The sequence below is a fragment of the Mytilus californianus genome, unplaced genomic scaffold (assembly GCF_021869535.1).
Source record: "Mytilus californianus isolate M0D057914Y unplaced genomic scaffold, xbMytCali1.0.p SCAF_14, whole genome shotgun sequence".
In the NCBI taxonomy this organism is placed as follows: Eukaryota; Metazoa; Mollusca; class Bivalvia; order Mytilida; family Mytilidae; genus Mytilus; species Mytilus californianus.
Genome location: NW_026262626.1, coordinates 41,892,053 through 41,964,141, shown reverse-complemented (window position 1 = coordinate 41,964,141; position 72,089 = coordinate 41,892,053). Strand labels below are relative to the sequence as shown.

The window sequence follows — 72,089 nt, the reverse complement described above, 5'->3', positions numbered from 1 at the left end:
GGAGGAGACTTCATAAGTTTGATTTACTTGTGTCTCATCATTTTGCTTAGATTTCGCGGCAAATAAAATATGTTTACCATTATTTCGTCAAGTTGGTTATTTATTTTCTATTCCTTATTCGTTACTTATTCCTTACTATTTATTCTATACTTATTCCTTGTTACGTATTCGTTCATTATTCCTTATTCCTTGCTTATGCCTTATTCATTACTTATTCCTTATTCGTTACTTATTGGCTTTAAATATGTTGACCCTTTTTAATGCTTTCTTTTCTTTTCTTGGCCCTGGTGTTAGTTACGGGTTCGAGGAGGTAAAATTACCCTGGTAGCGCGTATGTACCCGTTTCCGATCTCGACTGATACTCTGTTACTTACTCGCCATTAATTCGTTCCTTATTCGTTCTTTATACGTTGCCCCTTTTTGATGATTTCTGACGTACACCAGAGACAAGAAAATGAAAAAGGAATAAGGAATAAGTAACGAATAAGACATAAGTAACGAATTGTAAAGGAATAGGGAATACGTATAACGAATAAGGAACAAGAATCTCACCTTACCTATTGTTAGTGCGGATTTCATATAAGCCCTCTATTTGAAGGTTTTGTGGTTGCCTGCTCTATTTGATAAACTAGTATTATATGTGAATATCACAGATCGTCACATATCTGTTCTGTTCGCCATTGATTCTATCATATTTTTTTTCTTTTCTCCGCTGTATTTGACGTTGGAATTTCAATGTTAGTACTGAACCGCCGGTGTTATAGAGTCATCCCCCCTCATGCCAGTTTTTCCGCTGAGGGGAAAAATGGCATAAACTTATAAGTTTTAGATCATTGTCATTCTTTCCCCGCGGAAAGTTGATAATACGTATACAGATGGCATTTTTCCCCAATACCCCTCCCCAAACAATATGGATTTCACTATTTATATCGTCAAAATTGCACGGCTATTTATTGTAGATATTTTCCGTATTTTTGAAGAAATAATTGATCTCTGGTTAGGAGAGGGTTGGCGACTTCTGTATGTGCCTGTCCCTTTAGTTAAGTGGTTGCCGTTTGTTGCTGTGTAACTTATTTGTTTTTCTTTCATTATTTTGTACATAAATTAAGCCGTTGGTTTTCTCGTTTGAATTGTTTTACATTTGTCATTTCGGGGCCTTATATTTATAAATGACTGTGCGGTATGGGCATTGGTGACCTATAGTTGTTAATTTCTGTGTCATTTGGTCTCTTGTGGAGAGTTGAACATATGTTGAAAATCAATTATCAATTAAAGGATATAAAACTTCTTTTAATAATTTTAGCTTTACCACACCATCATCGTATCATTATACATTTACTATCAGATGATTTATTTTTGTATGAAGCATAGTATGATTTGGTGCTCACATCCATTCTCCTCCGTGCACCCTTGGTATGTGTTACTTGACTTGTAGGACGTCGTAAGCAATGGGTCAGAATATCTTGTGAATATTTAACAAATTCATTCTTGCGGTGAAAGTGTAAATCTTCAATTTCTACAGTAGAATTTTAACATCCACAGTTAATATGAATTGAAACATTGGAACACATGTTCATATCAAAAGAATATGTGGTTTGATTGCCAATGAGACAACTCTCCACAAGAGACCAATTTCACAGGACAAATACTTGAAAATCCGCTTCTGTCTGGTGAGGTGTAGTTTTTTTTAATACAAATGTTTACCGCTATAGCGTCAGCAATGTTAAATACCTGAAACATAACCTTTTTCTCCTCCTTTCTTATCATGATGTCTGTTTCATCCTTCGGTCTGTCTATTTCATTCTCTGTCATACCATTCATGACTGCACCATTCATGTGAGCCTTCTTTGCTCTCATGGTGGCTATCTTACTCTTTATCAGATCAACCAACGGTCTCACGTGAGGTCTAATTTGTCGAACCACCTCAACCATCACAATGACGAATAAGATGAAACCGATTATTTCTGAAAAGGGAAATATTGGACAATTTATTAAACTTTTGGCAATGAATTTTCTAGCATGGCTTGTTAGTATTGCTGATAAGTAATTCTATATTTACCAGTGAAATTTATCTGGAAAATGTTGCATTGACCTCGGGCATTCGATTGAGTAAGCTCGAAAGGTTTATTTGGATTGTGTCATCACATGAATTATCGAGAACGCTGGCAGTACTAAAGGTTGCCATTTAAAGAGCCTTAAACTGCGACTTCGCAGGAAGGAAATTCATTGATGAGGGCTATACTTTTATATGTGTTTTTGTGTCAATATATATATATATATGAGATACAATAATAAAATGTGGACACATGAAAATGGCTCGATTATTTTTGTGGTATCCTTTAAGTAACAGCAATTTTGACTCTAAGATCAATAAAATGCAGTTTTTCTCTTTATTAAAGGATCAATTAAAAGATTGGTAAATTTCATTTAAAATTTTGTCGAATCATAATCTGTACAAAGATGATCTAAAAAAAGAAAGAATGAACTTCATAACCTCAACACAATTTATCAAATACTACAGTAACCTCATACGTCAAAGACAAATTACATCTTGTACTGAACAATAACAGTAACAAAGGGACAAGAAAGGCAGAAGTTTGAAATAAAAATCTCTTTTCTGTGTGAACTATAAGATCAAAACTTGGTATAGTCGTAATATTATTCATTAATAAAACCAACATAAATATAAATGTTTCTTCTGCTTCTTCTGCCAGATAATGGTCACAATTAACAAACTGATTATACTGCCATGGATTTGGTGCGCATACTAGACCCCCTCCCCCAAGAGAAATAAGATAAATATTTGTAAGTTTGTTATCTAAAAGCGCCAATTTTGACAACCATTAACGGACATAGTAAGCCTGCAGGAAGACACATTACCCTTTTTGTTCTTGCGAAAAACAGCTAATTCTTTGTTTAATTAAAGCTCTTCATACTTGTATATGGCTTGGTCCGACCGGGATGGAAGTCTATGGATTGGTCCAGTCGGGATGAACGTTTATGAATTGGTCCGGCCGGGATGGAAGTCTATGGATTGGTCTAGTCGGGATGAACGTTTATGAATTGGTCCGACCGGGATGGAAGTCTATGGATTGGTCCAGTCGGGATGAACGTTTATGAATTGGTCCGGCCGGGATGGAAGTCTATGGATTGGTCCAGTCGGGATGAACGTTTATGAATTTGGTCCGGCCGGGATGGAAGTCTATGGATTGGTCCAGTCGAGATGAACGTCTATGAATTGGTCCGGCCGGGATGGATGTCTATGAATTGGTCCGGTCGGGATGGAAGTCTATTGATTGGTCCGGCCGGGATGAAAGTATATGGCTTGGTCCGGCCGGGATGGAAGTCACAGTCTCTTGTCCTCAAGCCAATCTCGCTACCGGAATACATCTGACAGTCAGATAAAGGGGTGTACTGGATGAACGCCTCCCCTATTTGATAAAAAAACCCAACTTTTCCGCTTTATGGAATTACCCCCTCCCCCCTCCTTTTTTCAAAAATCCTGGATCCGCCTCTGTCTGTGTTGTTTGCTGCCAAACTATTAAAATAATTGATCAGTTCGAAGTGGAATTTGCCTATAGGAACACTTGATTAGTTCGAAGTGGAATTTGCCTATAGGAACACTTGATTAGTTCGAAGTGGAATTTGCCTATAGGAACACTAACCCGAATAATTCAGTCGTTATATTCCACTTCTCTACGATGGCTACATTAACGCCTGAAGGCCTTGTCAATCAAAAATCGTCAAATAATCATTCGGAATTAGCTCTGGATTTACCTATCTCAATAACATTGAGTTAATAGCTGATTGGCTCTCTCACCCAGAGGGCACCAATCAAAATCCTCGATTCATGACGCGTTTTTATTGTATAAAGAATTCAGGCGAGTGGGAGAGTCGATCACGGGGTGGGACTGAATTATTCGGGTTATAGGAACACTTGATTAGTTCGAAGTGGAATTTGCCTATAGGAACACTTGATTAGTTCGAAGTGGAATTTGCCTATAGGAACACTCGATTAGTTCGAAGTAGAACTGGCTTATATGGACACTTCATATCATCTTGGGAGTTCAGTCGCAGTACTCGGTCTAGTTATTTATTACTTATAGCAAAATAAAAAAATATTTCTATTAAATCAGTTTCTGCAAACGACTGTTAAAAGAATATTGAATCATAATGATTCTATCTAGCATTTACTCCAACAAAAATACATTATTGCACTAGTATTGCAATATTGCACACAACACATATTTTAAATTCGAAGTGTGTTTGAAGTAGATTCGCAATAAAGTCTGGTTTAATTCTTTTTTTTGTTGTTGTAGTTTTGATGCTATAACCATGCATTAAATCTAGATCTGATTCATTTTCATTAGTTAAGAAAATATCATTGAAAGAATGAGTATAGTTAAATTTTCTTTGAATTAAAACCCGTTGCCATCCAAAATCGATCAAATATTATACACATGAATATCTGTAATATCCCGTACATACTGCATGTTCAATGTAAATATATTGAAAGGCTGTAACAGGTTGTACGTATGACTAATGCTATAAGTATATGATTTATATTTATACAATTTACTTATAAATTAACTGAAGGACCCAAGTAATGTACTATGTACGTCTTTGAATCGGAATTGTTGAGTTCCGTTAGAGCTCTCAACTTGCATTTAATGCAGAATATGTTAAAATAGAACATGTCGCCTAGTTCCTTCTTTGGGTTACACTAACATTTGATAAATTTCACTAATGTGACGCTTCAAAGAAACATTGTTTAAATTCAATCCGACAAATATACCATGTTTTTCTTTACAATTTTTCATGATTATCAATTTTAATATAATGTTTTGAAAATTATGCATTTTGAATAAGAAAAATCAGATTTGGAACATACAGATTCCTAGTATTTAGGATAGTCGAAAAAAAATCCTCCACATGCACGGAATTGAAAAACATTCAAAATTCTCTTTAGAAAATCAGTATCCAATTAAATAAATTTGCATATAAATGATAAGCATATTCTCCTTAAGATTTAAACAAAATTCATCCTCGTGATAACGTTGGATTAATTCCAGGACAGAGCGCACGTTCTTTCAAGATTGGATTGGAATGCCCTGAACTTGACAGTATGTATGGTATATTTTCACCCACGCTTGGTGGCATTCTTACGAATGTTGAGATCTAACAAAACATACTTAACCCCGCCGCATTTTTGCGCCTGTCCTAGTCAGGATTATCTAGACTTTGTTAGTCATGTGTGTTTTTCATTTTGGTTCCTCTGTATTTTTCGGAGTATAGTGGTGCGTCCATTTCGCTGAACTAGTATATATTATTGTTTAGGGGCCATAGGAAAGCCGCCCCCGGGGAGTACGGGATTTTTGCTGCGTTGAAGACCCATTGGTGGCCGTAGGCTATTTTCTACTGTTTGGTCGGGTTGTTGTCTTTTTAACACATTACCAGTTTCCATTCTCTATTCGTAAGCTTTGTGTGTATGGTTTTGTGAACTGGTTGTTTCTCTTCAAGCCCATGGTGTTTTTCTTCGAATTATGGTTTTCTACTGCCATCTTGATATCTTATCCTTGGTGTTATTAAAACATACCACAAATTCTAAAATGGCGACTATATATATAGTATAATTACTATCTAATAATACTCTTAAAAATCCGAAAAGCAATTCATTTGTATAATTTTCAAGATCGAAATATTTTTTCTATCATGATGTTGTTAATACATGTAATTTAACAGTACATAATCATATCATGAATATATTTGCATACAATCTATTCATTTGCAGTACAATTTTACAATAGGTGGATAAATATATTTTGGAGTTTAAATGTGTCGTTGGGTTGATTTCTAATCGACGAAAATCCAACAACTATTTTTCGTATACAGAAAGTTTGATATATAAATATATATATATATATATATATACGAATCAATATCACTACAGTTACATACCATCTGAAAACAATCTTCTTGACAACGATGACACTCTTTTGTCCATTTGTTCGTAATTTACTGTCAAGTTCTCAATTCTGGATATGAGTTCAGACAGACGACCTGTTGTGAACATATGCGCTGTCGTATGATTGTTCACGGCGTTCTCGATTCCCTCTCGTGCAGAAGCTTGCTCTTTGAATGCCATTTCTAATAATAACAGTTTATCACCGAGTTCTGAAAACACAAGATTCCAAGGACAGTCTTCGTTATCAAGGCACTCTTTTGTTGACCTGTCAAAATGGGCGTGGTTCATCAACGACGACGTCCGATAACCAGAAGCGTTGATGAGAAGCGTCACAATTAAATGAACAGTTGCTATAAGGCCAATAGTTGCGAACAAGAACCTGCAAAAGACACGTATGTTTAAAATGAAAAACTTAAAAGATTTAAGAAAATGTCTCATGGACGCGTGATTCACGAAGGGCACAGTCGTTAAAGTATGGCACATCAATTAATGAATCATAAAGAAAAAGCGAGAAATAAAATCAAAACGATTTGCCTGTATTCCTAAAATTCAAAATTATTTTAGTTTTATCCTTTACTTACAAGACTAATTTAAAGATAATATTTTCAAAAAAGTTTGACACAAGAACGCGCACTTTCTATGCGACAAACTATCTTACCCTACACCAAGACCTATCTTAGTGATTATCGCTTTTGACATTCTTCTAGATTTAACCGAATAGTTAATCCAAGTTTTGCGGAAATCCACAGCAACATAGCCGATGATGTTTTCCAGCAAAAATGTCGTTTACCAGCAAAATCGATGAACAGCGGTGTGACATATGGTAGTTTTCTAGACTTGATGTATAGATCCAGTTTAAAGAAATAGTCGTTGACAGCTGCGCATACCTGGTTAATTTAATGTATATAAATTCACAACAACGATATAAACTGCATTATTCTTTCTGTGAAGTTCTCTTGTTAAAAACTTTTGCCAGCTATGTGATGGGTGTGAACTTCGTACAATTTAAAATTAATGTTTAAATACAGTGTTAAAACGGTTTGAAAAAGGAGAAAGCAGCAAATATTTCCTCCGTGTTCCTGATAAAAATATTTGAGTGTAGGGGTTTATTATAGATCGATTGTTTTATAATTTAATTTCTTACACCGCCGTAGCATTTATATTAAAGTCCTTCGATGGACTGATAATCATGGCGGCCATTTTGGATCTCAAAGGATTGGTATAGATAGAAATATAATTTTCTGGCATGAGTTTTCATTTACGAAAAAAATGAATGTCATGTCGATCAAACTATCATTAACAAATAAAGAAAGTCAGAATTTTACTTTTAAAAATGGATATGAAAGGGGAGGTACTATCATAGTTACTGATGACAGCACAATTTATGTTTTGACAATGAGGGGGGAAATTATTTAGAGGGGCCCCAAAACTAGACAAAATTTGTAGTGGAACCGGTAAAAAGTCTAGATTAACCATAAATGAAACTCTATATGGGGGCTCGAGCACCACGCCCCCCCCCCTAAATCCGCCTCTGGACAGTTCCAAAAGTACAGATGTAGTAAACAAAACAAAATAAATGGTTCAAATTTGTGTCGTTGGGTTGCTGGCTCTTTGATGTTTAGCCCGCATATTTGTTTACTCATATGAAAAGGGGTGTACTCGTGCAACTAAGGTATGCGTATTTTTTTATGTTGTGTGGTCTAATATCATCGTAATAATTTTTGGTCCTTAATAATGTTAAAAATAGTGACGTTTTGAAATGCAACACCATTCCGGAATTGGTCAATTGTGCACATTTAAAAACAAACAACATACCAATTTCATATCCGCATAAATACAAGACAAATAAAGTTGAATAAACAAATCCCAAAAACAAAGCTAATTCGGTGCCAGATTCGCAATTACCATTACATCGGAACTTCATATGTATACAATGATAGTGATAAAGAAAAGGTTATCATATCAGTTCTAAATACAGTGGATCCAGGGGGGGGGGGTTGGGGTGGGGGGTTGTAACCCCCTTTTTTGACGATCATTGTTTTTGAATGGGGACATATGGTTAGAAATCGGACTTCTTTTGACGATCATTGTTTTTGAATGGGGACATATGGTTAGAACCTTCCTCCTTTTAAAAATTGTTAGATCCTCCCCTGAAATGAGCATTTATATTCTAAAAGATCAAAATATGTAGCTTCAAATGCAATGTCCAATATTATGTCAATTACGCAGTTACTTTGGTAATACAAAACGCATTAAATGCGCAATATTTGTCAGTGTTATATAAACAGTTCCAAAGGCGTAGCAGCTATCAGTGTGAAACTACAGTGAATGTAAAAATATGATTGACAATGAGACAGCTTTCCACCAGAGTTCAAATGATGTAGAAGTTAACATATTTAAAATGCCGACTATGAAGCGGGGAAATGGTGAATCGAAATCAAGAGAAAAGGAACTCTTCGAGCGAAAAAGGTGACAAAATCAATAGTTTACTTTCATCGGGAATCATACTGATTTATAGCTATCTTAATTTTGAAACCATTATCATTCATATTAAAAAAAACAAACAAACAATTGTTTAACTCTTTAATTGAAATATACTTGAAATTGCAATTTGTCTTCTTTTCGTTGTTTATCGAAAAAGTTGAATTATAGAAGCTTGTAAAAATAATATTTAAAACAAAAAAAAAATCTTAGCTGCATTTCTGTTTAGAAAATAAGGTAAACTATGTCTATTCAATATCCCGAGTTCTTTCAATACATCCATGTGTCCCATATGGAACATAGTGTGAAACAATTTCCCGGAAAAAATTTCCAATAAGTTTTCGAGCTCACCAGTCTGCTCATTGTCACAGGAACTCTCAATATAAATATATTATCTGCATATGAAAATGGCTATTTAAAGTATATTAGAATGTCTATTCAACTATCAGTTCGACTTGAAAATTAAAGGAAAATATAAAAGGAGTTTAATTTCAGTGTTTTTCACTATAGCTTTGCCATAGTATGAAGTAATTTTGACAATAGGAAATGCAAAGTATCGATAAGCACGAAAGCTACGGTGGCTTTATCCGCGCGGCAATTTACGGAGGTATTCTGTATCAAATACACTGTATCTGCAAGTGTAAAGCTATAATAACTTTATCCATGTACTTTACGGCAAAATTCTGTACCTTATACACATTATCTGTGAGTGTGAAAGCTACAGTATCTATATCCGTACAGTTTTCGCAGATATTCTGTACCAAATACACAGTATATGTGGGTGTGAAAGCTACAGTAGCTTTATCCGAGGAGTTTACGGAGGTACTATGTACTAAATACACAGTATCTGTGAATGTGAAAGATGAAATAGCTTTATCCGTGCATTTACGGAGGAATTTTGTTTCAAAAATGCATTCAGTATGCGTGAGGGTGAAAGCTACGGTTGCTTTATCCGTGTAATTTACGGAAGTGTTCTGTACGAAACGTGCATGCGTATGTGTGAGTGTGAAAGCTACGATAGCTTTATCCGTGCTATTTACTGAGGTGTTTTGTTTCAAACATGCATGCAGTATATGTGAGTGTGAAAGCAACGGTAGCTTTATCTGTGTAATTTACGGAAGTTGTCTGTAGCATACGTGCATGCAGTAGTTTTATCCGTGTAGTTTACGCAGGTATTCTGAAGAAAATACACAGTATCTATATGATTGTGAAAGCTACAGTAGCTTTATACGTGCCGTTTACGCAGATAATCTGTACCAAATACACAGTATATGTGTGTGTGAAAGCTACAGTAGCTTTATCCGTGGAGTTTACGGATGTCTTATGTACCAAATACACAGTATCTGTAAGTGTGAAAGCTACAGTAGCTTTATCCGTGCAGTTTACGGGGATATTATGTACCAAATACACTGAATCTGTGAGTGTGAAAGATAAAATAGCTTTATCCGTGCATTTACGGAGGTATTTTGTTTCAAACATGCATGCATTATATGTAAGGGTAAAAGCTACGGTAGCTTTATCCGTGTAAATACGGAGATGTTCTGTACCCAACGTGCATGCAGTATATATGTGATGGGAGTTTGAAAGCAACGGTTGCTTTATCCGTGTAATTTACGGAAGTGTTCTGTACGAAACGTGCATGCGTATGTGTGAGTGTGAAAGCTACGATAGCTTTATCCGTGTTATTTACTGAGATGTTTTGTTTCAAACTTGTATGCAGTATATGTTAGTGTGAAAGCTACGGTAGCTTTATCCGTGTAATTTACGGAGGTGTTCTGTTCCTAACGTGCATGCAGTATATGCATGTGAGTGTGAAAGCTACGGTAACTTTATCCGTGTAATAGACGGAAGTTGTCTGTACGATACGTGCAAGCAGTAGTTTTATCCGTGTAGTTTACGGAGGTATTCTGTAGAAAATACACAGTATCTGGGATTGTGAAAGCTACAGCAGCTTTATTCGTGCAGTTTACGTAGATATCCTGAAGCAAATACACAGTGTCTGTAAGTGTGAAAGCCCCGGTAGCTTTATCCGTTTAATTTACGGGGGTGTTCTGCACAAAACGTGCATGCAGTATATGTTAGTGCGACAGGCGTTTTGTTCCAAACATTCATGCAGTATATGTGAGTGTGAAAGCTACGATAGCTTTATCCGTGTAATTTATGGAAGTGATCTGAACCATACGTGCATGCAGTATACTAGTATGTGAGTAGCTTTATCGTTCCATAATTTACGGAAATATTTTGTACTTAATGCACAGCATTTGTGAATGTGAAAGCTACGTTAGTTTTTATCAGCGCAATTTAATTGGGAATTCTGTGACCAATGCGCAGTATCTGTAAGTGTAATAGCTGCAGTATCTTTATTCGTGCAGTTAACGGAGGTATTCTGTACCAAATACACAATATCTGTACATGAGCAGTAGTTTTATCCGTGTAGTTTACGGAGGTATTCTGTAGCAAATACACAGATTCTGTGATTGTGAAAGCTACAGGGGCTTTATCTGTGCAGTTTACGCAAGTATTCTGTATCAAATATCCATCAGTGTCGGTGTGATAGCTACATTATCTTTATACGTGTCGTTTACGGAAGTATTCTGTATCAAATATACATCAGTGTCGGTGTGATAGCTACAGTATCTTTATACGTGCAGTTTACAGAAGTATTCTGTATCAAATATACATCAGTATCGGTGTGATAGCTATAGTATCTTTATACGTGCAGTTTACGGAAGTATTCTGTATCAAATATACATCAGTGTCGGTGTTATAGCTACAGTTATACGTGCAGTTTACGGAAGTATTCTGTACCAAATATACATCAGTTTCGGTGTGATAGCTACAGTATCTTTATGCGTGCAGTTTACGGAAGTATTCTGTATCAAATATCCATCAGTGTCGGTGTGATAGCTACAGTTTCTTTATACGTGCAGTTTACGGAAGTATTCTGTATCAAATATCCATCAGTGTCGGTGTGATAGCTACAGTATCTTTATACGTGCCGTTTACGGAAGTATTCTGTATCAAATATACAACAGTGTCGGTGTGATAGCTACAGTATCTTTATACGTGCCGTTTACGGAAGTATTCCGTATCAAATATCCATCAGTGTCGGTGTGATAGCTACAGTATCTTTATACGTGCCGTTTACGAAGGTATTCTATACCAAATTCTAGTACACAGTATCTGAGAGTGCGAGAGCTTCAGTATCTTTATCTCTGCTGTTCACGTAGGAATTATGTACCAAATACAGAGTATCTGTGAGTGTGAAAGCTACAGTAGCTTTGTTAGTACAGTTTACTGCGGAGGTATTCTGTACCAAATGCACACTATATGTTAGTGTGAAAGCAACAATAGCTTTATACGTGCAGTTTACGGAGATCATCTGTACCAAATATACACCAGTGTCTGTGAGTGTGAAAGCTATAGTATCTTTATGCGTGCAGTTTACGGGGGTATTCTGTACCAAAATACTAGTACACAGTATCTGATAGTGTGAAAGCTACAGTATCTTTATATATACGTGCAGTTAACGGAGGTATTCTTAACCAAATGCATATTATCTATGAGTGTGAAAGCTACTGTATCTTTATCCGTGCAATTAACAGAGAAACTATGTACCAAATAAACAGTATATGTGAGTGTAAAAGCTTTAGTATGTCTATCCGTGCAGTTTACGACGGAGGTATTCTGTATCAAATGCTCAGCATATGTGAGTGTGTAAGCTACAGTATCTTTATATCCGTGTAGTTTACGGATGTATTCTGTACCAAATACTAGCACATATCTAAGAGTATGAAAGCTACAGTATCTTTATCCGTGCAGTTTCCGGAAGTAATCTGTACCAAATACACAGTATCTGTTAGTGTGAAAGCTACAGTATCTTTATCCGTGCAGCTTACGGGGGTATTCTGTAACAAATACACACATTATGTGAGTGTGATAGCTACGTTCAGTACCTTTATCCGTGTATTTTACGGGTATATTCTGTATCAAATACTAGTATATAGTATCTGAGCGTTTGAAAGCTACATTATCTTTATTCGTGTAGTTTACGGAGGTATTCTGTACCAAATACACAGTATATGTGAGTGTAAAAGCTTCAGCCGTATGTCTATCCGTGCAGTTTACGACGGAGGTATTCTGTATCGCATGCTCAGCATATGTGAGTGTGTAAGCTACAGTATCTTTATATCCGTGTAGTTTACAGAGGTAATCTGTACCAAATACACAGTATCTGAGAGTGTGAAAGCTACAGTATCTTTATCCGTGCAGTTTACAGAGGTAATCTGTACCAAATACACAGTATATGTTAGTGTGAAAGCTACAGTTTTTTATCTGTGTAGTATACGGAGGTATTCTGTACCAAATACTAGTATCCATGTACTTTACGGCAAAATTCTGTACCTTATACACATTATCTGTAAGTGTGAAAGCTACAGTATCTATATCCGTACAGTTTTCGCAGATATTCTGTACCAAATACACAGTATATGTGAGTTTGAAAGCTACACTATCTTTATCCGTGCAGTTTACGGAGGTTTCATCATCGGAGTCTGTATCTGTGAGTGTGATAGCTATATACAGTAGCTTTATCCGTGTATTTTACGGGTGTATTCTGTACCAAATACTAGTACATAGTATCTGAGAGTTTTAAAGCTACAGTATTTTTATCTGTGTAGTTTACGGAGGTATTCTTTACCAAATACACAGTATATGTGAGTGTGATAGCTACACTAGCTTTATCCGTGTATTTTAAGGATGTATTCTGTACCAAATACTAACACATAGTATCTAAGAGTATGAAAGCTACAGTTTCTTTATCCGTATAGTTTATGGAGGTATTCTGTACCAAATACACAGTATCTGTGAGTTTGAAAGCTACACTATCTTTATCCTTGCAGTTTACGGAGGTATTCTGTATATTTGAGTGTGTGAGTGTGATAGCTATACAGTAGCTTTATCCGTGTATTTTACGGGTGTATCAGTCTGTACCAAATCGTAGTACATAGTATCTGTGAGTATGAAAGCTACAGTAGCTTTATCGATCGTTCTATAATTTACGGAGATATCTTGTACCTAATGTACTATATCATTGAGTGTGAAAGCTACGGTAGCTTTCTCAACACAATTAGCAGCGAAATTCTGTATCAAATACACACACAGTTTCTGCGATTGTGAAAGCTACAGTAGCTTTATCTGTGCAATTTAAGGAAGTATTCTGTATCAAATATACACCAGTGCATGTGAGTGTGAAAGCTAAAGTATCTTTATACGTGCAGTTTACAAGAGGTCGTGAGTGTGGAAGATACAATAGCTTTAATCGTGCAATTTACGAGTGATAGGTACCTCCATTGTACCGCTCAGTACTTGTGTGAGTGAAATTACAGTATTATAGCCAGTGTGAAATATATATGCAGTGTAAAAGTGTTGTTTTGCAGTAAAGTATGAAATCGGAAAATAGTAAGGGTCTACGATTAAAATTCAAACTGTGTGTAGTAATAATAGTACCAAAAGTGTCCCCGTTTATTCTTTTTTCCGGAATCCGAGTTTAAACAAGACTAACAGAGTAGTAATCATGGTAAATAGATACGAATAATTGAATAACTTCCATGTTGAAAAATGTATAGTAAATACAATTTTTTGTCCCAGTTTGAATATTTTGGGTTTTGCTTTGTCTATTTATTTTAAGGGTTTTTTTCTCTAAATTTAATTCAGTAAAGAAACTTCTATACATTATGTACATAGAGCAGTATATAAAATATGTTTTCTCTTTGGACAAACTGAAAACTGTTGCTCCTCTGATTTGATAGAACTGGCCTCAGTTTGTAACACAGCTCGCTGAAGCATTCTTTTTTAAATGTTTCTACTAAAATGAACTTTACGGAGATATTTTGCATTACTAGTACTGATATTAAATCTCGACTGTTACTCAATCTCGACTGGTCCCCACAGTGCTGTGTATACTTACAGTGATCTCTTGTACTTATTAATATCTTCATTGAGAATATCCATGTTTTTCACACTTCTAAGAATTTCTATCCACTTTTCCCTGATTATCTTTCGAATCCTTGTGCAACCAACTTCATGAAGTTTGATTTCCTCGTCCGGACACTTCGTTGGATTGTCTTCGGTCTCCAAATTCATTTTGTTGATTTGTTTACATTATCATTTGACGGCACATTTAGGAATACATTTATGGTGATGCTATAAGATACACGTTATGGCGGAATATTGATTCCAGAACACTCAATTACTGGAAAAAATACTACATTGGCTTCACATGCATATCGATCGGAGATCAATGAATTAGATCACTGCTTACAATAAAAGACCGCAATTTGAAAGACTTGATTCCATTTTTAAATTGAAAGTTAAAATGCAAATGTTATTATGTAAAAGGCTTGAAATTGTGTATTTATTGCTTGTTTTGATCAAGTAATTGTCTTAAATGCGCACAGGAAGAATGCTAGAATGATACTTAAGCAGAAACTATGTTTTTATTATTATTGAATTACCAATAAAAACTCTAAATTTCGGGAGATTTCTATTTTTTTTAAACGATGTAAGCTGTATGCCTAAAATAGTGGTGAATTAATCGAAAAATGTAATTGCACATTATATAATGTTCATGTGTAATTTTTTTTATTGATACTTTTCCAGTATCAGAGATCAACGCAAAATAAATCTCTATAAAAATGAGGAGATGTGGTATGATTGCCAATGAGATAACTATCCACCAAAGTTCGAATGAATTGGATGTAAGTAATTATAGGCAACCGTACGGCCTTCAACAGTGAGTGTACCAAATACGGTATAGTCGGCAATAAAAAGTCCCGACATGAAAAACATGAAACAATTCAAATGAGAAAACCAACGGCCTAATACATAACGAAACAATTTACGAAAAACAAATATGACCGACATGAACCAACGACAACCACTGAACTACCTGTATTCGAACAAATTTGGTATACTTAGATGATATATCCGTGTGTATATAGTTAAGATATTTTACAAGGCAAACGATATGAGATGTTTTGTAGAAACCGAATTAATTTTATTCGATAAACCAGCAAAATAGATATAAAATTTTAAGTCAGACCAATCATAAAGGTGTGTGAGTCTAGTGTTTCACACGTGGTTTCAATGAGGTCGATAGCTACGTAAGTATAGGATGAAAGGAATTATTTTTTATTTTACATTTTTTTTACATTTTTGGTATCTATGGAGACGCACAATTTTACCACTTCTCAATAGTAAAATTGTCAATAAAATCTTTCTGTGGGCATTGCTAGGCATCAAAATATGGTAGGTATAGGTATAGTTATATCGTACATTGGTTTTTTTTAATTATGTGAACATTTCATGGTGTTTAGGATGTTGGATATATATAACAATTAGGATGAAATTTCCCCTTCCCCAAATCAATCATAATCCGAACTTATTTATCTCAAATATTTAAATATTTGAAGCTGGATCGGGCTTTTCAAATACTTGCATGCATTCTTATTTTCACATGTAAATAAATACTGGAATTCATCTTCAACGTTACCTGAAGTGCACTGGGGACACTTTCGGTCGTGTCGAAGACTAAGTTGGTATCTACAAGATTAAGTTTGCAATTTGCGAACAGCTATTACCAATTCAAAAGTGCATTTGAATGTATCATAAGTTCGTGTATATACATATAAAGTTTTGCATCTTTATGTATGTATGTAAATATGCTAGTTGTGTTTCCCACAATGCAGTGAAGTATTCCTTAACAATATTTCAAAAAGGTCATGTCTGTGCGCGAAAAAAAAGAGGTTTGAAAAATAATGAGAAGGTCGGGTGATATTTGTATCGATATTAAGGCAATTAAATGAAGTTGTCAGTCGCTCTGAAAACAATAATTAGTCAACTTGTCAAATCAGATGTCATCTTTTGGTAGTCACTGGGAGGCGATTTCTGCTGTTGTCAATCAAAATAACGCGTTCACAGTCAAACATTATGACGCTTAATGGTGCAATAATTTGTCTTTTTCGGATTTCTTTTGATAAATCGTGTTAAAACCTCATGTTCCACGCCTGTGTCTAAACAGGGTTTATAAGTTAACTGTTTATGACGTCTTTTCACTAAAACCTATCTGATATTTTAGTCGGGGAAAACATGGTTTATTTATTAGTGTAATTGGTTTTAATCTTGCTGTCAGGGACTGTGGTTACTTTTATATCGGTACTCTGTGTTTTTTGTTGTTGTTGTGCTTCGTGTCGATCTGATAGTCAACCCCTTCTCAACTGATTTTTACATTTTGTACTAATCTTGTTCTGAAACACCACTGTCCCAAGCGGGTTGAGCGCTCTCAAACATGGTTAACTTCACATGCACATTCTTTATGTGCCAGTCCCTGGCCCAGAGCCTGTAATTACTTACATTTCGTTTATTGTTATGCATAAATCAGGCCGTTGGTTTTCTCTTTTGGATTGTTTGAAATTTTTAATGCAGGGACCTTTTATATATAGCTTACTATACGGTATAGGTCGTTTTTATTGTTGGAGGTCATAAGGTGACATATAGTACATGATCGTCCTTTTGTCTCTAGTGAATAAAGTTGTGTCATTGGCAATCATACTGTAGTTTACGATATAGAGAATGTTAAATTAGTACTTGTTTCATACTGAGACTATACTATAACACGTGTGTTAAAGTAGTCTCAGTTTCATATTATTTGAAATTTGGTTTGGACTAATTTAGGCTTTTTCGAATTCATTTTTTTTTTAAATGACTATATTTTCTTTAAAAAATTTATAAGAAAAGAAAATAGTACTGACTTAGTTCATTTTTGTTTGTGTGTTATTTTTCACAATTTTATTTGCAAATATTTAGATTTACATTTCTTCATTATCTCAATAACTACATAGCGGAACATTTAATACGTTTGTAAGAATTTACTTGAAGCCGATTGAAAGATTACAAATATTTGTAATCTCTTCAGATTATCTGTATCTTGAGTCAAACACTATAAAACCTGAAAAAAATCGTAATCTGTTCAATTAGTATTTCCCGCCAAATAAGCTTGCAACAGACAAAGATAAAGCACCTGGCAATAAAAGTTATTTATCGGATCTATTCCAAAATCCCCTGCGGAACTTAGGCCATTGTCAGTTTTTAAACAATATTTGATATAATTACAACAAAGACGTGTAAATGGTCATTACTATTACATAAGTGCCGCTTGACAGATTATAGACATCAGACGACAGATTTTATTCTTATCCGTTTTGTCAATAAAAAGGCGCGAGAATGTAAATCAAGAGACCGACAAAATATACCCGCCAGAGCTGATTATACCCTGAAGATCTGCATTATTTTTCACAACCTGTCGCCGGAAAATGCACGCACATGGTTATAAAAGTTGACCTAAAATTGCGTTCAACTCTCTCTGCAACCTTTGACTTGAACCCCGGATCACCGTGGGTAGTCGCATGTGACCTGTTGCAAGATAAATTTTTATGACATGTGGCTAACCAACCTACCCACTTTTAAAGGGGTATTAGCTACGAGATATAGAAAAAAATAAAATATGATTTTTTTTTTGTTCAATCATTAATGAAAGCGAAATAGTGAAATACTAATTCGCTTTTAGCAGCCAATTTGGTTGAATTTTGTCAAAATATGCTAATAAACATCGCTGATGAATTATTCACTTGCAAGCGAATAATTTGACCTCATTGAATCCGTATTCATGTGACCTTCAATCTAACCCCTTAGCTGGACATGGGTTACGCATGTGTTCAGCTATTAAAAGGAAAAGAATGTCAACATTGAAAGTGAACCAAGGATGAACCATTTGATTGAATGATTCGATCCACAAAAAAATCATTCTTATACATGTAAAAACGATGATCAACATACTTTATAACCTACAATATGAAATCAAACAGACTAAGAAAAATCCAATTGCACGTGGTCACTATCTGTTTATATTAATATTGATGTTTACATCGGGTTAAATGACCGTTGGCAGTGATCTATCGAATTAGACTGATCATCGGGTTTGTACCTAGATGGGCATCACGACGGGTGCTAACTGTAGAGCAGCATCAGCTAACCCTTCCTGAGATCACCCCTGGTTTTTGTTGTCTTTAGTTTTTTATGTTGTGTTTTGTATAATATAAAGCGCAACATTAAACAATATACTTGTGTTTGTCTTTTGCCATATGATCTGCATTCTGTCTGTACTCTATTAAACAGTAGTCCATATTTCTGCCGGAAATGGCCCTCTCCTAAACTATTAATAATGTCATTGAAAATTTGTTTGTGTATTTAAAAAAATACTTTTACTCCTAAAATAATGTGTAACATCAGAATAGAACTCAAGAAATATATCCCGCCATTGCATATTATTTTCTTCTTTCTATTGTAAAACCCAAGACACTACAGGATAGGGTGTAGAGGGCGTATGCCCCTATAAATAAATCATTAGATTAGATTATTTAGCATAAAATCGTCAAAATATTTGTTTGCCCAGCTCTGCATACCACCATCTATTACGTTTTATAAAAGTAAACCCCACTTTAAAAAAACATGGATCCGCCCCTAAATACATCAGAATGTTGGTTGGTATATTTTCTTTTACAAAGCATGCCAAGTTATGGAGCTTTTCAAAAAATGTACTAGAGATTTTGAATTAGTTTGTCCACCAACACCACCAATATAATGAAAACTGATTCCATTGAATGGATAATTTGTAGTGGGCAATTCAAGTTGTGAATGTTTACAACAAAAGCTACTGTATGCCTATAAGCCAAATATTTAATATACATTGTACTGTATAATACCAAATGCAAAAACTCAATTTTCCAAGGTACTGCATGTGAAAGTCTATTGTGAAACAAAAGAACAGCATGTCCACCCCATGCAAAAGGACAGGTGAAATGACAAATATTCACCCAAGTTTAGTGTATCTCACAATGTCGTCCACAGGAAGCCAAGTCACAGCTAGAAAGAATATTTTGGAGGCCAGTTCTTGTCGGTTTGTATGTAGAACCAGCAGATACCAAATTCAAAATCTTTGTTTTTACCTGGCTAGGGGGGGGGATTGATTAAGCTTGATTGACAAATGTTCAAGAAGTAATATGGTAAATGTCTTGGTTTTTAACTACTTTGAAGATAAATATTTCAATTCTGCCAAGATGATGACAATGGATTGGTGTTTAATGTCCAGTGGCAAATATTACATGCATATCAGGATGAGAATATGTTAATGTAATAAGAATACGAACCATGGTACTAGACTGGTTCACTAAAGCAGGATTTTGAACAGTCAGTTCACAATATAAAAATAAAAAGATGCGTTATGATTGCCAATGAGACAACTAACCACCAGAGACAAAATATGTAGATATAAACAACTATAATTCACCAACCTTCAACAATGAGCAACTCAAACTGTAAAAGTCCTAGAAATCACACAATGTGTAACAATTCAAACAATTTTAGTCTTGAATGCATGATTTTTTATTGGTTGTTATTGGCTTTGAACTAGCTGTCAGTAACTGCAAGTACTCTCAGATCTGTAATTAGTGTCTTTTTAGTTGTGGGGATGTATAAATACCCTGCCACGTCGGGTCTGTGTTTTTATTAGATGTATTTCTGCTCTGTATCGATCTGATGAGTTAAGCCCTTTTCAACTAATTTTTATAATTTGTTCTTATGTTGTACGGATACACCACTATCACAGGTTAGGAGGAGGGTTGGTGCCTTCAAACTAGTTTAACCCTGCAACTATCTATATGTGCCTGTCCCAAGTCAGGAGCCTGTAATTCCGTGGTTGTTGGTAATTACTTTATATCATATTTGTTTTTTGTTCATTATTTTGTACATAAGACAAGCTGCAAGTTTTCTCGTTTGAACTGTTTTACATATGTCATTTTATAGCTGACTATGCAGTATGGGTTTTGCTCATTGTTGAAGGCCATACGGTGGGTGACCTATACTTGTTAGTTTATATATCATTTGGTCTCTTGTGGAGAGTTGTCTCATTGGCAATCATACCACATCTTCTTACTTTTATAAATATATCAACAACCTGATTTAAGTACAAATAATAAACTAAAAACAAATATGATACACAGCAACCAATGGCAATACTGAACAACAGGCTCTCGTCTCTGGACAGGCACATACAGAATGTGGCAGAGTTAAACATGTTATCAAGCCCTCAACCCGCCCCCTTACCTGGTGGTGTAACAGCACAAAATAAGTCCCAACTATAAAAGCATCATATCTACACAAATAAATAGATAAAAGGCATCAGTCTACAGGAAGACGTGTGATACTATGAACATATTTTTCTGTTTCCAAGCTGACCAGCCTTTACTCTTACTCCTAAATGCTACATGCTTAGTGGAAAAGCAGCAAATACCAATTTTCATCACACCCTTTGACACTAGACAGGATTGAACCCATGAACTTCCACACTCAAGGCTACCAAGGAGGCAGTTTGATTGAGGCAGTTGACAGAAAATTGATTCATCGTACAAACACGTAAGTGCTTTTGTTTGATAAGTTATAAAATCAATAGTTTATTACAAAACATTGTATTGTATGTACAATTCAATTCTGTGTACAATTCATTAAGTACATAGAAAAATTCCTTAAAATTATAATATAAAACTTAACAATTTTGACAACAACAAATTGCATCAATCTTCAGTTATTCTCTGCACTATTAAAATAGATAAAAAGAAACTTTCTAAAAGTTCCTCTGGCACTGACAAGACATAAAATACACTCACACACATACACACATAAATAAATCATCCATATATTATACATCATGCTAAAATCGGATACATCTAATTAACAAGATAACAAATTATGGAAATTGAGCTCATTAATAAATAATAATTTCATACACAGTCTAACATCTAACATGCACACACAACTATTCTATCGCCCATTGCCCAGCAAGAAGCCATAACTACACACTAATGTCTGGGAGATCAAGTTTTCTCACTGCCGTTGAAGGTCCATCTTTGGAGAGAGTAATGATTTCACTAGACGTGAGGGGAACTAACCCACCAGGGGTGCTCCTATAGAACTGAGTAGTAACTGGTCTTTCCGTTGGAGTCACAAACTTTGGAATGGTGATTGCTTTTTTAGCCGTAGCCATTCCAACAGATGTTTGAATCTGTGTAACCATTGTGCTTGTTTGGTTTGAAGAGGGGAACGTGAACAATGACTGACTAGCATCAGGTGTCAACGGAGGACTAAACGTAAGAGGTACCATAAAATTAAATGACTGGCCATTTCTTCCTGTCGTACTAACTGGCATGCCTTGAAGAATTTGTACTTGTGAAGGTGTCACCCTCGTAGCCTCTGTGGGTGAACCTACACTAACTACTGGAAACTGAAGTATTGTAGGAGATTGATTTGGCAACTGAACAGCTATTCTTTGGATGTTTGATTGTGACGTTTTAAGCACTTTCCCTACCATCTGAGCAACAGAATTATCAACATGAGTATTTGTTTCAATTGAGTCTTCCATTTCAGGAAATGGCACAGCCAATGGTTCATAGTCACTAGATTTTTCAGGTTCAACGGTACCTGCGAATTCTGGAGTTGTATGAAGTGCTTTTGGTGTTTTGCTGCCGTCTGAAAAAGTGTTCTGCTCTATATTATCATCTGAAGGAGGTGAAGGAAAATCAACTCTAAATTTTTTAGGAGCCGATTCTGACTCGCTATCAGTTGTTGATCTTTTATTGGATAATTTTTCATCTGACGACTCCTCTGATTCTTCACTTACATTTTTGTCCCCTTTCAGAGGTACTGGAACTTTGAGTGATTTCAAAACAGCATCTATCTGATCTTTTGTAAGAGGAATCATGGTTGGATTTTTACATGCAGGTATTCCAGTCTTAATAATAATTGTCTCAGCTTTTTTAGATTTTCTGATTTCTTCACCAGCTAGATTGCGTTGTACCACTATTTTACTTGCACCTTTTTTCTTTGGCGGGCTAGCAGTAGGGGTGTCACCTTGACTCAAACTCTTTGTAAATTCTGCAATAATAAATGAACAAATTTATCATATGGTTAACATTAACAAAACTAAACAACTTACTTGAAATTAAGGTTAACATGCATGTTAATATGTAATCTCTGGACTTCGATGAAATTTTGCATGCAACTTTTATACTTCCAAGGTAGAAAAAATTAAATAGAGTAAATTCAGAAATTTCTGCATGCATTTAATTACTATTATTGAACATGTACAAAGATTAAGGGTGATTCAGACAATTACTGAAAAAATAATGTCATTTGAATGACTGAAAAACAAAATTGGTGACCCAAATAAACTTCACCTCAAAAAGGCAAATACATTGTTTGTACAGATTAATTGTAGAACATAGGAAATATTAAATTAAAGTTTTCTAAATATTTTTACTTGCAAGATATGCATTTACTCCTCTTTTTGACTTATTTTTTCAACAAGTAAAATTATATCTTGGGAAATATTAAAAGTTAAATTTATAAATTTATCAAAATTTTAAGTACAGTTCTATATTTTAAAAAATTTCATGAAAATCCTAGAACTTGCTCATTTATGAACCAGTAACTTTATATTCAAAAACAAATTATTGTATTTTTCCTAAGGATTAAAAATCAAAATAAATAAAAATTTTGTTGTACGTGTTCGTTAAAATAAAGTGTTTTTAAGAATGTTTTTTCTTTCTTTTATCTTGTGACTTGTTGTCGAGCCTTCGACTTTTGTCGAAAAAGCGAGACATAGCGATCCTACATTCCGTCGGCGTCGTCGTCGTCGTCGTTGGCGGCGTCCACAAATATTCACTCTGTGGTTAAAGTTTTTGAAATTTTAATAACTTTCTTAAACTATCCTGGATTTCTACCAAACTTGGACAGAAGCTTGTTTATGATCATAAGATTATATTCAAAAGTAAATTTTGTAAAAAAAAAATTCCATTTTTTCCGTATTTTACTTATAAATGGACTTAGTTTTTCTGCCAGGAAACATTACATTCACTCTGTGGTTAAAGTTTTTGAAATTTTAATAACTTTCTTAAACTATCCTGGATTTCTACCAAACTTGGAAAGAAGCTTGTTTATGATCATAAGATAGTATCCAGAAGTAAATTTTGTAAAAAAAAAATTCAATTTTTTCCGTATTTTACTTATAAATGGACTTAGTTTTTCTGCCAGTTAACATTACATTCACTCTGTGGTTAAAGTTTTTAAAATTTTAACAACTTTCTTAAACTATCCTGGATTTGTACTACACTTGGACAGAAGCTTATTTATGATCATAAGATAGTATCTAGAAGAAAATTTTGATAAAAATATGTTCCATTTTTTCCGTATTTTACTTATAAATGGACTTAGTTTTTCTTCCAGTTAACTTTACATACAGTCTGCAGTTAAAGTTTTAAAAACATTTATTAGATTCAAAAACCATCCTGGATTTTTACCAAACTTGGACAGAAGCTACTTACAATCAAAAGATAGTATAGAGAGGAATATTTTTATTAATTTTTTTCCTCATTTTTGTTGAGCCTGCAATTAACAGCAAAAGTAGGCGAGACACTGGGTTCCACGGAACCCTTACGAATTTTTTTTTTATAAACGAGACAGTCACGAAGCTTGTGATTTGTGTACAATCTAATGCACAGATATTTGCAAGGGAGATAATCTAGGACTCTTGGATGTTTTCCAATATTGTAGTCTCTGGATGATTTAATTTTTTAAGGTCGCACATACTGCCTACTGATTAAAATTGTATTTTGCAGTCTAGATGTTATAAAGAATTTTTTATTATTGGATTGCTGTTTCATTGAAATACAAATGTATATGCGGCATATCCTCTTACAGTCTGCACCAAAATCTTTTTCAACTACTTTTGTACATGTAATAAACCTAAGACATCAACAATTTTCTTATGTGTCTAAATAAAGTTACAAAAGTGAGAGGTTTAGCTACTATAAAACCAGGTTTAATCTGCCATTTTCTACTGTACCAAGTCAGGAATATGACAGTTTTCCATTTGTTTGATGTGTTTGAACTTTTGATTTTGCCATTTGATTTTAGTGACTTTCCGCTTTGAATTTTCCTTGGAATTTGGTATTTTTGTTATTTTACTTTTTATGTAAATACTTACTAGTCCACATAGAATTTAACAAGTATGGGGCATCGGACTGGTGGCTAACAGTGCATACAACTTTAAAACACAATCATCGAAAATGTGTTTAATTGCATATGACTAGTAACCCATATTTTTGAAATTGACATGGAAACAGTTTCTTAGAGAAATTATAATTGAGCTGTTCCATTAATAGTACACAGCAGTCAAAATCATCACCCTCTTGGAGAGAACTGATATCATAAGTGTCTAAATAAGCTTTCTAATGTAACTGCCATTATTTTGTTCTAAACAAACTAAATTAACATTTTTAGTTTAATACTGAAAAATTTCTAGACTGTGATACTCAACATTTTTGAAGAATATTGTATAAATCATTTAGGTTATTAAACTGCATTGACAGCTATATGTTCAGTATAGAAACCCTTAACATTCCATTTTTTGCCAATGTTTATGGGTTACATCAGAAATTGAGTATGATCAAACCAAAATAAAAGTTTGAATCTCATCCAGTCTATCATAAATTACACCTACCATCACCAGAATAATCCTGAGTAGGACTACAGGGTTGTGACATAGACTCGTACAATTTTTGCCGTTCCTTCTCAGCCACCTCACAAATCTGTTCAAATGATGAATGTCTAGGAAATGATGGTTTCTTTACTGGTTCACATACACACACTTGTAATCCTCTGTCACTTTTACATGGATCAGTCTTCCGCTTCTTGTCATCTAAATTTAAATAGTGAAGATATTGGAGTATAATAAGGGCTGATCAATCAGACTTGTTTTACATGTAGCAATAATTTTTCGTCTTAGTTACAATTTGGCTCTCAAATATTCTTGAGTCTTGAATAACACAAAAATATTTTCCAGTCCCTCCAAAATCATTTTTTTTTTTTATATAATCTGACACTTTTTCCTATGAACCCTACTCCATTAAAGAAAGAAAGAAAAACATCTATTTTATACCTCTTTCTATTTATAAAAAAAAGGGTGCTTTAATCTTTAAGGTCTTTTTTCCCTTATAATGCAATCGAACATAAATTCATACTTTGAAAAATTCCAATGTCAGGTATTTGATTTTGCATACAGAATGACAAAATTTTATTTCACTTTCAGATTTCAGTATATAAATAAAAGTTATTCTCTAAATATCACAATGTGTATTGTATGTAGAAAAGGCAAGGTTCACGTTACTCATCTTTAGGCCAAATATGGCCTTGAATTTCAACTTTATCATAAAATTTCAAAATGGCCAGAATTTGGTTCTTAAATGGATCTATTTACAAAATTGTGCTTCTTTGTTAAAAGAAATCTCTTCATAAGAGTACATTTTTGGCTTCAAAATCAGTACATTTTGGATATTTTGTCAAAAAATGACGATTTTGTGTGCATTTTTCAGTCCTAAAAGCTTGAGGAAACCCTTGGCTGCAAACTAGGATCCAAAAAGTTCTGTAACCAAAAGTTGCCAATGATGGTATTGAATCCAAAGACACAAAAATTTTCTGGATCATGAGTGGCGGCCAAAGTAAATTATGCTAAAAAGTGTTAAGAATTATTGAAAATTTGACCAAAACTGACGTTACAATTCATAAAATGCATTCTTAAAGAGTCAATACTTCGTCATTTTTAATATGATGTGCCAAAATGAAGTTATTTTGTATTAATAGTAATATCATAGCTATTTCTTTGTGAAATTTGTAGTATTATGGCCTGATTAAAAAAACACTAAAATCTTAGGGACAATTTTAACCCTTCCTAAACTTACTCCTTTACACTATAAATAAGAAAAATGCAATCTTTGAAAATCTAAGTAGCATGTCTGGAGAAATATAGCAACCATGAACTGGACAGTGTTTGATACTTACAAGTAGTCTGGGCTTCTGATGATCTTTTTCCTGTTACCATTTCTGCAACTTAAAAACACAAAACATAAATATAGATGTTTTTATTATCTCCACATAGCAAACTTATGATCTGTAAAAATGTTTTCATTAATGCAAAAATGCAACAGGATGAAAATTCCAAAAATTAAAACTTCCAATTGAAGTTGTTAATCGTTATATCTACTTTAACGTATATAGTAATCACACAGTATTGTCAAAGATTCACAATAATTGCACAGATTATAAATTTAATAATAGGTGCAATAAAAAGAAATATTCACCACATTGGATTAGCTAGATATTTACAACAGATATTGTGGATTCATTTTTATTCGTTGGATACAGGTGAACCAAGAAATTAAATATTGAACTGTACAAAGAATGACAAATGTTCCATAGGCTTGTATGCAGACTTCTGCAAAACCACGAAATTAAATATCCACTTGAATGCAAGTTTTCCTTCATCCACGAAAATGAATGAATCAACAGTACTCAAAAGTGTACATTCAACTCAAAACAGTAAAAGGAGGGAATTTTGAAGAAATATTAAAAAACCTTAAAAAAATATTTTGATAAATTTGCAATGAAATAAAGTAATGAAAAAATATATAGGTATACTCGACTCCTCGTATCTAATCCTATTTTTTCTTTCTTTTTCAGTTTAACTTTAGTGATGTACATACAATAATAAGCTTCAGAACTGATAAGTGCTTGTGATAGATCACAAAACAAGAATGTGTTCATAGTACAAGGATGCTCCACTCCACTATCATTTTCTATGATCAGTGGACCGTGAAATAGGGGTCAAAACTCTTAATTTGGCATTAGTTAGAAAGATCATATCATAGGGAACATGTGAACAAAGTTTCAAAAAACTACCTTGACCAAAAAACATAATGCCCCTATCTGTAAACCTATATATATATTGAATAGAATCTGCATTGTTCTATACCATACTTGAAAATAAAAATCACCTTGGTTATTCTTCACACAATCCAATAATGAATGCCTCGAACTTGGCCTGTGAAATCCATCATTGTAACATACTGAAATAAAGAGAAAATTATCATGTAAGCAGAAATAAATTCAAGGGGTGTAACTCTAGTTCTAATGGATGTCATTATAAACACCTTGATATGTATTCTCAAATTATTTAAGAATTCATATGTTTTTCTACCCAATTAAACCAGGGTTTTTCTTCCTCAATTTTAAAGAAATTTTAACTTTGGTAACAATGATTAAATTCTAAAATTGTGATGTTAAGCAACAAGCACCTGCCACCAAAAATGTATTGTTGTTCAGGGATCATAGATTTATTCTTACGAGGAAGCTCCGACCATGCTCGGAGCTTTTTAAGTAGGCTCTTCTCTGCAGATTATGTGACAATAATTATCATGATCCATTAAGATGTCAATCAAATCTATAGCACTTCTATAATAAGGAATGATGAGCATTATAGAGGAAGCTCAATTAACACCTGTTTAAACATCTGGTCTATTTAATTACATTTATCATAAAATTTTACAAAACTATAAAATAGATGAGAAATTCTACAAAAGTTCTGTACAATGCTTGGAAAGATATATCAAGTCTTCACAGAATTTTTTTTTTTAACATTTTCTTAATAATCATCATTCTTTTTCAATACAAAAAAAATACTCAAATTTTATATTTAAAATACAAATATATTTAAAACTTAATGAAATATAAAATTCATCAAAGACACAAACTATGGTAATTGATTTATAACCTTACTACTGAAACATAGTACATTCAGTTTCATGCAAATAAGGATTGATTTTTTTTTATTCCATATAATTTGACAGAAAGGTGTTTTTGAGACATACTCATGTATCTTGGGTGTTTGAAAGCAATAAAAAAAGTATTGGTGTTCTATAGAATATTTTGGCAATTTTAGGGGACATACTTTGACCTATAATGGTTTACTTTTATAAATTATGACTTGGATGAAGAGTTGTCTCATTGGCACTCATACCACATCTTCTTATATCTATGGCTACTAAAGCTTGTAAACAGGGAAAAAAGGGGGAGATAATTTGATTGGTCAACTTCTAGTGATGTTTCTTATATGCACTGAAAAGTTATGATGTATTGTTGCTATAGTACAGGACAGGATAAAACTTTACTCATGTCAAGTATTTCTTTATTTAAAACATAGATAAATTCTGCACATTTTTTTTTTTTTTTATTAACATACCATGTAAACAAAGACTGATAGGGGGAAAACCATTTTATGTTAGATTTTCACTGAAGTACAGGACAGGATAAAACTTTACTCATGCCAAGTATTTCTATATTTAAAACAAGGCCAAATAAACACAATTTAAAAAAAAAAGCCAATTAAAGAGAGAGGCACTAGACGGAAAACGATGGTGGTATTAAATCCTCAACTTTTCTTAAAGTAGCCATAATTATCTATATAAGAGCTAAGTTTGCTATTTCATAAAAAAAAAAAACATATTGCCATTGCTTAGTTAGGGGTATAACTTAAACAAGTAATTTTCAAAATTACCTATACAAGTGATGTTGAAAAAAAGGTTGTTTCAAATATTACTTCTATATATATGAATAAGCAAATTCTGTAAATATTATTTTTATAGGTGTCCATTCATACAGGTTTTACTAGCTTTAACAAATTTTCACAGACATCTGCTTATTTTCCCCATGCAATATAAAACTATTTAAATCCTCCTTAAAACACTGATTCCACACTTCTTGGTCAAAGATTGGTCTCTTTGGGCTATTAAAATATCATTTTTCCTTAAAATCATAGAGATAGACAGATATAAATAGATTCAACCTTGTAATTTAATTAAGACTTGAAGTTATTTATAATTTGTAATCTTTATAAAAAACAATTACATATGTTCCTTACATTATTGTAAGTACTAAGTTTTTCGAAGATGTATAAAATAATTTATAAAAGTAGTATGTTTGTCATCATTTTTAAAGTAACCTCTCCATACTCATCTCAAATTGGATAAATACTTAATTATACTTAGGGCTATTCCATTAAAATGTATGTGGGAGGGTAGGAAGGGACTTTCAAAATATCCCTACAACCAAGAACCATTTTTTAGATAATTTTGCATAATGGTAATAGACGCATACTGAAAAAAGACCCACGACCCATATTCAATAATTAAACTTCCCTACCTACCCTCCCACATACATTTTAATGGAATAGCCCTTAATGAAATGATATAAAAATTCTTAAAAACCACATTTAGTCCATTTTTGACATTTAAAATAACTATTGAGTTTATATTAAACAATTTTTAAAAGCAAAAAATACCTATTAATATAAGTCATTAAAAAAATAACTTGTTTAGTATCGCCCCCTGACTGTTGTTTGTGTCTTGATAACTTTTATGTAGCATATTATATAATATAAACTATATTTAAATCATATCATCTAATTATAAAATTTGAGATTTTTTTTATTATCCATAATAAGAGTGATTATTAAATATAATAATTATATATTTAAATGACTTTTACTTTTTGTGGAGGCTTGAGATTTCTTTCCAAGCATTACACAGTACTGTTGAAAAATTTCTAATTTATTTTTTAGTTTTCTATAATGCTCTATTTTCCTTATTATAGAAGTGGTGTAGATTTGATTGACATCTTAATGGATAATGATAATTATTGTCACATAAACTGCAGAGAAGAGCCTACTTAAAAATCTCAGAGCATCCTCCGAGCATGCTCGAAGCTTCCTCGTAAGAATAAATCTATGATCCCTTAAACATCAGTGGTTATTACAGTACTATTAAAATTGAAACTGCTTTATATACAGGTAACTTTTACGAGATTCTCTCATTTGCATTTCCCCCAACAAATGTAACTCTGAAATAATGCCCCCCCCCATTTAGTTGCTTCCCTAGACAACTTAAGAGTTTATGTAACAGGTGATTATTAATAAAATATGTTTTAAAATAAAAATAAAAAACTTAAGTTGAACAGACTATTCTATAATTTTTGTCTTACCACTAATGTCTTGCATCTGCATTAAATCAGGTCCTATATACTTGAATGCTGGTTTCCTTCCCCTAAATTCTGTTACATGTACTTTCCTAATGAGATCTAGGCTAGTAAGAATGTTGGCTATATCATATAATCTTCTAATCTTTGCTGCAAAACAAACAAAATATATAAAGGATTTGTTTAAAGTCATTCAAAACTTTTAATAATGGTAAAAGTCTTTTGTAATCATGTGTGTGAATTGTTCTTGCTAATCTGTTTCTTATTCCACTTTAAATGTGTTTTATCCAGTATCCTCTGCTTTTATTTATGAATATAAACATTCACTTCTTGTATTAAAAATCAATGCCCTCAGAAAACAAGACAAAATGTGCTAGAATAAGTTTTTTTGTATATATAGCCTATATGACAGCTTGAGGATGTAATATATAATAATGTAATAAAACTGTAGCACTCAGCCTGACAATAATAAAACATGTATTTACAATGACAACCCTCAATAATGAAACTCCTGACCTGGACAAACATGTTTTAGGACCATAATCAGGATGTATCTAATTTAAATAAATCCAAATAAGGTTTTCAGGGTCAAAAAGTAATGCCCTCCAACTGTTTATATACCTGGAAAACTTAAGTTAATGTGGCGTTATTTATGTTTCAATGACAAATCTCTTAGGTTATATCCTTAACCCTTTCACCGATAGCTGCCCAGACAGAAGCTACTCTGAGACGATGGCTTCCCTGGCTACTATTACTCAAGTGGGAGATCTTCATAATAAATGTCAATAAAAACTTGTCTGTAGTTATTTGTGTCTTTATTTCATTCACTAACACCATGTTCACGGTTTTGTTCATGTTTTGATAATTTTTTCTTCATAAAATATTCAAATTTTCGGCATTATCTAGGTGAAATTCTCAAAATTCTGCTCTTTGACCCAAAATCGTAATTTTTTAACCCAAAACGGCAAAATTTTGAAAAATTTAATGAGGCTGTACAAATTCCTTTCACTGAACGATGTCCTTTCCAAGTGTTTTGTACATAAAACGACATTTTATGTCAAAAAAGTATATTAGTTTGGCTTCAATTCTTCCATATTCTTTCAAAAAATATGTTCCCTTTTTTCAAATTCTAGTAAATTCCGTAAATTTCCTCTGATTTTGACACGGTTTTCAACAAACGGAAGGGCCATGTTTACACTTTCATCCGAGTATTCAACAAAGAAAGATAACTCGTTTTTACACTGTTTTGAGCGGGAAATATAAAAGAGGTATTCCGATCCCGGTAAAACGGGACTCATCGTCAGCTGTCTGAAGCGTGAATCCCGGTAAACCGGGACTCATCGGCGAAAGGGTTAAATAAGTGCATTGTGCTTTTGCATTTTGTTTATCATGAATATATATACTACTGATCACTGGGTTGAAGTGTTTACTTACTTTTGCATTTTGAAGTCGGACCTGTTTACTTACTTTTGAAATTTGAATAGTCGGACCTGTTAACTTACTTTTGAATTTTGAATAGTCGGACCTATCTACATTTGCATCACCAATGAGTATCTTTGCTGCTAGATCTAAATTTACTGTTTTTTGCTGAAAAAGGAAAGATAAATATTTACCTTCATACATTGTGTAATTCACGAAAGATCTAGAATATGACAACAAAAATACATATCCACTATAAAATTGGGAAATTTGTGCTTAAATTTTAATTTTATAATAGAGTAATCTACTTATGTAATTGGAAATAACATTAGGATTATCTCCCCCTCATTAGTATTCAATGCTGTTTGTCCTTCTATTGGGTACTAATTTTCATGGATTGAGGAAATCTTGCAATTTCGTGGAATTTTGATTTAGGGGTTTTGCCAAAGTCTGAATGCATGACAACAGAAAATTTGTAATTTGTTGACCATTTAAATTTGTGGTTATCCTAGGCCTGTATAATTTTCTATGTTTTCTATGTATTGTGTGCGATTTTGTCCCATTTACATGTACTCCATATCATTTCATTTTCTGTTATTCAAAGAAACACAGTACAATAAAATAAGTTATAATTTCCTGTTTTGGTCAACAAAAGTTTTCAACAGGGTAAAAAATAAACTCATGAGACAGAGAGGATACAAAGCACATGCAGAGGAACTTTACCAGGAAAGACTATTACCTCAGAAACAAGAAACAGCATCAGAAACTTTTGACTCATTATACCAAGTGATTTGTCTTTTCTCATCAATGCTGAAAAATAAAAACAAGATTTTATTGTCAAACATTAGGTTTTACAGAAATGTTAATTCTATCCGATGTATTGATCATGTCATGATCTGGTGATCCATTATTCATGGTTATTGTCAATTCTGATAGATAATGGATCTGATAAACTTAAACAGATCTGGAGAAATTCAGTAAACAGCTTTCATTACTGCATGCTACTTTTAAAACTATCATTATATGATGCAGTCAAAATTCAGCTTGAACATTCAACAATAATAAAACAAGGAATTAAGCATAATATGGTGTTTGTGAGGATATTCAGCATTCATGCTGTTATAAACTTGTAACAATATCTTTTGTTAATACAACTGTGCCCATCTCATTTATGTCCCCTTCCAGTAAAAACTTTTGCTAATTAGTTTCAAAAGTTTTAGTTCTGTTACAAAAAAAAAGCCAAATCATCCTTTTAAAGATTTAAAATTCCAAGCAGCATATATCAAGGCCAAGTATATATTAATTTTAAAGACTACAAGAACTTTTTACAGCTTTAAGCCTCTCCCTAAAGTTTATCAAAAAAACTTTATCTACCTGTTCCACCTAGATTTTCAATATTAAATGTTGGTTTTTCAAGCTTGGTTCCACACATAGCTGCATTCTGTTCTGCTAGTTCTCGACTCAACTCAAAATCTCGTAATTTCTTCATCTGCTCTGCAAAACCCTCTGCATCTCCTAGTGCCTAGGAAATAAAATGGGTTCATCATAAACCTCTTTCAATAATATTCCTAGAATAACAATCCATTATATCACTAAACGAAACATTTAAGTCAAGAATATGAACATGCTGAAAATTATCAAAAGATAATTGCATTTTTTTCTTTAAAATAAAAACCTGAACCATTATTTCTTATTCCTTGTATCAAATCAGGCTGGATAAAAATAAAATTCATGCGTGTTTTGCTGTAACCCAAATTACCCACTTGATACCCTATATTTTCAATTTCCATCCAGCTCTTTTATTGTGATAATGCATATTTACAACGTATATCTACAATACTCTCAAGGTAAAAAAATAACACCTATCTAGTACCCTTATTTTTTTCAACATTGAGGGTAAACACATGTATATGATTTAGGCACGTTCTAACAATCTGTATGCTATCATTAAGATGCTCAAAATGTCAAAGTTCACACGATTTTACTACTTTTTGTGTAATATATTACCTTTAGTTTAGCTAACGTTACAGGCAAGTTAGACTTGCCATGCCAGGCATATTTATTTTTAGCAATTCTACTGACTATTTCCACACTCTCTAACACATTTACTATATCATATATCCTTCTTCTTTCTACACCTAAAATCAATAAATAAAAAAATATATATATAATTGTGAATGTGCTATACCTTCAATTTTTAAAAATGTGAAAACTGAAGACATATAGTGCCCCAGTCCAATAGTAAGGGGAATAGCCCTAAGTAAATGCAGGCTATCATGTATAACCGTGCAGATCAGAGCACATGTATCCCTCTATTTATCAAGGGGAGAATGAACCTGAATTAACATTCTCATGAAATCCTTGGACTTTAAATAAAAGGAACTGTGCTTTTATTGCTACTCTTAAACTTGACATTTACGAAAAGATCTTATAAAATAAAGTAATGTGTTCATATCTTACAGTAAGATAAAATTGTCAGTTTTGTTGTTGTTTAAATAGAACTGATAGGTCGTCATTTACTTTAAAGGGTTGCTTGATACAAATTGCAACCAATAATAAAAAAAAATTGTAAGGGGTTCCACAGAACCCTGCGTCTCGCCTGCCATTGTTGCTGTCAGTGTAAAAGTGTAATGTTAACTTAAAAAGTGAGTCCATTTATCAGTAAAATACAGAACTTAAAAACAAATCAAACTTTTTTAGATGCTATTTTTTGGTCTTGAAGATAAGCTTCTGTCCAAGTTTCATAACAATCCATAAAGATTTACAAATTTATCATGTCAAAAAAGTCCATCTATCAGAAAAATACTGAAAATAAAAATATATTTTCAAAAGTTTGCTCAGGAAACTGTCTTTCGGTCATAAACAAGCTTTAGTCCAAATTTCATAAAATTCCATGAACCACAGACTGAACCTAATAAATGTCGACGCTGCCACCGACAGAATCTAGGATCGCTTTCACGACATGATGATTGCCAAGGAGACCACCCATAAAGGACAAAGACATGAACAATTACAGTCATTATACAGCCTTCAACAATGAGCAAAGTCCATTCCAAATAGTAAGCATTTTATAATTTAACTTTGGTGAGAAATATTGCAGTCGCAGACAGCAAAAACTGAAAAACAATTATTTTGAAAGATGAACCCTTTCCACAGAATTTAGTTTTCTCCTACTTTTCTATATTCCAGCAACTCTTACCTAAATCTTTAGCAATTTCATCTAAACTTATAACATTACTGTCCTTGGTTGTTGGCATTTCTGGATACTTATTCAAAAATCTGTAAATAAATAAAACATAATATATTTCTGAAATAACATTGAGTTTTTGTACTATTAAAATTTAGTCTAGTGATTTTGTGAAGATTTATTTTCATTATTTCCAAGTTGAGAAAGCAATGCTAATTACATTATCTTTGTGAAGCTTTGAATTTACTGGCTAATATACACATCTATAAATTTATAATACAGGGTAAATTTTAAAAAAATCATATAATTACAGCATTTGACTGCCTTTCTCTACTTGTATAATTAATACAAATAATGTACTGAAATATTCACAAGTGTGCTCCCTAAATATTTCACAAAGCAAAAAGGCAGAGCAGACATTTGGAAATAGAACTTTGTTGCTTAAATTGGTTTCACTAGGATAATCTTAGTTTTAAAATAAATCATAGAATGCAATATATGAAATGCACAGGTTTGTACGACCTGATGTTACATGTAGATAAATAAGAAACAATTTTTCATCAAAACTATGAATTTTGTCCTATTCCATGAACTTTGTACAAATCTTACTTGGCACAAAGCAATCCAAGCGATTTTTCTTTCCTGGAACCAGCTGGCTTCCAATCAAAATCATCTCCAAAGTCTGGTGGTTCTACAACTACCACATCATCATCAGTTCCAATCGATATGTCCTTCATCTTGCTTTCCCGGTCTCTAATTTCTGGACTGACGGCACTAAAAAGCATTTTAAGATTAGTTGTTGGTGTGAGAGGTGCAGCAATTTCTTCTCCCTCCTCTTTACCTTCTTGTACTGGAGTTGTTGGTCTACTGTCGGGGCTTTCTCCTTCTTTGACAGGTTTAGGACTTTCTTTATGTTTCAGAGACTTTTTTGCCTTTTCAGATATTCTGTTTATATTTGTTGATTTTGAAAATGGAACTCTTTCCTCGCCTTTAGATGCTTCCTCTGACATATCTGAAAAAGACATCATAATGTAATATCATGAAAACCCACATAACAAAATTAGTTTATATTATCGCTATTTTCTCAATCAATCAAAGTATAGGTCTACAACTCAAGAACGATAAAAGCTAAAATCGTAAAAAACTGAAATTGACCTTCATTTAGTCAGAGGAAACAACATCATATCTAAATTTGGAAAGATTTCATCAAAGCATTTTCAAGTTACTGCACAGAAAACACTCCAAGTACCACTTTTTGCTTCTTAAAGGTCTACAACTTAACAATACAAGCTAAAATCGTGAAAATTAAACTTGACCTTCATTCAGAAAGAAGAAACAACATATATATATCTCAAATTGAAAAGATTTCATCAAAGCATTTTCAAGTTACTGCACAGAAAACACTCCAAGTACCACTTTTTGCTTCTTAAAGGTCTACAACTTAACAATACAAGCTAAAATCGTGAAAATTAAACTTGACCTTCATTCAGAAAGAAGAAACAACATATATATATCTCAAATTGAAAAGATTTCATCAAAGCGTTTTCAAGTTTTTGCACGGACAACTCTCTACGTATCACTTGTCTCTACTTGAAAGTCTACAACTCAACATCAATAAAAGCTAAAATCATGAAAATCAAACTTAACCTTCATTAAGGGACATACATCAATCTCGAGTTATTTTTTTATGAATGAATTACACGAGTTTACCTAAGGTTAATCGGTGTAAACGATGTCACCGAACAATCAGTTCTTACTGTGACGTAATAAAATAAGCATTGTGACAGTCTGCACCGTAATCCACAAGTCTGATGCCCAAGCCTAGTTAAATTTTGTTTGAACGAGTAAGTATTAACCAAGGTCTGGTTAATCACTTAAGAAAAGTGTCGGAATATTGGTCTTCGGACTAGTAGTTGGAAAAGATTTTGGTGACTGGTGACACAGGAATCTTACAGGAAGTGCATGAATTCAAAAGTTGTCTTTAAGTGTTACTTGTATTTTCTAAATTCATAAGAAAAATTTAACTGTAATAGAGATGCTCTCTTAGACTTTGTTTGCCAAAAAATTCCAAAACTTTTCTATACTGGACAATCAGCAAAAATTCATATACATATTTATTATGCTGTGTAGACAATCAGGTCCTCAATGCTGTTGGAAAATTTATTAAAGTCAATATGATTAGATCTATTTATTTTTCATGTAACTATTATATACTATAAACCAAGGGCTTTATTATAGCCTAATTGTATTGTGATTGTGTATTTTAATTCATATGTACCTATGCTAATAAATGTTCTTTTTTTCCTTATACATGTATGCTCTATATTAGTATCTACATGTACACCTTATTGATATTTGTCTGCCATTACTGGACATTGCAAAGGTTCCTGAAAAATTTTGACGTCACAATAGAAAATGTCTGATTCGACAAAGGAAAAGTGATTGTTGTATGACGTCAATAGTACAAGTGTCACAGATTCCCAGATAGCGATATGGTATATGCCCTTTGTGGGCCCTTAATACACCTTATCGCTATTTTCCCCCCATTACTGGACATCACAAAGGTTCCTGTAAAATTTTGATGTCACAATAGAAAATATCTGACGCCACAATGGAAAAGTGATTGTTGTACGACGTCAAAATTTAAGCGGCGCAGTTTCTGAGGTCAACCAGCGCAAATTTCCAAATATAAGGTGTATTAATAATTGTTAATAAAATATGTTCTTGTTGGACAATGGTGTGGAAATTTTTTTTAACTTGAAAGAATACTTATTATAATATATAATGTATTGAATTCTTCCAATTCAAACAAAGAAAATCACTATTTCATTTTCTGTCCCTTTTCATTTTGACAGGACAATGCATATACATATGTCTATAGATTGCACTGCATATATGCTATATGACTTCCTGGGGCCCTGATTTGGTGAATAAAAGTATTCTATTCTATTCTATTCTATACATCATGGGATATTCTTGTTTCCTTGATCATTTTTTATGTAATACTGCATTAAGAGATGGATTTAGGAGATGGGAGGCACAGCCCCTCTTTTATGGAGCTACATGTATGGTCAGATCATATGTTTTCGTCCGTCAGATAAATTCGTACTATCATGGTTTTTCAATGGAAATTGTTACGTCACAGCATTCTTAACAGCACAGAAACCCCTGAAACGTTGATATAGTTAATGCATTTTTTTCTTCAAAATCCTGGATCCGCATATGAATATGTTTAAATCAATTGGAAGAGTCATGAAATTAATTAGGGGGATTCCACTTTTTTAGTATAAACATGATAAAGGTGAACAAACAAACTAAATTTCATTCTTCCTTTTTTGCCAAGTAACACCTATCAGTCTGATGTGTTTACATGTACATCTCTGCCACTGGGTTTAGGTTTGTTGTTGTTTACAAACAATGAATTCTTATTTTTCCCCAAAGTCAGACAATCTTACCACATACAAATACTTCTGTGTCATTTATGAAATCCTTTACAAATTTCTAAATTTTCTGCAAGGTTGAACAGAAAACAGTTGGGATTGTTTCTGGCGTTCAAAATTTTGATATGCTAGCGCGTTCAAATTTGGCGCGTGATCGTGTGTGCCATACCGGCCCGCCTACTGCATGTCGACAATAACGGACTTTGTTGTGATCTTCTTTCACAGTTCACTGGCGTTGTAAGATAATGATTTAATCAATAATGAATAGATTAATAAAGAAACATTTCATTAATTAACGCATGTCAATTACAAGGAGTTGTAACAGCAACCAGAAGATATTATTTTGGTTTGAAGTACAGAAGGGCCGCAAATTAGGTCAATTGATCAAAAATGGCACGTAAAAGTTCGCGGAAAAATTACCGGCTTAGACATGACAACTGCGAGATATTGATTGTGAAGACATTCTTAGGTCAAATAAACTTGTGTTTGAACTCTAAATATTATTAATTAGCTATAGAAACGTGAGAACGTTTCATTATGTGCTGATTTTTACATAAAATCATCTTACAAGTGGATACTTAGCCATCGCGTCAAATCCTCTCCAAATGTGGGTCAGGCATATTTGTATTCAATTATCCATTAAAACAGACGGAAAGAAAGGTGAAATGACAGTCTACTTGTCGTAGGTTCTTCAATACAATCGTCTTAAACAATAAATAGAACACAACTTACTTGGGGAATCGTCTGGCTCTTGTTTCATTCTTGGTATTTTGGCTCCTTTCCAAATGAGGTTTGTGTGGATGACGTAGGTGGGTTTGAAAGGTTACAAATATCATATGTGTCTGCGGAGCTAAAAAATAATATCCTTCAGATAATAACCAACAAATAAAGATTATTCCTAATGATTCTTGTAGACAAACGAAAAATTCTCTGTCAACTGTCTACAACAACAACATTTTCCGCGGAAATTTGGCGCGAGATGATGCGGGGTTTAAGACATAAAGGAAACGCCCATATTATTATTTCCAATGAGATTTAAAAGCCATTTTGATTGAAATGCTGTTGGCCAATCAGAATATTGATTCAGGGGTCAGTTCAAAGTTTGACAGGTCAATGTCTTTGAACAAGTCCAAGCCATGTGCAGCATAGATTAAACGAAAAACAAGTCGTGACAAAATTGTTTATTTCTCAGCACTGTAAATTTGAGAAAAAAACTATGTGTAAAAATATATGAAAATAGATCCCTGACACTAAATCTAGGTCTTATCTTCCCAAACTTTCATTTCCCTGAGAAAAAAATTTGTACAAAATGCATTCAACACTAATGTTAGTGACGTATTACACAAGGAAGTGCGTGTTTTCTTCAATACACACCTGCCATGGAATACACAAACATTTAAATTGTGAATAAATGGTAAATGTCTTGGATATTTATTTGCTTTACCCTTAATGCTAGGATTTGTAAATATTGCAGTGTTATCTTTTGGAAATAATAGACCACATATCTAAGATTTATTGCCAAAAACAAGGAAATTTACTATAACATCACAAAAAGGTGACTTTTTCACTTTTTCAGATTTCATCATGTTGTAAATAAACAAGGAATGGCAACACATGGAGACCAACACTATCAACCCTACCCACCCAATTCTGTGGAAGAAACAATCAAGGTAGGCAAATAATATACAATTTGTTTAGACATCATTTAACATGCAATTTGTCAATTAACAGATGAGCAAACATCCAGGTGTTTATTTAAACTTACAACATATTTGATCTGTAGGTAAATGAAACTAGGATGTCAATATAATGACAGAATTGTAATGTAAACTTGCAGAAGAATAAAACTGAATTGAAGTAACTAATGATTTGTATAGTAAGAATGATCAAAACTTAGGTGCAGGATGTGCTATCATCAATTAGATTATCATTTAATTGATGATTATGATGTTTAGTAATAAATACAATCAGAAAAGTAACTTGAAACTGAGACTACTATAACACAGAAAGATGTTGCCATACAATGGTAGAAATATCAAATGAATTAATTTTAAGGACACAAATTATAATAATTCTGAATTTGAGCGTAGCATGATGACCTCAGTGGCACATGGTTCTATAAAGAATAGGATGTTTATCTTAGTGGCTTTGTTCACCTATAAGAGCAGATAAAGATGGATCAGTGTTAATGTAATAAGCTATATTATAATTGTCTAGATGTACATGATTTTTGTGTGGTCACCTTTCAGTTTCTTCATGTTCTTATTAAACATTTTTTACATTTAATGCTTGACATGATCATGATGATTCTCCAACATGTTAAAAATGTCTTTTCTAAACATTTATTTTATTCAGGTTTAACTTGTGTTTGGTGGGGTTTATATGGTCAATCTTTTTTTTATTGTCCCTTCTGTAGCTTCAGTGGCTCATAATTTTGATAATATAATATTTTGTGTGCTAAGTTTGGGCTATTTCTAAAATGAAATTGTACTATATTGTAACCTAAAAAACTGTACATAGATATAAGAACATGTGGTATGAGTGCCAATGAGACAACTCTCCATCCAAGTCAAAATTTATAAAAGAAAACCATTATAGGTCAAAGTACGGTCTTCAACACGGAGCCTTGGCATATTAAATTAAGGTGTCATTGTTTTCTTGAACTGTGAAAACAAGTTTCTGTGAACATGTATGTTATTAATCATGTTAATGGTAAAACTGATAATTTTACTTTTTAAGTAACGATGGAATATTTCTCTATAGACATGATAGATCTACACCATAACACATGGTAAGGTCACACATTAGATTGGAAACCATATAGATATGATAATTAGATATGAGTTAAAATGTCTCTAAAATCTAGCATTTTCATCAAAATGAATACTGCCACATAATTTAATAAGGAGATGTGGTATGATTGCCAATGTTCAAATGAAGTGGATGTAAGCAATTATAGGCAGCCATTGGACCTTCAACAATGAGAAAAACCCATACCTTATAGTCGGCTATAAAAGTCCTGACATGAAAAATATGAAACAATTCAATTGAGAAAACTAATGGCCTAATTTGTAATGTTGCTGTTTGAACATTCAGTGTTAGTGATAGCCTAAGGTTTCAATGGAAATTTAAAGATACAAAAATTTAATTAATGGAAAAAATTAATATAATTGGGCTGAATTTATATAGTACTTGGGTGGTGTAAAAAGCTTTTTTTTCCCCAAGTAGTTCTAATGATTGTTTTACATTGAACAGTTTTTTTCCCTTTAGAAAACAAAAATGCATAGGGCAGGAATAAAAGGGTCGAGAGGTGCATAGAAGGGACAGAGGGTGAATAGAGGGGAGCACTGAAAGGCAAGAGAGGATCTGTCCTGTCTCATTTTGGGCTAGCTTAAACACTGCTTCAGATGGATGTAAGCGCTTGACATCTTACAATTGTTTCTAAATGGATGTACAATTTTGTGCATGTGAATTAACTTTCTTACCTATTTATACCTACTAAGTAAAAAATACTTCATTCATTGATTATGTTGATGATCAGAGATGAAGAATTTAGTTTGTAGCCAATTTTATAATTCAAGTCAAGTCTTTGTTTTTCTTTTCGTTTTTTTTTCCATAGAACTAAAATAAAATTTATGCATTTGCCTTTCAATAAATTATTCTTCATACATGTTAGTATACAACTAATAAAATTTTCAAATTTCAGCGTCTTTTTTAAATATATTCAATCTTTCATTTTATCATGTTTATCAGGCATGTCAGGCGTAAAAGTCATAAAATAAAAAATAAGTTTTTAATTGTCAATAAAAGACATATTTTAATACTCAATGTAGCAATTGCATAAAATGGATTTTTTTGTTGTGGAATTTCATTAATAAGCAAAAGTGTAAAGGATTGATTAGAACAACAAATATCTCTTTCATTATTCTGATGTAAATTACAAATCAGTTTCATTGCATTTAATCCATTTCATTTGATGATTCATCACCTTGTATTGAGTTTTGCTCCAGAAATAAAAAGAAATATTATCAAGTGTTATGGAATTTCAAAATGTCAGAATAAGTTAATCAGGGCACTGTGTGAAACCAGGAACTTCTATGTTAGTATAGACTGTCCCTGGTGAAACATGGTCATTTTGACATTTGAACTACAATTGTAAGTGGAAACATGCAGACTTTGGTCATTTCTAACCTGACATGACTGTTTCAAATTAATTTGTTTCTTCATGTTTATTTTGAGAGAAAACACAATTTATCTTGTGTGTTCTGAATATCAGAATAATATTCCAATGATATTATTGATTAAATTCAGTGTATGGAATCGGGTGGGTATGGTAGGGACCCTTTCTTTATGTGACTTCTATTTTACTGCCTTCCTGTAAGCTGTATTTCAAACTAAATAAGAATTCAAGTGGAAAATCTATAGACAATTAAAAAAATGTCACTCTTGATTTCTTTATTCAGTAATTGTACATGGAAAGTATACCTGCATTACATCTAAGATTTTAAGTATTTTGCTACGAAACTCTGTGATTTTGTAACCTATCAGATGCACACATATGCAGAAGAAATATGTATTTTAAGAAATGAATTTTTAACATTGGAAATCATTTCATTTTTTATCCCAGCAGCAGTTTGATAATAATATTAGAATATCTGCCCCCTCCTGGCTCCAATTTAAAAATATGTTCAGAATAACCTCTAACCTTAGTGTGTTTATCTTTGGCATTTTATTCATATAAATATCAGAGAACATAAGTTTTCATGTAAGACCATAAGCTTTTATTGAAAATGAATTGCTGTATCAACATTTTTGATTGATCCCTATGACCAGGGGCTATCTCACCTCATTGTTTTAATTCTATGGCATGTGACTATTTTTTCCTGATTATAGATGTTATTATCTGTACATGACCCAGGGGTGACATGAATATTATAGTTTAGAATGTTTGTTTAAGTATTTATGATAAATTGATTGGAGACTTGTGATCCTATTTAATTGTAATTACCTATGTTATATACAATCTTAAAATTGAGTACATGTATTTAAAATTGTCTCAGAACCTGTCAGAGATTAAGAAATGTGGAAATTTTCAAAAGAGCTGCATGAATTTAATAGGTTCAAATTATCAACTACCAATCAAAATCCATTTTTAGATTATACTTTAATCTTGCAAAAATTTGTGAACATATGACTTCAATTAAACTTTTTTTAATCAAAAACACCAGAACCGCCCTCTTTTTAAATGATCCTTGATATTGCATTGCAGTGGCGTGTCTAGGAATTGCGGTTAGAAGGGGAACACATCTCGACTTTTGCCTAGCTTGGCATGTTTAAATTTTTTTGATGTGGTGTGCTTTATACTAAAAAAATATCTTTTTAGTTTGTTTTTAGTGGGTTGCATGCTGGGTGCACCTCCGCCAAAAGCTGCCCTCTACCAAAGGTTAATGTGGACAGATTAGCTCAATACTTGTCTTTTGCTTGTTGGTTACATTTTGTTAGTGGAAAATATTTCTTTCACATCCAAGTAAAAACATGTTAAGAATATATATGAATTTGTATGATTTGAAATATGGATTGACTGATAGAAAAGGTAATAAGTTTTAGCAGCCTCAAGAAATGTTGCCTACTTCTACATCATTTGGTCTCTGGCGGAATGTTGCCATAGCAATCATGCCTCATCTTATTTTTACACTATATGTATCAGGTAGAACTATAAATGTAAAATTGAGAATGGAAACGGGGAATGTGTCAAAGAGACAACAACTACCAAAGAGCAGAAAACAGCTCAAGGCCAAGTGTGTGTCTGACATTGGTCATATTTGTAGTCTAATCCAAAAAGTTGTTTCTCTCTGTCAACGTATAGTTGTTCCGCCTAACAGAAGTTCCACTGGAAACTTTGTTATAAACAATGTCATTATATCTGTTCCTGTTGGAACAAATATTCTATACCATTTATTCCGTTAGGAACATATACTGTAATATTTATTCCAGTGGAACTAATATTATGAAGGTACTTCTATTTTGTGACATCTTGTGTTTTTACAAACAAAAAAATAGGGCATTCTCCAAACATAATCCTTGGACAATTTTTTTTTCTACCAAAAACATAAATCTGTCATACTTTTGGTAAAACTTTAAGGAACACAATTTGAGGGCTGCAGTTGGGGGGACCTTGCAAATTAGTCTGGTCAGAATGTATATCTCAATTTGTTTCTAATTCAATATGGACATAACAGTTTTGAACTTTTTTACTCATGTCAGAATATAAAAATATTTCTTAACCAACGTTCTGGGCCAAAATATTCAATTTTAAATACTGCCAGGATCCTTCAGAATGAAATATTCGTCCCTTAGTATTGTAACCCGAATAATTCCCTCGTTATGTTCCACTGTTCTACGGCATCTACATTAAAACCTGAAGGCCTAGTCATTGAAAATCGTCAAAAAATCATTCGGATTTAGCTTGTGGTTTCCCTATCTAGATAATATTAAGCTAGTGGCTGAAATTTTCTAAGTAAATATCTTCTTAATTGAAAACAATCAGAATTGTAAATCTTCTAAAAATTGTAAAAAAAACATATACATTATCAATATTGTTTTCCATTTATAAGATGTGATTCACTTGGGACTATTATACTAGTATAATAGTCCCAGGATTCACTAATATCAAGACAATTCATTAGAAAAATGTGAAATGATCCTCATCCAGCGTGTCAGGAGCATAGCATCTTTCAGACATTTGTTGTGATTAAGTAATTAACCCAGTCCATCTCAGTAGGAATCAATAAAATCAATTAATAAAAAAGTGTTAATTGAACACCATGCCAGTTAGTGACTGAATCCTTGTTAGCATGTGGTCACACTAGGGAGCCAGTTCACAGTCAGTTGTGGCTATTAGCATTCTCCAATTAACACCTAATTAAGAAATATTAAACAAATATGTCATAAAGATTAATTAACTGTATAATCAGGAGATTATTTGATTGACATTTTTCATCACAGTGTAGTGTATTCTATTTATGACAGGTAGTTATAGAGATTTATAAAGAAATTTTTTCCGTCTGTTTTTGAAAAAGGAACTAAATGGAAACGGGTGTACATTTGTAATTAATTCAGATTGAAATCCTTGCAGAGAGCAGAAAGTCTCATAATTATCTGTAATTTTGAACATCTTTAAAAGGTGCATATATCCAATTTAAGAGAAAACCCCAAACTTAGCTTTATAGTTTACAAAAAATAAAAAGTTTGAAAAGTTTTAAGGTTTAAAAATATGTGTGTTTTTTGTTATCCAAAGGGACCTCAGTAATTGTTTACTGTGTATGATACACTGTTATAATATGTATCATTAAAATGTCCCTGTTGAAACTATTTACCAGCTTTGAAAAGTAAAAGAATAATATAGAAAAGTAAAACTATTTTTTCCCCCCAAAATACTCACTCAAACTTTTAGGACGAGTTAGCAGAAACAGATATTTTTAGGTCTCACTTAACTTTTTGTGTTTTGTGTCATGTTTGCACGTTGTTTTCTTGAGATTAGTAGATATATAAAATTAAAATTGAAAGATTTCATTTGCTACACACAGAAAAGATTACTTAGTGACTTTGAGCTGATTTTTTCTAGAATGATTATTTTTGAAATAAATCATGAAAATTTGAAAAATTGAATCACTAATGATTGCCAGAAATACTAATAAAGAAAATGATTTCCTATATATCCAAACAAATTCAGGTACAGTTATAATAAAAATCTAAATACAGAGGTGGATCCAAAATCCAAAATCTGATGACAAAAAGCTTGTTCATCATGTCGAAGAAGGTGATGGATGACCCGTGAAACACATTTGGGACAAAAACGGGTCAATTTTATTTTTCTAAATCTTTCCTGTATAATGAGGATCCACCTCTGGATAATTATGTTAATGATCATTGCCTATTTTATTTTATTTTGATATTTAAACTTATTTTGCTATTTTTTTTATTTTTCAGTTTGTTTGTTGGCATGGCAGAATGTTTACACACCAAGCATGATTGACTATTTTGTTGCTATTTAAGTTCTGCTTTAATTGTTGTTTTATTTTATATTATCAATCAGGTCATATAAAATATAAAATTTTGTGAAAAATATACATATGAAGATTAAAAAAATTGATTTTTTAAATTTACTTTCTGTCAGTTTTAGATTTTTTTCTTCATAAATTGTATAATAAGCAACATGTTTAATTATTCCCAAATGGGATTTGTTTAGAAGGAAAGTAAATCAAATAAAAAACAGGGGACCTCATTGTGCATTAGTAGAGTCAGTATTGATTCCATAAAAGGTAATGTTGCTTTTCTTTTGTGTAGAAAATTCAGTAGGGATAACTTCCATTCATAATCAGTTTTCTATTTATGATAAAAATGGAAAAATAATCCAACCTTTTATGAACGATCAAAATATTATATTAATATGGCCTGTACACTTTAATATTTGAAAACAAAAGCTTACATGGTATAGCCTGAATGTTTCACAAGAACTAAATATTACATTTCTATGGCCAAATTATAATTACTCAACTGATAAGAAAAATTACATGGCTATTACCAGGACAGCTATCATTTGTTATAATAATTAACCAATACACTATCACTTATGCAAGAATTCAAAGTAACCTACAAATTCAGAATTGTAATAGTCAATATTATTATAAAACTGTGTTTGATAGAAATAATACAAGCAGTGTTTATCTTAGATCAAAGCTATGTGTTTAAATTGTTTTAATTGATTTTGAAGGATGCATTTCCACACATGCTATAAACTAACTACATTATATCCATTCAAAACAAATATCAAGGCCAGACACTGATCCATAAAATTTTATTCCAGCTTAATTTCTGAGATTTTTTACTTAATTATGAAAAAAAACTTGTTAAAAAGGTTGATTCTGTATCTAAAAACCTTATTTTCTGGAAAAATTATTAATAACATATTATTATTTTTAGATTACAGATCCTGACACTTATTCAAATAATAGTAATAAACACAAATCAAGTGTGAATTTTGGTGGTGTCACTTTTACCATTTTAGAGTTATGTCCCTTTATAACGTTATATGCAAGCGGGGGCATCATTTGTGTCCCATGGACACATTCCCCATTTATTTTTTATATATACCTGACAGAGGGGAGAGTTCTACTGGGCATACCTGGATTTAGGGGCTTCCAATCTTTTTATACCTGACAGAGGGGAGATTATTGGTCATACCTAGATCTAGGGGATTCCAATCTTATATACCTGACAGAGGGGAGAGTTCTACTGGTTATACCTGGATCTAGGGGATTCCAATCTTATATACCTGACAGAGGGGAGAGTTCTACTGGTTATACCTGGATCTAGGGGCTTCTAATCTTATATACCTGACAGAGGGGAGAGTTCTACTAGTCGTACCTAGGTCTAGGGGATTCCAATCTTATATACCTGACAGAGGGGAGAGTTCTAAAGGTCATACCAGGATCTAGGGCTTCCAATCTTACATACCTGACAGAGGGGAGAGTTCTACTGGTCATACCTGGATCTAGGGGCATTCAATCTTATATACCTGACAGAGGGGAGAGTTCTACTAGTCGTACCTGGATCTAGTGGCTTCCAATCTTATATACCTGACAGAGGGGAGAGTTCTACTGGTCATACCAGGATCTAGGGGCTTCCAATCTTATATACCTGACAGAGGGGAGAGTTCTACTGGTTATACCTGGATCTAGTGGCTTCCAATCTTATATACCTGACAGAGGGAAGAGTTCTACTGGTCATACCTGGATCTAGTGGCTTCCAATCTTATATACCTGACAGAGGGGAGAGTTCTACTGGTCATACCTGGATCTAGTGGCTTCTAATCTTACATACCTGACAGAGGGAAGAGTTCTACTTGTTATACCTGGATCAAGTGGCTTCCAATCTTATACCTGACAGAGGGGAGAGTTCTACTGATCATACCAGGATCTAGGGACTACCAATCTTAATTTTGTAATATTTTTTGTGATTTACTAAAAGAAAAAAAAATAGCTAAAAGGGGGTCTGGACCTCAATTACCTTCATTGATTTCTGAAGGTTCCTTTAATCTTAATGACAAGGACAAAAAAAATCAAGTAAGGAAAATAAATTTCACAAGAAACAGCTCTTTTTTTTTTAAAGTGAAATCAATATAAAAAAGTAAGAAATAATATATAGGAGTCAAGATGTTAAATATATCAATATTTTTTTTTATGAATTATGTATTTATTCACCACAAGAATAAGGTAAACAGCTGGTACATAAAATTTTTTTTGATTAGGCCAGACGAAAAGAAATGTTTGTGTTTAGGAGTAACACCACCATTTTTTTTAACTTATTGATAAATTGCCATTTCTCAAAAAATTGTGCAGAAATTACAAATAAAGAAATACTTGGCATGAATAAAGTTTTATCCTGTCCAGTGCTACTGTGAAAATTTCACGCAACGTTTCATTGCATACTGTAACAAAGTTAAACTTCCTTGGAAATAAAAAAGACAATTTCTTAACTTTTGCGTTCACAATAAATAAATATCACATTATGATTCAAAAATATTTTATAGGAACACCAAATAAAAATACACGTACCCTAGATATGTTTATGAGACAGAAAAAAATTTCTGCAATGAAATGGAGGGTTAATTTCCAAGCATAAAGTATAAAGGGGATTTGTCCCATTTTATCAAAAAACTGGATGTGAACTGGTGCATAATGTACATGTGTATTATACCGTTTTTGTTTTCTGACCTTTTCAGTTTTTTACTACTGATATTGAATTGCAAATAAGAAAAGCAAAAAATAAATCTTGATAGAAATTGTTAAAAACATTTCATCCTTACATATATATTTAGGGTAAAGAAGAAAATTATACCTATATACTTAATTGAATTTTAAAAGGTTGACTTTCTATAGTGGTCTATACCAACACTAAGTTTTATCGTTTGGCCTAAGCTGGGATCTTGTTGGTTCCAGTGGTTTAAAAAGGCTAAGAATCACTCACTCTATTGACAGCTGAGACCTTATATTTAGTTACTCTTTAAAAAAATGCTTGCATTTGACCTTTTGCACTCTTATTTAATTTAGGACCCTGATTTTTTTATGAATAGTTTAAATCTGTGTTAACATACAAGAAATCTGTGTTAACAGACAAGAAATTTGTGTTAACAGGCAAGAAATTTGTGTTAACAGACATGAAATAGGTGGACTAAATATTGATCTGCACAAAATGTTTTTGATTGAAAAATAACAAAATTCAATTTCTGTGTAAAGCAGACTGCAGTCTTTTTCTATACTAAATACATTTGTAAACTTTTTTTTATATTATTGTGTTTTTCATAAATTTTAAATTTGCATACAAATTCTAAATATGATATTCATTCTTTACTTCCTCTTTAGAACATCCTCTTTCATTTAACATGAAAAACAACTGTTAAAGTAGGACATACAAGAAATTAAATGTTTGCTCATGTAAAACATTAAAATCTGAAACTAATATCAGTCATGGACGTACTTAAGTTGTTGAAAGAGGAGATACATGAAGGTCTGTATGGGGTTAACAGAGTAGATAATAATGGGCCAGAAGAAAAGGGAAGAAAAGGGAATAGAGAAAAATCAGGAAAAAAAGAAGAATATACAAATGAAAACCCCCTTCCAGACCATCATACATTTAATATATTTATAAGTAAACCCCCTTCCAGACCATCATACATTTAATATATTTATAAGTAAACCCCCTTCCAGACCATCATACATTTAATATATTTATAAGTAAACCCCCTTCCAGACCATCATACATTTAATATATTTATAAGTAAACCCCCTTCCAGACCATCATACATTTAATATATTTATAAGTAAACCCCCTTCCAGACCATCATACATTTAATATATTTATAAGTAAACCCCCTTCCAGACCATCATACACTTAATATATTTATAAGTAAACCCCCTTCCAGACCATCATACACTTAATATATTTATAAGTAAACCCCCTTCCAGACCATCATACATTTAATATATTTATAAGTAAACCCCCTTCCAGACCATCATACATTTAATATATTTATAAGTAAACCCCCTTCCAGACCATCATACACTTAATATATTTATAAGTAAACCCCCTTCCAGACCATCATACACTTAATATATTTATAAGTAAACCCCCTTCCAGACCATCATACACTTAATATATTTATAAGTAAACCCCCTTCCAGACCATCATACACTTAATATATTTATAAGTAAACCCCCTTCCAGACCATCATACATTTAATATATTTATAAGTAAACCCCCTTCCAGACCATCATACATTTAATATATTTATAAGTAAACCCCCTTCCAGACCATCATACACTTAATATATTTATAAGTAAACCCCCTTCCAGACCATCATACACTTAATATATTTATAAGTAAACCCCCTTCCAGACCATCATACATTTAATATATTTATAAGTAAACCCCCTTCTAGACCATCATACATTTAATATATTTATAAGTAAACCCCCTTCCAGACCATCATACATTTAATATATTTATAAGTAAACCCCCTTCCAGACCATCATACACTTAATATATTTATAAGTAAACCCCCTTCCAGACCATCATACACTTAATATATTTATAAGTAAACCCCCTTCCAGACCATCATACATTTAATATATTTATAAGTAAACCCCCTTCCAGACCATCATACATTTAATATATTTATAAGTAAACCCCCTTCCAGACCATCATACACTTTATATATTTATAAGTAAACCCCCTTCCAGACCATCATACATTTAATATATTTATAAGTAAACCCCCTTCCAGACCATCATACATTTAATATATTTATAAGTAAACCCCCTTCCAGACCATCATACATTTAATATATTTATAAGTAAACCCCCTTCCAGACCATCATACATTTAATATATTTATAAGTAAACCCCCTTCCAGACCATCATACACTTTATATATTTATAAGTAAACCCCCTTCCAGACCATCATACATTTAATATATTTATAAGTAAACCCCCTTCCAGACCATCATACATTTAATATATTTATAAGTAAACCCCCTTCCAGACCATCATACACTTTATATATTTATAAGTAAACCCCCTTCCAGACCATCATACATTTAATATATTTATAAGTAAACCCCCTTCCAGACCATCATACATTTAATATATTTATAAGTAAACCCCCTTCCAGACCATCATACATTTAATATATTTATAAGTAAACCCCCTTCCAGACCATCATACACTTTATATATTTATAAGTAAACCCCCTTCCAGACCATCATACATTTAATATATTTATAAGTAAACCCCCTTCCAGACCATCATACATTTAATATATTTATAAGTAAACCCCCTTCCAGACCATCATACATTTAATATATTTATAAGTAAACCCCCTTCCAGACCATCATACATTTAATATATTTATAAGTAAACCCCCTTCCAGACCATCATCCACTTTATATATTTATAAGTAAACCCCCTTCCAGACCATCATACATTTAATATATTTATAAGTAAACCCCCTTCCAGACCATCATACATTTAATATATTTATAAGTAAACCCCCTTCCAGACCATCATACACTTTATATATTTATAAGTAAACCCCCTTCCAGACCATCATACACTTAATATATTTATAAGTAAACCCCCTTCCAGACCATCATACATTTAATATATTTATAAGTAAACCCCCTTCCAGACCATCATACATTTAATATATTTATAAGTAAACCCCCTTCCAGACCATCATACATTTAATATATTTATAAGTAAACCCCCTTCCAGCCCATCATACACTTAATATATTTATAAGTAAACCCCCTTCCAGACCATCATACATTTAATATATTTATAAGTAAACCCCCTTCCAGACCATCATACACTTAATATATTTATAAGTAAACCCCCTTCCAGCCCATCATACATTTAATATATTTATAAGTAAACCCCCTTCCAGACCATCATACACTTAATATATTTATAAGTAAACCCCCTTCCAGACTATCATACACTTAATATATTTATAAGTAAACCCCCTTCCAGACCATCATACATTTAATATATTTATAAGTAAACCCTCTTCCAGACTATCATACATTAAAAAAAAATGTATAAGTAAACCCCCTTCCAGACCATCGTACATTTAATATATTTATAAGTAAACCCCCTTCCAGACCATCATACACTTAATATATTTATAAGTAAACCCCCTTCCAGACCATCATACACTTAATATATTTATAAGTAAACCCCCTTCCAGACTATCATACACTTAATATATTTATAAGTAAACCCCCTTCCAGACTATCATACATTAAAAAAAAATGTATAAGTAAACCCCCTTCCAGACCATCATACATTTAATATATTTATAAGTAAACCCCCTTCCAGCCCATCATACATTTAATATATTTATAAGTAAACCCCCTTCCAGACTATCATACATTAAAAAAAATGTACAAGTAAACCCCCTTCCAGACCATCATACATTTAATATATTTATAAGTAAACCCCCTTCCAGCCCATCATACATTTAATATATTTATAAGTAAACCCTCTTCCAGACTATCATACATTAAAAAAAAATGTATAAGTAAACCCCCTTCCAGACCATCATACATTTAATATATTTATAAGTAAACCCCCTTCCAGACTATCATACATTAAAAAAAAATGTATAAGTAAACCCCCTTCCAGCCCATCATACATTTAATATATTTATAAGTAAACCCCCTTCCAGACTATCATACATTAAAAAAAAATGTATAAGTAAACCCCCTTCCAGACCATCATACATTTAATATATTTATAAGTAAACCCCCTTCCAGCCCATCATACATTTAATATATTTATAAGTAAACCCCCTTCCAGACCATCATACATTTAATATATTTATAAGTAAACCCCCTTCCAGACTATCATACATTAAAAAAAAATGTATAAGTAAACCCCCTTCCAGACCATCATACATTTAATATATTTATAAGTAAACCCCCTTCCATCCCATCATACATTTAATATATTTATAAGTAAACCCCCTTCCAGACCATCATACATTTAATATATTTATAAGTAAACCCCCTTCCAGACCATCATACATTTAATATATTTATAAGTTATGGACACATTAATATCTATCTGTATCTCAGGAATGATGTGGATATCTTTGGGGATGTTAGAAAGATGAGGAGATTAAGGGTGGGATATCTGAAACCCTTCCCCTTTTTTACAGATTTAAGAAAGAAAAAAAAAATTGTGCTAGATCTTCCTTTTCCCCAGGTGGGAACCTCCCAGGTACAGATCCAGAATTTTGAAAAAGGGGAACCCCTGGAAAGCCAATGTGATACATTGTACTTGTAAAAATTCTATGAATTTATCATATACGAACCTCTGCCTCCCTTTTAAAAGTTTGTGATTTTACCACTGAGTTATATAACATAATGCTGGAGGTTGATAAGACAACAGTTTTATTGAAGGGGCTGCATTTCCCTAGAAAAAAGGAAACTTTAAGATTTACATATCAATTTGACCTGGATAAAATATATATCACAATATTCAAGATGTTGACATAATGACTTTAGCAGCTGTCACATTAGTGGCTCTGGATGAGGGGCCCTTCGTTTCTGAATTTTAAAATATTTTTTTGTCATATTTCTATACTCCTTATATTTTTTGTTTATTATTGTGAATCTTTATGTTTTAGTATCCCATTATTCTCTTTTCTTTTCTTTTTTTACGCATTTTTATCTATTCTGTAAACCCATCCAGACCCTCATATTTAGGAGAAAACAGTACTTTCAACAGGATTTAATACATGTACAGCAAGAGATTTAATGATATCATAATAAAAAAGTGTATTCCCCTTTTACAAAGATTTCTGCAATGTTAAGTGGAATGACATGTACTACTGCATGATGCATGGTAGACAGGATTATCTCCCTTTCCATTATTTCCTGTTTGACATTTTGAATAAAACAAATATAATATGAGATTTTTAACAGTTTTGTCCCCCTTTTCTGGGGAAAAATTTGGTTGATTATATAGGGAATCACTGAAGCATGACTGTAGCGGGCCCCCTCCCCCCCCCCCCCCCCTTATAAAAAGTTCTGGATCTGCTACTGAAAAGCTTGACTATTTCAACCAATGGAACAAATCGAATACAACTTATATTCAGGACTTGGTGCAAGCCAATCTTGCCTAATTTTTTTTTTCTTTTTGTCTAGCCTTCGACTTTTGTCATAAAAGCGAGACATAGCGATCCTACATTTCGTTGGCGGTGGTGGCATCCACAAATATTCACTCTGTGGTTAAAGTTTTTGAAATTTTAATAACTTAATTTCTTAAACTATCCTGGATTTCTACCAAACTTGGACAGAAGCTTGTTTACAATCATAAGATGATATCCAAAAGTAAATTTTGTAAAAAAAAAAATCCATTTTTTCTGTATTTTACTTACAGATGGACTTAGTTTTTCTGGCAGGAAACATAACATTCACTCTGTGGTTAAAGTTTTTGAAATTTTGATAACTTTCTTAAACTATCCTGGATTTCTACCAAACTTGGAAAGAAGCTTGTTTATGATCATAAGATAGTATCCAGAAGTAAATTTTGTAAAAAAAAAAATCATTTTTTCAGTATTTTACTTATAAATGGACTTAGTTTTTCTGCCAGTTAACGTTACATTCACTCTGTGGTTAAAGTTTTTAAAATTTTAACAACTTTCTTAAATTATCTTGAATTTGTACCAAACTTGGACAGAAGCTTGTTTCTGATTAAAAGCTAGTATCTAGAAGGAAATTTTGTTAAAATTTTGTTCCATTTTTTCCGTATTTTACTTATAAATGGACTTAGTTTTTCTTCAAGTTAACATTACATACAGTCTGCAGTTTAAGTTTTTAAAACATTTATTAGATTCATAAACTATCCTGGATTTTTACCCAACTTGGACAGAAGCTACTTACAATCCAAAGATAGTATAGAGAGGAATATTTTTGATAATTTTTTTCCTCATTTTTGTTGAGCCTGCGATTAACAGCAAAAGTAGGCTTGACACTGGGTTCCGTGGAACCCTTACAAATTTTTTTTTTTATCTAAAACTGTTTTTAAAAAAATATTTGCCATTGGACATTATGCAAGCAACAACCAATCATTTGTAGATTGGCTTAAGAAATAAAGCATTTCTTAAATTCTATATGTTCTTATTTAGAATTTTGTTTAGTTGTAGTAAAGTTTATGACAACTCTATGTAAAGATGAATGATGTTGACAATTTTTTTATCAGTTGAGTGGTTATATTTTTGTCCTAATTTATTGTTATAGTTTAAATATCATGTAAACTTGATATCTTTTGACACCTACACTTAATAAACTGCAGACCTTTTACAATCTCGAATCAAGTATATTATATTCCTCTTTATAGATGTAATGAAATTGTCTCTTCAGAGTACTTAAATGTTGACAAATTCACTGGGGGGACTATCACGTTTGAAAAAAAATTAGTTATGTGTAGTGTATTAAATATATTGTATGGCTGTCATTAAAAGGAGATCTGGGAAGAAGCCTCAATGAAGCATTGAGAACCCAACAACACCATTTAAAGAGACAATAAAAAAAACAACATTCTTTTCATAAATAATGGGCAATAGGTACATTAGAAAAATCAGTATAAATGCAAGCCGCACTAATGGGCTGAAAAGCATTAATTCATATCATCAGTCATATCATTTTGTGGGAAAGATAAAAAAAAACAAAAAAAAACAATATGTTACTAAGCTTAAGGTTACATTTTGAAATGATTTTACTTACTGTTTAAGAGTGAGTACCCTGAAGTGGTAGGCACATGAGAGGGGTCATGTTGGGATGTCTCCTGTGGATTCATTATTATTCGTGGGACACCAATTTTTGTTGATTTCGTTGGTAATACACAGATGAACCACAAATTTAAATGACACATTTTCTATGTGGTTGTATGCACACTTTGGCAAAACCACGAAATTAAATAGCCATGAAAATGCCAGATTTCCTTAATCCAAGAAAATTGACACCCACAAAAATTAAATGAATCCATAATATAAAAAAAAAAGACACAATGGGTGTTGTTAGGTTCCATCCGCAAAGAAAGTTACTAATAAACTCATCATAGATACCAGGATTGAAATTTTGTATTTGCGCCAGACGCGAACCCACACATTTTTTATTTGGTTTTTGAAAATCCATCAAAGCAAAGGGGTGAGGGGGCACCCTAATACCACTTCAGGGGCTCTCACTATTAAAGGGTAAGTGAAATCATTTTAAAATGTAGTTCTTAAATAAAATGGTGAATTATGAAATAATAGACTATTCTAAAGAATAATTTTATATTGATACCAGGAATAGTAAAAAATGTGTAGAAACATTATTTTATCGGTGCTTTGCTATTGCGCCAATTGGCATTTCATATGTGCCAAAAAAATCTTTTATTTGCGCCACAAACCATATTTCATTTGCGCCAATGATACAGGTAAATACAGGTAAATAGTATAAAAAATTGTTTTATTCAAAAGAGACTTTTAATAATAACTTTCAAAACACAGTTCAAATTCATCCCAAATCAATCATCATAACCATAATGAAACCGGGTGCGAGAATTTCTCGCTGCATTGAAGACCTGTTGGTGACCTTCTGCTGTTGTCTGTTCTATGGTCAATCTCTTTGACACATTCCCCATTTCCATTCTCAATTTTACTCTATACACTGATATATTACTAAAAAGAGACTTTTCATATTAATAATGTTAAAACACAGTTCTGTTATAAATTAATGTGATCATAAAACCTAATAGAAAGCACTATACAGTAAAAGTGGAGTAAAACCAAAAGTTTGTTCTGACACAACACTTGTAAGCAACATGAAAAATATGGAACAATTCAATTGAAAAAACTAACGTTCTGTTTGTCTCAGAATTAACAATATCCATCTTGACACCTCAAATATGTGAACACGATATAATTTTAAACCTTAGTGACTCTCAGTTTTATATTAGAAATGAGTGTGAAATCACTTAGTTACCCAAGGGGGATTACTCTGAAAAAAATCTTATTCACGATATAGCAATGCATATTTTAACTTTTCCGTTATACGTTACCTGTAAAATGGCGCAAATTCAATTTTTTATTTTTGGCGCAAATAAAATATAACCTTGTGGCGCAATTGAAAGATTGGATTTTTAAAAAATTGGTGCAAATGCAATGCGCTCTATTTTATATATAATTTTGTAAGTCGCAACTATTAAATTCAGGATATAGTTAGTTGCTGATCTTTCATGGTGATTTACATATTTATTTTTTTAAAGGATAAATCTCATTTTGAGTTTAGATTAGTTCAAGTTTGCATTTTTTCACAGATATCTGAAAGATGTCAAACTATATGTTATGAATCACTAAACGTGTTTATTGTTGTAAAAACTCATTTCTTTATTTTTAATTTATTATTTTACTATGATTTATAGTTTACAAATAAAAACATAATAATTAAAGAATAGAAAAACCTGACACTGTTGATTCTTTATTGAAATCATTATGAATAATTAAATTTAACAGTTCGTTATGACAACACATGAAATTTACATAATCTGATTAGATATGACATTAATTATTAATCTCCATGACATGTGGTTTGATTGACAAGAGTGAAACATGAATAACTGTTGATAATAAGAAAATCTTTATATAAGTAATTAAGATCCTGGTTGAAGAAAGGTTTTAAAAGATGCAGGATATTTATTGAATGTCAAGATCACCTGTCCATATTGTTTTCCTGAAAACACCTCATAAGTACTGTTTAAAAATAGGATGTTTTTTGATAATCTAAGAATAAACATTATCCTCTCCTTGATCAAATTTATAAGATCAGCTGGTGTTTTAAGAAAAATAAAGTTAAGTCTCATTGCTTAAATTTGTCATCTATCAACAAAAGGTTGAGGTTTTGGCTACTAAACCAGAAATAAGACAGTTTTTGGTAGAATAGCTATGCATATATAAGATACACCGTTGAGGGTGTTTGGCTGATTGGGTGTATCTAATTTATTATAGTTAATGTGAAAGCATAGATTTCAGTAGTTTAGGAGGGGGTCTTTGGCAATATGATCTTATTTTATGGTAGAGACTGATAAATGTATATATATCCAATTAAATTTAATGACATTGGTGTCAATTGTCATACCAAGGAGGTTATTTGACCTCCTTGGTCATGCAATCGGCAGTGATCTTTGACCTATACTCACATCTTTTTTTATTCCTGTCAATGATGTATGTGATGATGCCCGTTATTAAGAAGGACTGTGCATACACACATAAAATTATATACTGTAAATTCAGAAACTATTGCGAGGTTTTTATTAATGCGAATAATGCGACTACTTGAGTATCGCAATAATTAGAACTCGCATTTTGATATTAAATACATATATTTGTATGTAGCTTTTCCTAAAATCGCAATAATCACTCGCATTTTTGTTAATTCTTCAAAAATCGCAATAATAAATGCATGCAATAATTTCTGAATTTACAGTATTTATATGTATATACAGGATAGTTAGTGGTAAAATGTGCATTTAAATTGTGTCTGAATATAATACCCAGTGTTGTCTTCGAAGCTGAATTATTTAACCCCTACCAAGTTGGCATACAACATGCTGACTATTAAAATCAGCTTCTCAGATAAAAGTTTAAAGCTGTTGTGATGTTAGAAGGAAATCGTCTGTGAAAACCATACAAATCCTCTTAGTGATAATGATTACATTAATATGTGATCTTCTTCCTCTAAATGTTATATTTAAGCTTTTTTCAATACATCTTTATCAGTAGATTAAATATAATCCATTAGAAGCTTATTTGAACCCCACTCGGAGTCTTACTCTACACATATTAGAACAAAAGACACTTGGAGTCTTACTCTATACATATAATAGAACTAAAGACACAAATATTAAAGCAAAAGATGCTTGAGTCTAACTGTACATTTAAGAAAAAAGACACTCTGAGTCTTACTCTACGCTTATTTGAACAAAAGACACTTGGAGTCTTACTCTACACATACATGTATTAGAACTAAAGACACATATATAAGAACTAACGACACATATTAGAACAAAAGACACTCAAGTCTTACTCTACACATATAAGAAGAAAAGACACTTGGAGTCTTACTCTACAATTATTAGAACAAAAGACACGAGTCTTACTAAACACATGTTAGAACCAAAGACACTTGGAGTCTTACTCTACACACATAGGAACAACAAACGACAAGTGGAGTCTTATTTTACAAATATCAGAACAAATAACACTTGAAACCTTACTCTACACATATTAGACCAAAAGATACTTGAGTCTTGCTCTACACATATTAGAACTAAAGACACTTGAGTCTTACTTTGCACATGTTAGAACCAAAGACACTTGGAGTCTTACTCTACACATATTAGAACATAACATACTTGAAGTCTTACTCTACACATATTAGAACAAAAGACTTTTGAGTCTTACTTTACACTTATCAAAACAAAAAAACATGTGGAGTCTTACTCTACACATTTAGGAACAACAAATGACACGTGGAGTCTTATTTTACACATATCAGAACAAAAGACACTTGAAACCTTACTCTACACATATTAGACCAAGACACTTGAGTCTTGCTCTACACATATTAGAACTAAAGACACTTGAGTCTTGCTCTACACATATTAGAACTAAAGACACTTGGAGTGTTACTCTACACATGTTAGAACTAAAGACACTAGAGTCTTGCTCTACACATATTAGAACTAAAAACACTTGAGTCTTACACTACATATATTAGACTAAAAACACTTGAGTCTTGCTCTACACATATTAGAACAAAAGACACTTGAGTCTTGCTCTACGCATATTAGACCAAAAGACACTTGAGTCTTGCTCTACAGATATTAGACCAAAATACACTTGAGTCTTGCTCTACACATATTAGATCAAAAGACACTTGAGTCTTGCTCTACACATATTAGAACAAAAGACACTTGAGTATTGCTCTACACATATTAGAACTAAAGACACTTGAGTCTTGCTCTACACATATTAGACCAAAAGAGACTTGAGTCTTGCTCTACACATATTAGAACTAAAGACACTTGAGTCTTGCTCTACACATATTATAACTAAAGACGTTTATTGGAACAAAATACAATTGAGTCTTGCTCTACACATATTAGAACAAAAGAAGAGAATCAAAACTCCTGCAAGTCAAACGAAGTGAGATGGATAAAATCATGGCAAAAAACAAAAAAAAAATGAAAAAGGCAACAGTCTACATAACATTACATAAGAAGCTGAAGACTGATCAACACGAACTATGCCAAAAACCAAAGCTACTGTGGATTCATTTATTTTCGTGGGTACCAATTTTCGTGGATTGATGAAAACATGTATTTTCATGGTTTTGCCAAAATCTGAAAAAAACCCTGTAGAAAATTTGCAGTTCGTTGAACATTTAAATTCTTGGTTACCCTATACCAACGAAATCCACGAAAATTGGTTTTCAACAAATAATAATGAATCCACAGTAATTTCAAGTGCTCCTGATCCTGCTCCACATATAGCACCATACGTCTTTCTGTCCATCCTTCTGTCTGTCCCATTTTTGTTTCTGAAATCTAACTTAAGTTTGCCACATGCAAATTTTATGAAACTCATTCACAATGCTAAGAACCACAACACTCAAACAGAGTTTGAATTCGGGCAGTTAGTCATTTACTGTTCTAGAGGTATGCCCCTATATAACTTGGAAAATTGCAAAGCTTGAGCGGAGGCATTCATGTCCTCAGACACATTCTATTATTTTAGTTTGATTTAAAAGATTATACTATATGCAGTTGTAAATGAATATGGATTTTTTCCAGTACTCTTATTACCTTACACCATGCCTCAAAGGCCATGTGAGCTTCTACCATGGCTTGGCATCTGTTGTCTGTTCTCTGTCCATCCAACGTTCTAAACTTTTTTAAAATCTTCTCCTGAAACTATTGTGCCAAATGTTTCTTAGAGAATCTAGTTAAAAAATGGTCTTCGAGGATTTGGTCCATCATCAAACATGGCTGTTGTTGCTAAAATAGAACATAAGGGGTTAAATGCAGCTTTTTGCTATATCCCTAAAACTACAGCAGGTAGAGCAAAACTGACAAAATAACTGGATTACCTAAATGTTGGAGTTACTGCCCTTAAAATTGAAATTTTTATGAAATTTCACAGTTTTTGGCTTATATCTCAAAAACTAAAACAATTGGAGCAAATGTGGCATTGAAATTTTTTTTCTCCACGTCAAGATCTATCTCCTATGGAATTTTCAGAAAAATCTGACATTCAATTTTGGAGTTATTGCCCCTTAAATGTAATTTTTTTGGAAATTGCAAAGATTAGGGTTATTAACCTTGAACAAAAAGTAAATCAAGTAAAAATATTGAACTGTAAAAATGACAAGAACAATAAAATCTACAAATAAACCAGCAGATAATTAAAAGAAATTAACCCTTTATAGGAGTTATTGCCCTTGAATGATGTTTTTTTTTTTATCATTTTTTGCAAAAACTATAGTAGATAGAGAGAATCTTTCATATAAAAAAATGTTCACCAAAGTAAGATTTACAAATAAGTTAACATAGATGAAATTATCAATTGACTCCTTTAAGAGATATATAGCCCTTTCAAGATGTTATTTACCTATTTTAGCATTATTTGCAGAAACTCTTGATAAATAGAAATTGTTTTAAGCAAAAATGTAATAAAAAGTTAAGATCTGCAATTAAGTCAACGTAGCTGAAATTTTCAATTGAACCCTTATAGGCATTATTGCCCATGAGAGATGATTTTTACCCATTTTTGCAGAAACCACGATAGTTGGAGAGAACAGCAAAAATTATCAGCAAGACAAGATCTACAAATAAGTTAACTTGGCCAAAGTCTTTAGACGACTCCTTATAGGATTTATTGCCCTTAAGATATGATTATTATCAATTTTTGCACTTTTTCTTTTGTCTTTAAACCTAGCTATAGTAGATAGAAAGAAACCTTCAATAGCAAAAATTATCAGCAAGACAAGATCTACAAAAAATCAAACATGGTAAAAAAACTCCAATTTTTGTCTGTGTGTGACAGAAGTTGCAGAATGTGAGACATAGGGATTACAATACGGCGGCAAGGACAGCGTAAACGTTTTGTATAAAATTTATATTTCAGAAGGTAGATGACCTGGATGCTTCATATCTTGTATGCAGATACCTTATGTAACCAAGTTTATGTATGTCATATGTCCATTGTCCTTGACCTCATTTTCATGGTTTAGTGACTGCTTGAAAAAAACGAAGTTTTTTTTTCTCATGTGAAATACTCATTTATTATGAGTAATAGGATAGCTATATTTGGATATGGGTTCCTTGCAAGGTCTAGACATGCCTGTTAGATAGGGTTCAACTGACCTCAACCTCATATAATGAATCAGTAATCAAGTTTAAGTGGCCATGTCAATATTTCCGATGCTATAAGCAATAGGTCGACTATATATGGTGTATTGATTGTGATGTGTACATGTCTGACTGGCAGATTTCATCTGACCTTGACCTCATTTTCATTGATCATTCGACAATGTTCAGTTTTTCTGTCTGGCATGGTTCATGACCTTGACCTCATTTTTATATGACCGCAAAAAAATTCTGTGGTCATATATTGGCATCACGTTGTCCTTGTCGTCGTCTGAAGACAGTTGGTTTCCAGACAATAACTTTAGTATAAGTAAATAGAAATCTATGAAATTTAAATACAAGGTTTATAACCACAAAAGGAAGGTTGGGATTGATTTTTGGGGTTATGGTCCTAACAGTTTAGGAATAAGGGGCCAAAAAGAGGCCCCAAAAGGCATTTTTCTAGTTTCCAGACATAACTTGTGTTTAAGTGTATGGATCTCTCTGAAATTATACCACAAGTTTCCTTACCACAAAGGGATGGTTAGGATTGGCTTTGGGGGTTATGGCTCAAACCGTTTAGGAATTAGGGGCAAAAAAGGGGAAAAAACAAGGGTTTCCTGGTTAATAGACAATTTAAAAGCAGTGTAAGGGAGGTAATCCAAAAACATAATTGTACAATGTTGGATTACCCCCCTTACACTGCTTTTAAATTATCTATTTAAGTCTTTTATGATGTATTTTAATGGGTAATTGTGGTTGCAAACTCCATTGGAAATTTAAATTTAAAATTATGACCATATCTTGAAGGAAAGAATTTTCTTTTTTGGAAAGGTGGGGGGGGGAAGGGGTAAAAAAGAAATTGGCGGTGGGGGGCAATTTTTTTTTTATTTCAGATTTCAGAAATTAAACAAAATTTCTTCACATATTTTGGGATTTTTTTGGGGGGGTTGGGGGGTTTTAATACGCAACAGTGTCATAGTGTACACAAAAGCAAACAAAAAAGGGGGTTAATTTTTATTTTTATTTTTTTGGGGGGGGAGGGGGGATGTCAATTCGCACAGGCACAGTGTATTGCACAAAAGCAAAAAATTGAATATAAATTCAAATCATATAACCAATTCTAAGTTCTTTGACTACAGTTATTCTGTGTCAGAAACCTATTATGTGTCAAATATTTAATTACAATCCAAACTCAGACCTGTATCAAGCGCGATATTGTGTCCATTTTTGCCCCAACTGTTCCGGGTTGGACCTCTGCAGTTGTATCCAGCTGCGCCCGGCGAAGCAATTTATTAAGAATTATTAAAGTTAAGTTTATATGGGTGGTACTTGTAGTAAAACCTTAATATTTAAGGCTTTCAGCATAATGATATCATCTAACACATTGTGACTTTGCTCATAACTTCTCCACAGATATTGTGATGTCACTGAAAATGTCTGCTAATGTCCCAAAGCTGTAATACAAGATTTACAGAGCAACTATGCAGCTTGATATAGGCAAAGTGAGGGACGATAAGAAGCCTTTTAGAACTCGCTTGATAAAGAGCTTCTTATTGTAACTCACAGCTGATATTTAACAGTATGGATATGCATAAGACCTGATAATCGGTAGTTACTGCCTCAAAATGTGCAGCTGCACAATTAAACTTTCTGTTATTATCAAAGAATGTAGATTGTTATGTCATTAGATGCTTACACTATCATTATTAAAAAAAATATTTATGTCAGATTTACAATAACTGAAGATAAACCATGGCTGAGTTTTAATTCATCATAGAATTAATAGATTTATGCCTAATTTACAATAGCTGAAGATAAACCATGGATAATTTGAAATTTGTGATAAAATTAATAGATTTTTGTAAGATTTACAAAAACTGACAATAAACCATGGACAATTTTCAGTTTTTCAAAGAATTGATAGATCTTTTTATGTCTGATTTACAATTAGTGAAGAAAAACCATGGGCAAATAGAATTAATAGATTTTTGCCAGATTCTTAAGAGCAAGGGGAGATAAACCATGGGCGAATTTATATTCATCATTGAATTATTACCATTGAAATCTGTGTTATAAAAATGCGATTCAGATTTCATACTGTACTGTGTGTTTTGATGAAAGACTGAGGTATCACCACATTAGTTAATTAGTGGTAGATTGATGTATTTGTGACTAGTGTCAATGGAAGGCCATATTTTACCTGGTTTCCTGAAAACTGTTATCATAAATTTTCTGATGCTGCCACCATTGTAAAGTTTTTGTTTTACTGTCTTGATAAAAAAGATTATATTTATGATGATAATTTACTTACATAAAGGCATCTTATCCATTATAAATTTATTTATTGGATATTATCTGACTTGAGGCTGTCTTAATGGGTTTTCTATGTGGTAAATTTTCAACAGCTATATCATGTTCAGGAGGGGTTATAATTTGCAAAAGTTGAGAAAAGGTAAAAACTTCTGAGCTGCTAAGTTAAACATTTGAAATTTAATTCCATTATTTTTTCTCTATTTAGACATCAGGAAAAACAGCAACATTTAATAAATAGCACTTAGATAATGAAGGGTCTCAATTTAGGGTTAAAATAGGCACATATATTTTGGCAAATTTCACAGCTAGGGTAAGAACGGGATATCCCTGTAAATATAATACTTCTATGATTAACTGGAGCAAGGTGTCAATACGAACAAAATTATGAAAATACACAAAAAATATGATCAATCAAGCAAAATCAATAATACTTATATATGGTGTTAATCACGGTGGCCTACACTTTGTTACTGGCTCTAAACATTTCAGAGATGAAGCAGTTCAGCTGGGACTCAATTTCAAACTAAAATTTTTAAATTGATTTTTAAGCCTTAGCCTACAATAGTAGGGAGACATGTTTTCCAGTCTGTGGGTCTGTCTGTCTGTTTGTCTGTCTTGTTTCAGGTAAGATTGGTGTAAGCATCAGTAAAAGTTTTAGTTTCAGCTAAATGTGGTCACATCAACTTGAAAATTAGGAACCATGTTTGTTATAACAAAAATCAATTTTAATCAGCAAATCATGCAAGACTTTTGTGCATGTGCACTCTTGTTCATAAGAGGCAGTCTGTGATTAAAGGGGCACTAGCTGTCAAATTCGTGTTCACCGATTTGACTCAAATTCTCATATTTGATTTATAACAATGTAAAACATTTAGCCAAATTATAAAGAGCCTAAAATAATCAAAATACAGGGCATGGGCTTGATAATATGTAGCTTGTAGCTTCGTTTTGTTTCGTTTGTATTTCAGTTTAGACGCCATCTAATTAACTATCAAGTAGACCTCCGAATATCTCCGATGGCCATATAAGCAATATAAACATATAAATATAGATATAAATAGAAACCAGACTCATGCAATTGGATTTTTCTAGGTCTGTTTAATTTCATATTATAGATTAAAAATATATGTTAATCATCGTTTTTACATGTATAAAAATGATTTTTTGTGGATCGAATCAGTCAATCAAATGATTTACCTTTGTTTCACTTTCAATGTTGACATTCTTTTCCTTTAAATAACTCAGCACGCACGATTCATGCGTTATCCATCTCTAGCTAAGGGGTTAAATTGGAGTTCACATGAATACGGATTCAATGAGGTCGAATTATTCACTTGCAAGTGAATAATTCATCATCAATGTTTCTTAGCTTATTTTGACAAAATTGAACCATACTGGCTGCCCAAATGTGCATGTTTTTTTTCACTATGTCACTTTTATTAATGATTGAATAAAAAAAATCATATTTTATATTTTTTATATATCTCGTAGCTTAGGTGCCCCTTTAAAGTGGTCACTAAGCTATATTTACAAGTCTACTGGAAATTGGTTTATCCAACTTCACTGTTTGCTTGAAATTTATTTTGGAAAATATGATTAAGCAAAGCTTATTTACCATGTTTAGCTAGATTATCGGAAAAGATATAATTTTCAGACACATTTGTATCCTCTGTTATAATTTATGGGTTCTTTTGCCACTTTTAAGTTAACCTTGACATATAAAACCTGGTTGAATGTTTTCAGCTTCTTTTTTTATTGACACAAAACATAGAGATCATAACATATGTCAGTTGTTATAAAAATAGAAAATTTCCAGTCATTCATTTTATTAATTCATTGAAAAAAAATACTTAATGTTCAATTTTTTCTAAAATGTAAATAAAGGATAATTATTAGTATAAAACATGTAGAAAATTTAGAATTTTTTTTCAGGAAATGTCAAAAAAAGATATAAATAGCCAATTGGTTATAATTATTGTAATTGGTTTACATCAGCGTTAGGTAAATTTTTCAACAGGTGTTATTTTAAGTTACCTGTCGGAGTAAACTGTAAACAAAAGAGGGGTAATTACACTAACCAGAAGCCGCAGAAAAAAGATAACAACTGTTACCTAATTTTATAGTCGAGGGATAACCATTACATCGATTATGAAGTTTCCATAAAGTTACCTGAAACTTTGTTAGGGATTTTAACTTTTAACATTTCTTAACGATTATGTAAAACAAATATACTTTTTTATGACTGAATCGTTGATTATGATGATTTTGACCGTGTAAAATTTGAAAATGAATAATAAATGAATGTTTCAGGATTTCAATTATAAATAAAGGTGAAAGGAAACTATTTCATAAGTTATTTTTTGCCCCAGGGAGAAATTACATCATACATTGATATTCCTGTGGACAAAGTTGAAAATATATTATATGCAGGATTTTAGTCTTCCAAAATGATGATATCTAATTTTGGAGTCTGTATAAAACGTTGCCATGACACTTCAGAAGAAGCTCAGGTAAGATAATTAATGTTTTTCTGTGAAGAAAACAAAATTTCTGTTTTTGTAAGTTTTCAAGATAAGTAATGACTTTGATATTTTGAAGCATCAATGGAAACTCTTTGTAACTACCATGTAGTTAAGAAGATAATAAAGACACTGAAGAAGGCCAGTGGCTGAAACGTCTTACAAAATGGTTTATTTACTACAATAATATAATATGTGTTCCCTATTGGAATTTTAAAATAAAGTCTTTTGTTCTGTTAATGTTACTTGTAGCTGTTAGCTCTGATATTGAGTATTGGATTAAATGATGATGATGATGATGGATGGCTGCTTAACGTCCAGTGGCAAATTGATATGCATATTCAGGACGAGAACATGTTAATGTAATATGAATATTAACCCTGCTTTGTACTAGACCAACATGCTGAGCTGGATTTTTAACGTGGTAGTTCACATTTATGTAACAGTCCGCAGGAAGACCTATCACCTTGACCAGACACATTATTCTGAATCCAGGCCGGCCAGTCTTTGCTCTCACTCCTTAGTGCTGTGTGCTTAGCGGAGAAGCAGCAAATACCAATTTTAAAGTCTTCGGTTTGACCTGGCCAGGATTTGAACCCATGACCTCCCATGCTCGAGGCTAACACTCAACAATATTTACCTCAACACTACACCTATGAAATAAGAAGAATGTTTATCTCCTGAGCCACATATTTTTTAACACTGTGATTGGAGGGATGGATTTTTATTGTGGTTGCTTTTCACTGATTTAAATTACTTTGATCTTTTATCAGAAAACTTTTCTGGAGATCATTAAATATGAATTTATAAAATTAATGAGAATGTTAACGGGAAATATGTCAAAGAGACAACAACTTGACCAAAGAGCAGAAAACTCTTTATAAGCTGCAATGGCTGCAGTTTTAGAATAATAGTGATTCTTATTTTAGTACCGACTAATCTGTTTTGTTGTAGCATGCATGTCTCAAGTGCCAGAGGTTTAAATCCCCTTCTGAGTCAAACCAAAGACTTGGAAATTGATATTTTCCGCTTCTCCACTAAGTGGGCATTATTTTAGGAGATAGAGCAAAGACTGGTTGGCTCGAGTCATTATAAGGTGTCTGGGTAGGGTTACTGTTACCCTCTGCACCAGCACGCCTAAAATCTGGCTCAGCGTGTTGGTCTCGTACAAAGCAGGTTTTTATTCATATTAGATTATCATGTTCTTATCCTGAATATGGATTTAATTTGCATTTGCACGTTAAACAGTCATCCATCATCATATTTAAAAGTACTTTGTTAGGCAACAAATGGTTCAATTTATAGGAAGACTTCAATTTACTTTAAAGAAATAGTAGAAGATTGCTAGTGATCTTGCCCAGATGATGATGATGATTGATATTTAACATCCAGTGGCAAATATTACAATATATCTACCAAGAAATTTGTTTTGCATGCACACGTATAAAAATTGCGGTTTTTATCCAACGCAATCATAGGTTTGAACGTTGTTTTCAATTTAGACTTGTTTATATTTTTACGTTTGGGCTTGTATTATATTTGCCTTTGGGTTTATATGATCCGTTCATCCTATTTTGACTCTTTCAAAATTCAAGAGTCTATCCTAAATTGAGGTAAATTATATGGCCTTCCAAATACCGTTTCGATTCCTAACATCACTGAAGAGACATTAATTGTCGAAATCCGGATATGGTGTACAAATTTTTGCACCTCATGTTTGCGGTATACCATCTTTTCCGCAAGTTTATTGTTTTCTGTTTGGTAATAATTTAATAATAAGATCTATTTTATTACATCTTGTGATCCGTTTATTTGGCTATCGCCAATGGCAGTCAGCAGGGTTTAAGAACATCAGTTGTTCGACCTGCTAGTCAAATGCGTTTTGTTAAAATATTCTTTTTCACTCATTTTGGTCTTTTAGAAAATGTTGTTTGTGCTGTATTTAGACCCCTCTACCAAGAAATTTGTTTTGCATGCACACGTATAAAAATTGCGGTTTTTATCCAACGCAATCAGAGGTTTGAACGTTGTTTTCAATTTAGACTTGTATATATATATATATATATATATATATAAGGGATGTCAAAGAGTACTCAAGTATTCGAGTAATGCTCGGTAGTACCGAGTATCGAATACCAAAACGATACTCGACTAATCGGTTTCCTGTTAAAATATTGCTGTCTTCTTTATATAAAATTGATCTTCTTGAGAACCCCTTTCGGAAAATTAAATAGACATCACTGATTAATCATACTAGTAAATAAAATACATTTCGTTTCGAATGCTTGTGTTAAATTGTCATTTAAAATGCCTCCCAAAATACGTGGCCTATTATACCTAGGCTAACACTTTGAACTAAACATGTCTTAGCCATTCCGTCACATCGGTACCGTCAGAGCAAACATTTTCGTCTGCAAGACTGTTAGTTACAAAGTTGCAAAAAATGTTCCCAAATAAAATAAATTCTTTGCATCCTCTGGTGACCCTCAGTGAAAAGTTAAACTTCTTATCCTTACGCCTTTGTAAACATTAAATTTGTTTTCTTAACAATTACCAAATACTATTGTTTGATATGATTTTACCTTGTTATGATTTTTAGATAGGTGTTCATTAAATTATATTAATAATTAAGATAATGGTTTTTGGAATAATTAGTTCTTATAGGTAATGAGCTATTAATTTTGGTGTGTAATTCCTTGTCGAGATACTTAAAGCAGATGGATTTACATCTGTTGAACAACAAACCACAGAATTAAACACAGTTAAATACGTATTTACTATTTTTGTGTTTCGTGTTGTAGATATATTCCCGAGTGAATACTCGAGTATTGCTCGATAAAACCAACAAGTGCTCGATAAGTAATTGTTCACCGAGTTGACATCCCTAAAATATACCAGTTGTTGGCATGACACAGGTTATGTTCTTCTCATATATTTTATGACGGTATAATACTAAACCCCTAACAGGAGGGATTGTGCCTGATATTCATATGATGAAGACATAATCTTTCAATCAGTTTAATTGAGGTCTGGAGCTGGCATGTCAGTAACTGCTAGTAGTCTGTTGTTATTTATGTATTATTGTCATTTTGTTTATTTTCTTTTGTTTCCTATTCTGACATCAGACTCGGACTTCTCTTAAACTGAGTTTTACTGTGCGTACTGTTGTACGTTTGTTTTTTCTACATTGGCTAGAGGTATAGGGGGAGGGTTGAGATCTCAAAAAACATGTTTAACCCTGCCGCATTTTTGCGCCTGTCCCAAGTCAGGAGCCTCTGGCCTTTGTTAGTCTTGTATCATTTTTAATTTTAGTTTCTTGTGTATAATTTGGAGTTTAGTATGACGTCCATTATCACTGAACTAGTATACATATTTGTTTAGGGGCCAGCTGAAGGACGCCTCCGGGTGCGGGAGTTTCTCGCTGCATTGAAGACCCATTGGTGGCCTTCGGCTGTTGTCTGCTCTATGGTCGGGTTGTTGTCTCTTTGACACATTCCCCATTTCCATTCTCAATTTTATTAAATAAATCTAAATTGAAAACAAAGTTTAAAATATATATATACTGGGTATGCATATCAGGACGAGAACATGTTACCGGTAATGAAAGGAAGCTTGCTTTATACTAGACTGATAGGCTGTTTTACATTTGTCCTTTTAGGACCTTTTATAACTCATGCTATGCAGTATAGGTTTTGCTTGCTAATTGTTGAAGGCCGTAAGGATACCTATAGTTTTTACTTCTATATCATTTGGTTTCTGGTAGAATGTTGTCTCATTGGCAATCATACCAAATCTTCTTATTTTTATATAAGCCAGATTTGAATATGCTTTCACAATGATAAAATAATAATCTGCAGGGAGACACATCACTCACCCCCAGTTTTTTGGTGGGGTTTGTGTTGCTCAGTCTTTAGTTTTCTATGTTGTGTTTTGTGTACTATTGTTTGTCTGTTTGTCTGTTTGTCTTTTTCTTTTTCAGCCATGGCGTTGTCAGTTTATTTTCAACTTATGAGTTTGAATGTCCCTCTGGTATCTCTCCCCTCTCTTGACACATTATTCTGATCATTCTTTGCTCCAACTCTGCAAATGCCATGTACTAATAGCAGAGGGTTGGCAAATGCCATGTACTAATAGCAGAGGGTTGGCAAATGCCATGTACTAATAGCAGAGGGTTGGCAAATGCCATGTACTAATAGCAGTGGGTTGGCAAATGCC

At 32.6% G+C, this 72,089-nt stretch overlaps 2 protein-coding genes and 1 long non-coding RNA gene across 8 annotated transcripts in view; all 3 read right to left on the bottom strand.

The window, feature by feature from the left end:
- Positions 1 to 6,795, bottom strand: part of LOC127724569 (uncharacterized) — a 12,253-nt gene extending 5,458 nt beyond the window's left edge. For 2 of the 3 annotated variants that reach the window (XM_052231556.1, XM_052231557.1), the window contains exons 1-3: positions 6,624 to 6,795; positions 5,959 to 6,344; positions 1,744 to 1,964 (exon numbers count right to left, since the gene is read on the bottom strand). In XM_052231556.1, coding sequence (XP_052087516.1) covers positions 1,744 to 1,964; positions 5,959 to 6,344; positions 6,624 to 6,664 — 648 coding nt within the window. In that variant the 5' untranslated portion in view covers positions 6,665 to 6,795. Of the gene's footprint in view, positions 1 to 1,731; positions 1,965 to 5,958; positions 6,345 to 6,623 lie in introns of all 3 variants that reach the window. The other variant, XM_052231555.1, reaches the window with a different exon arrangement.
- A 14,184-nt stretch (positions 6,796 to 20,979) lies between these two features.
- LOC127724567 (transcription factor E2F8-like) lies at positions 20,980 to 39,516 on the bottom strand. Of its 2 annotated transcripts, none has more exons than XM_052231553.1 (12): positions 39,257 to 39,516; positions 35,694 to 36,096; positions 35,097 to 35,176; positions 33,905 to 34,035; positions 33,272 to 33,419; positions 32,637 to 32,707; positions 31,981 to 32,065; positions 30,485 to 30,628; positions 27,445 to 27,516; positions 26,453 to 26,500; positions 25,116 to 25,313; positions 20,980 to 22,489 (listed from the first exon to the last, which is right to left on the bottom strand). In XM_052231553.1, exons 1-12 carry the CDS (start codon positions 39,282 to 39,284, stop codon positions 21,411 to 21,413), a joined length of 2,487 nt encoding a protein of 828 aa, XP_052087513.1. In that variant the 5' UTR covers positions 39,285 to 39,516; the 3' UTR covers positions 20,980 to 21,410. The 2 variants fall into 2 exon arrangements, with proteins under 2 accessions (XP_052087513.1, XP_052087514.1); XM_052231554.1 differs by having other exon boundaries at positions 26,453 to 26,494.
- Positions 39,517 to 46,997: 7,481 nt separating this feature from the next.
- Positions 46,998 to 59,220, bottom strand: LOC127724565 (uncharacterized). 3 transcript variants are annotated; one of them, XR_007992584.1, is made up of 3 exons: positions 48,255 to 59,220; positions 47,981 to 48,071; positions 46,998 to 47,919 (listed from the first exon to the last, which is right to left on the bottom strand). It is a non-coding gene; the product is annotated as an uncharacterized LOC127724565 (long non-coding RNA). The 3 variants fall into 3 exon arrangements; XR_007992583.1 differs by having other exon boundaries at positions 47,981 to 48,223; positions 48,346 to 59,220; XR_007992582.1 differs by lacking the exon at positions 48,255 to 59,220 and having other exon boundaries at positions 47,981 to 48,243.
- Between the last annotated feature and the right edge of the window lie 12,869 nt (positions 59,221 to 72,089).

Excerpts from the sequence above, each read along its gene's own strand:
- LOC127724567 (XM_052231553.1), bottom strand. The coding sequence starts at position 39,284 with ATGAAACAAGAGCCAGACGATTCCCCAA. Across the intron at positions 34,036-35,096 it reads TGAAATTGCTAAAGATTTAG|GTGTAGAAAGAAGAAGGATA; the intron begins GTAAGAGTTGCT and ends TATTGATTTTAG. Across the intron at positions 30,629-31,980 it reads CGACTATTCAAAATTCAAAA|CAAAGATTAGAAGATTATAT; the intron begins GTAAGTTAACAG and ends TTTGTTTTGCAG.